At 34.2% G+C, this 62,645-nt stretch overlaps 11 protein-coding genes across 16 annotated transcripts; 6 read left to right on the top strand and 5 right to left on the bottom strand.

Moving 5' to 3' along the window:
• Positions 1-1,960: 1,960 nt before the first annotated feature.
• On the top strand, positions 1,961-12,288 carry LOC120282096 (putative 3,4-dihydroxy-2-butanone kinase). Of its 2 annotated transcripts, none has more exons than XM_039288832.1 (20): positions 1,961-2,108; positions 2,350-2,423; positions 2,519-2,582; positions 3,999-4,111; positions 4,188-4,235; positions 4,446-4,517; positions 4,595-4,684; positions 5,350-5,523; positions 5,760-5,843; positions 6,426-6,481; positions 7,983-8,113; positions 8,194-8,286; positions 8,939-9,003; positions 9,708-9,851; positions 9,965-10,008; positions 10,752-10,835; positions 10,990-11,057; positions 11,140-11,252; positions 11,325-11,420; positions 11,807-12,288. In XM_039288832.1, the coding sequence occupies exons 1-20, from the start codon at positions 2,069-2,071 to the stop codon at positions 11,936-11,938; spliced, it is 1,785 nt and encodes a 594-aa protein (XP_039144766.1). In that variant the 5' UTR covers positions 1,961-2,068; the 3' UTR covers positions 11,939-12,288. The 2 variants fall into 2 exon arrangements, with proteins under 2 accessions (XP_039144766.1, XP_039144765.1); XM_039288831.1 differs by having other exon boundaries at positions 8,939-9,012.
• A 439-nt stretch (positions 12,289-12,727) lies between these two features.
• On the top strand, positions 12,728-15,189 carry LOC120282243 (cyclin-J18-like). Of its 3 annotated transcripts, XR_005542917.1 has the most exons (10): positions 12,728-12,979; positions 13,052-13,128; positions 13,221-13,320; positions 13,397-13,495; positions 13,592-13,609; positions 13,693-13,763; positions 13,992-14,118; positions 14,187-14,247; positions 14,615-14,845; positions 15,082-15,189. XR_005542917.1 is itself a non-coding variant. In XM_039289008.1 (9 exons), the coding sequence occupies exons 1-9, from the start codon at positions 12,905-12,907 to the stop codon at positions 15,086-15,088; spliced, it is 642 nt and encodes a 213-aa protein (XP_039144942.1). In that variant the 5' UTR covers positions 12,728-12,904; the 3' UTR covers positions 15,089-15,189. The 3 variants fall into 3 exon arrangements, 2 of the variants coding, with proteins under 2 accessions (XP_039144942.1, XP_039144941.1); XM_039289008.1 differs by lacking the exon at positions 14,615-14,845 and having other exon boundaries at positions 15,075-15,189; XM_039289007.1 differs by having other exon boundaries at positions 14,615-15,189.
• A 1,008-nt stretch (positions 15,190-16,197) lies between these two features.
• LOC120282246 (65-kDa microtubule-associated protein 7-like) lies at positions 16,198-19,388 on the top strand. Its single transcript, XM_039289010.1, has 11 exons — positions 16,198-16,697; positions 16,894-17,097; positions 17,180-17,428; positions 17,499-17,714; positions 17,780-17,935; positions 18,024-18,183; positions 18,260-18,411; positions 18,480-18,564; positions 18,636-18,709; positions 18,803-18,877; positions 18,954-19,388. Exons 1-11 carry the CDS (start codon positions 16,659-16,661, stop codon positions 19,224-19,226), a joined length of 1,683 nt encoding a protein of 560 aa, XP_039144944.1. The 5' UTR covers positions 16,198-16,658; the 3' UTR covers positions 19,227-19,388.
• LOC120282245 (protein OPI10 homolog) lies at positions 17,469-21,098 on the bottom strand. The gene is made up of 5 exons (XM_039289009.1): positions 20,989-21,098; positions 20,705-20,887; positions 19,964-20,601; positions 19,395-19,871; positions 17,469-17,603 (listed from the first exon to the last, which is right to left on the bottom strand). Exons 3-4 carry the CDS (start codon positions 20,064-20,066, stop codon positions 19,417-19,419), a joined length of 558 nt encoding a protein of 185 aa, XP_039144943.1. The 5' UTR covers positions 20,067-20,601; positions 20,705-20,887; positions 20,989-21,098; the 3' UTR covers positions 17,469-17,603; positions 19,395-19,416.
• LOC120282914 lies at positions 20,404-21,012 on the bottom strand. Its single transcript, XM_039289746.1, has 3 exons — positions 20,989-21,012; positions 20,705-20,887; positions 20,404-20,601 (listed from the first exon to the last, which is right to left on the bottom strand). Exons 1-3 carry the CDS (start codon positions 21,010-21,012, stop codon positions 20,404-20,406), a joined length of 405 nt encoding a protein of 134 aa, XP_039145680.1.
• Positions 21,099-22,129: 1,031 nt separating the features above from the next.
• On the top strand, positions 22,130-28,610 carry LOC120283035 (cytochrome c oxidase assembly protein COX11, mitochondrial). Of its 3 annotated transcripts, none has more exons than XM_039289864.1 (6): positions 22,130-22,459; positions 26,677-26,729; positions 27,270-27,342; positions 27,430-27,534; positions 28,063-28,143; positions 28,345-28,610. In XM_039289864.1, exons 1-6 carry the CDS (start codon positions 22,148-22,150, stop codon positions 28,435-28,437), a joined length of 717 nt encoding a protein of 238 aa, XP_039145798.1. In that variant the 5' UTR covers positions 22,130-22,147; the 3' UTR covers positions 28,438-28,610. The 3 variants fall into 3 exon arrangements, with proteins under 3 accessions (XP_039145798.1, XP_039145797.1, XP_039145799.1); XM_039289863.1 differs by lacking the exons at positions 26,677-26,729; positions 27,270-27,342; positions 27,430-27,534; positions 28,063-28,143; positions 28,345-28,610 and adding exons at positions 22,927-22,979; positions 23,510-23,582; positions 23,670-23,774; positions 24,285-24,365; positions 24,578-24,860; XM_039289865.1 differs by lacking the exons at positions 26,677-26,729; positions 27,270-27,342; positions 27,430-27,534; positions 28,063-28,143; positions 28,345-28,610 and adding exons at positions 22,927-22,979; positions 23,510-23,582; positions 23,670-23,774; positions 24,578-24,860.
• A 1,459-nt stretch (positions 28,611-30,069) lies between these two features.
• LOC120282586 (zinc-finger homeodomain protein 11-like) lies at positions 30,070-30,948 on the bottom strand. The gene has a single exon (XM_039289426.1). The coding sequence runs from the start codon at positions 30,839-30,841 to the stop codon at positions 30,338-30,340; it is 504 nt and encodes a 167-aa protein (XP_039145360.1). The 5' UTR covers positions 30,842-30,948; the 3' UTR covers positions 30,070-30,337.
• A 10,960-nt stretch (positions 30,949-41,908) lies between these two features.
• On the top strand, positions 41,909-43,924 carry LOC120281626 (zinc finger protein SHOOT GRAVITROPISM 5-like). Its single transcript, XM_039288316.1, has 3 exons — positions 41,909-42,344; positions 42,458-42,863; positions 43,095-43,924. The coding sequence occupies exons 1-3, from the start codon at positions 42,227-42,229 to the stop codon at positions 43,804-43,806; spliced, it is 1,236 nt and encodes a 411-aa protein (XP_039144250.1). The 5' UTR covers positions 41,909-42,226; the 3' UTR covers positions 43,807-43,924.
• Positions 43,925-46,307: 2,383 nt separating this feature from the next.
• Positions 46,308-48,601, bottom strand: LOC120281614 (protein Barley B recombinant-like). Its single transcript, XM_039288304.1, has 2 exons — positions 48,519-48,601; positions 46,308-47,575 (listed from the first exon to the last, which is right to left on the bottom strand). Exon 2 carries the CDS (start codon positions 47,474-47,476, stop codon positions 46,661-46,663), a length of 816 nt encoding a protein of 271 aa, XP_039144238.1. The 5' UTR covers positions 47,477-47,575; positions 48,519-48,601; the 3' UTR covers positions 46,308-46,660.
• A 295-nt stretch (positions 48,602-48,896) lies between these two features.
• Positions 48,897-52,000, bottom strand: LOC120282913. Its single transcript, XM_039289745.1, has 6 exons — positions 51,858-52,000; positions 51,620-51,755; positions 51,313-51,492; positions 50,610-50,800; positions 50,378-50,513; positions 48,897-49,079 (listed from the first exon to the last, which is right to left on the bottom strand). The coding sequence occupies exons 1-6, from the start codon at positions 51,998-52,000 to the stop codon at positions 48,897-48,899; spliced, it is 969 nt and encodes a 322-aa protein (XP_039145679.1).
• Positions 52,001-57,968: 5,968 nt separating this feature from the next.
• LOC120281704 (serine/threonine-protein kinase BRI1-like 2) lies at positions 57,969-61,560 on the top strand. The gene is given in 3 exon segments (XM_039288403.1): positions 57,969-58,610; positions 58,612-60,606; positions 60,608-61,560. Coding segments are annotated over 3 exon segments (3,402 nt in total). The 5' UTR covers positions 57,969-58,019; the 3' UTR covers positions 61,424-61,560.
• Positions 61,561-62,645: the final 1,085 nt, after the last annotated feature.

Raw genomic sequence — 62,645 nt, 5'->3', positions numbered from 1 at the left:
TTTTAAAAATTTATGGTTCGTGAGAAACCAGTAGATTAAAAACTTATATATATATATATATATTATCACAATATTAATAATTATAATTTGTATGGATAGTGATATTATTTATTTATTTTTTCAAAATTCTATCACAATATTTAAAATAAATTAAATAAAAACAATAAGATTATTATATTAAATAAATAATATGGCTAACCAAAAACATGGATCTTCAAATATTTTGTTTTAAAATTTTATATTTAGATATATTGTTTATTGAACTTATCAATACATTTATTATCATTTTTTTAGGATATTAATGTAAAAAATATTAACAATAAATATAAAAAATAAAACTATAAAAAAATATTGTTGCTATTTCAAAATCTCTAAAAACAATCATTGTAGTTTGTGAGTTTTCTTTCTTTGTTCAATCTCTACCGACTTTCGAGTTTATATTTTATTCTTCATTATAGAGACTTATTATGTATTTTTTTTAAAAAAATTTTATATCTGAATTAATTTGTTTAATTTTTGTGTGATTTTTGTTGTTTAAAAATATTTGATATTTATTAAATAAATATTTGATATTTGTTAAATATTTATTTGACTATTTATTATGAAAATTGTTGTGAAAACTGTTAGAAATTTATTGTGATTATTTGCTATAATAAATTGATTATTTATAGATTATTTTTAAATAATTGTTGCATAAATGAATTTATATTGTGAATTTGTGCTAAGTCATTTTTTTAATTGTATTATTTGTTAATTTAGTGTTTAACATTTAGTTAAGTTATTTGCTAATATGATAGGTTTTTTTTCACCCTAATTAAACCAAAATTTTTAGATGAATGTATATTTTATATTTTTAAATTATTGATTATTATTGTCTCAATTTAAATATTAAAGTTATTTAATATTTATAAATTTTTTAAATTTGAATTCAGGTCCCCCTAAATTTTGTTTCGAGTTTCGCCACTATATATATATATATATATGAATTCTACTGACATATGTTTATCAGCAGATTGAATTGAAATTCAATGACTGCAAATTATCCAATGGTTTGAACAGTATAGTGAATATTTTTTATTAATACTGCTATCAATAATGTGATCAACCAATTTTTAAAACCAACGAACTCATTATTTTCAAAACCAATAAACCCATCATTTTCTTACTTAGCACAACCATTAGCCCACTGTTTTTTTGTTATTATTGACTACCCGCTCTTCACCCTTGTTATTATCTATCTTTTTTTTTCTCTCTTTATTACTTTTTGTTTTTTTGGTTACTCTGCAAACGGCCACAGAGAATGTATATATATATATATTTATATTGAGGAATATGGACTATTTTAAAATGTTTTTGTTGTTTGAATAAAAATTACAATGAATGTAGATCACTTACTGAAAGTTTGAAGCCCAAACGTAGCCCAACCCAACCCATTTAAAAATAGGCTTCGAATATCCATGCTTTTAAATTTTTCATCCCGAGAGTTAGGTGGCACCAACTAATCGTAAATTTTAATTATCCACAAGTCTAACAAGCCAAAAACCCTTTACCCAAATAAATAAATAAATAAATAAATGAATAATCTACAATCAACGATTACGATTCGCTCAATCACAAACATTACACTGATCAATATCTGGACGGTTCCGATCCATTCAACATGAAATCCACACCCAATAGACTGTCAAGTCCACTCTTCATTGACAAAAACACTCTCCCTCCCAACAACTATTTACAAAGGGGCCATCATCCCACAACTCCATCACTACCCTCCATTTTTCCAATCCAACGATCCCAATCAATCCTCTCCAATCTGTTCACTGGAATGGCATAATAGTAAATGATACAAAAATGTAGGGAGTGTATGGGAAATTCATGTCCTCAGTTCGGACAGGCAGGTGCAATGGACGCTGGGTTTCTCTCATGTCAAAGAAGGAATTCAATTTCTATAAATAGAGGTTGATTTCTTAGGTAAGAAGGGATTTCCGAAGAAGACGAGATCGAGGAGGGGGTTCAAGCTCTCGGTTCGCTGAGAGAGCTAGGGTTTCTCCTCGCCGATCGAAGCCCCATGGCGTTCCAGGGCAAGAAGCTCGTCAATGACCCTAATGGTTTGGTTCTGCGATTCTCCTTTATTGGAATTCCTGTTTTCTTTGGTTTCGAGTTAGGTTTTGGATGAATCTTTTGAGTTCTTGTGTGATCCGGGAGCTTGTGGTGTTTTCGGTTTGAAATCTTGCGATTCTTGTTGTGATTTGCTTGCGATCTTGTTCCGTGTTTGGATTTGGATTCTTGATTGGAATGTGAATTTTTTTGATGTTTAATTTGTGTGGGTTTTTGGTGCGGTGAATGTAGCGGTGGTGACTGAATTCATTGAAGGTCTGGTAGAAACTTTTCCTGGATTGCAGTACCTTGATGGATTCCCGCAGGTTGTAATCATTTTTATCCCCTTTTTTTTGTTTAAATTACTGTTCTGTTTCTTGTGTTTTGATCTGGAGTTTTGAATTGTGGGTCGTGTTTGTAGGTTAAGGTGGTCCTGCGGGCTGATATTCCTGGGAATAAGTATGACAAGGTTGCTGTTATATCTGGTACGTTTGGTTTGATTGGGAATACTCTCTTGTTTTTGTGTCTTACACTTGATTAATGAAGTCAAATGAGCAAAATCAATGCCATTCGAATATTTTGTCGTGATCTTATGACTTTTGTTGTCTGTTATACTGCCCTAAAATAGGAGTTTGTCGTAAATGCGGAGCCTATACATTGGAGTTTGTCGTAAATGCTGAGCCAATACAGTGGAGTTTGTTGTAAATGCTGAGCCAATACATTGGTTTTGGTCTCTGCTTGATACAAGTGGACTTGTATGAGCTCTTTTAGAATTTTTATTTACCAGAAAGATAAATTCTCTTTTTGCAAACAGTGGTTAAAAGTGAGGTTCATTTCAAGTGCTGAACTTAATTTAGTTGCATGGGTGTCTATGTAATTTATATTGTAGTGTGCCCGATATGTGTTCTTTTGGCGAACTAGCCTAGAATGTTGTTATTTGAAGTGGATTGTCAGTGTGGTTGGGTTGTGTATTAGATGTGCTGTTTGCAGAAATACTCTTTAAACATTGAATTCTCTGAACCTACTCAGATGCTTAAAGGCGCATGGCAAAGTAAACAAATGGAAAGTACACCAAAAGGCCAATGATACCCAGTAGTTAGTTCGGTAGAGCGTAAGAACAATGGTAACACCACTCCCTAGCATGAGGGGCAGCAGAAATAAATATTTGAACAGTGCTCTTATTTGAATTGTGCAGCCTCAGACATGTTAGTTATGGCACTTTATATTCTAGCTTGTCACACATGACTTGAAGAAATATGAAAAGAAACTGCCTGTTTATATTTTCTCTCACACTTAGTAGTATGCCTTGATTTTTTATCATTGAACCTCAAAGAAGTGTTAGAGCATATGTTATTATTTCAAAAATCATTAATCATTTATTATTGGAAGCTGTCAGCTAAGCATGGTTTTCAGCTTTGGCTAGATTTCATATAGAAACTATACGGCCATGAAAATGTAGATTTTTTTGTAATCATTATATGATGTGAAGGTCATTTGCCACACCTATTTTTCTTGCATCACATCCATTTATTGACTTTGTATTATCACATGAAAGTTCCCTTCCATGAACTTTACTATGAGAGTTACAAATCAGAAGGCCATATTCTCTTTTATTTTTTTTTGTCACATCACTCATTCACACAATCATTAAATGTCACTATCATGAACAGGCATGCTAGGTTTCAGCCAATCTGTTTTTATCTGAATTTGCTCTCTTTACAGCATTAGCCAATACTTGTTGCATTCCATTCTGATGCCAATGCTCTTTCAGCATAAGATTTTTCATTTCATCTACATTTGATTGTATGTCTACTTTGCATGACTTGACTGGAGAATTTGTACCATGCTTTGGTTTGTGGCCATTAGTTTGAAAATTTTTCATGGTACATTGGTGTAAACAGGAGGAGGAAGTGGCCATGAGCCAGGTCAGGCTGGATTTGTTGGGGAAGGAATGCTGACAGCAGCGATCTGTGGGGATGTTTTTACCTCTCCTCCTGTTGATTCTATTTTAGCTGTACGGTAGTTTATGGTACAAGTGTCCTTGTTTTAAATGTTTATAAACTTACACTAATTTTTCTTCAACTATATAGGGCATACGCGCTGTAACAGGTCCCAAAGGATGCCTACTAATTGTTACGGTACCTTGCTACTAGATGGAATATTGTACTATTAAATTGTTGTGTATATTACTATATTTGCACTGTCTTGTGCCAGTGCTGGTTGACTGTTCATGTTTGTTGTCTATTGGAGTTTTTCATGCTTTATATAATTTATTGGTTCCCTTCTGTTAGATACAGTATACTTCAATCATGAAAACATCTATTGTTATTTTTATGCCCCTCTGACAGAACTATACTGGAGATAGACTGAATTTTGGTCTGGCAGCTGAGGAGGCAAAATCAGAAGGTTACAAAGTGGAGGTAGATGTCATGGATGTATCAAAAGAATCTAATACTTTAACATGATATGGTAGCACTTCAAACTGTTATACTTGCAGATGGTTATTGTTGGAGATGATTGTGCTCTTCCACCCCCTCGAGGTATTACTGGAAGGCGAGGCTTGGCAGGGACAGTTCTTATCCACAAGGTTTTTCTTTTGTTATTTACTTCATACTTCATAGTTATTTATTTTGTTATGGAATGTTTATAGATAATGATCTAAATGTTTATTTCACATCCCTTCCTGCTAAGTTGCCAAGCTTATAAAAATTTGAAGAAGCTTTCAAAATCATGGTGTGTGTAAAATTTAACCTCACTTTATATTTTTTTAGTAATTGAAACCATTGCAATTTTTTTAGCTTCTTTAAACATAAATTTACAAAAGATTATTACATCTGATATAAATCTTTAGCACATTTCTTTGTTTGGCGAAGTCACCAATGCCATCTTTTCTAGTCCTTGTAGTAGAATATGTAACACATCAAGTGTTGCCCCTTTTTTGGTTGGTGAGGTGTGATAAATGTTACCATGTGATTCATCTTTTCAAATCCACTGCTTTATTTAATAACAGCTGATTAAGGGTGATTCGAGGCTTCAAAATTCTTAATTCACAAGTTGAAGGAAACCATACAGGAAATATTCTTGACTATTAAGTGGGACCATGTGATGTCTTGTAAGGATCATATAATCATGTCCTTTCTCTTTCATTTTTTTTTTTTTCATTGACATGGCAAGAATATACCAGGCACCTTAAGCCCTTTCGGATTTGAGTTTTTGTATCAAGTTCATGCCAATCATGTCTCTGTCTTATAGGTTGCTGGTGCTGCTGCAGCTGCTGGCCTTTCCCTTGCTGAGGTTGCTGCAGAAGCACAGCATGCATCTGAGCTGGTAGGCACTATGGGAGTTGCTTTATCAGTTTGCACACTGCCTGGACAAGTAACATCTGATCGATTAGGTCCAGGGTTAATGGAGCTTGGTCTCGGAATTGTAAGTTCGTTGCTTCATATCAGGAATCAGTTTCCCAGCTGGTTATCTTGGTGCATTCCTTCTCTATTTGCTTTGCTTCTCTTGTATAAATTAATCACGCTGATTGAATGTGGGTGTTGGGTTTTTGACCTCACAAACGCAATATTCCAGATGAAGAGGAAGTGCCTTTTGAATTTGCAATTGTTATATTTATTAATTTTGACAAGTCAAAAGCCTAAAACTGCTTCCCCCTCCAGCATGGGGAGCCTGGTGCTGCTGTTGCTGAACTCCAGCCAGTTGAGGTTGTGGTATCTCATGTTCTCAAGCAGATACTATCAATGGTATGCCACATTTGACTGATATTTTTTTCCCTCAATTATGTGCATGGGCTTTGCATAGAATGGGATTCGCTAGATATGTAATTATTATCTTAGAAGTTCTGTAATTTGGTTTCTAAGTTCATTCTAATATTTTCATCAAATTTGGGAAGGCTTTTATGGGAAACAGTTCTATTTAATGTAAGACTGTTGATTTACATGCCATTTTGTGGTGTATAGCAGTACTATGTGAAATAGTTTTATGTAATGTTAGGCTGATGGTTTGTATCTTTTGATGAGCATGATTGATCCTTGTTGATAGAGATCTTCCCACGTAGATGTTAGCTGTGCAGTAATGTGCTCCATTGCCCTGAAATTCAGTACCATCCCCGTAAGGCACCTTCATAAATTCATCTTAGTTGCAATTAGTTTGTTATATTAATCTTTGGTAATGCGTTGGTTGACTTGTTGGCTGAACTTGTAATAGGATGATGCTTTACGTCAATCTAAATTCTTGTTGATGATTTCTTCCTTGTTGTCGTTGATTTTAACTATACTTATGCCCTTGATATCTTAATTTGTGTTTAACTCTTCAATTACTTGCAGGAAACACAATATGTTCCCATCAAAAGGGGAAGTAGAGTGGTCCTCATGATCAATGGGTATGTGCAGTCCTGTCACCAAAATTTTCAGTTTTGATAATCAATCACAATTTTAATGTTTTAGCCGTAAGGTGTACATGGTGAGCTGTGATTAACATTTCTCAAGTGATACAAATAGCAACATTGTCGACTTGTTTATCACATTTCTATGTTATTCTCTTAATTGAAATTTCATTTATTTTGAAGTTATCCAATAAATAATATTTGACCTGACATACACAGTTTTATATCAGGATCATTTTTTGTGAAAGGAAGAAATAGATGTTCTGTGATTAGCATCTAAAGCGATTCAAGATTTATTGAATTGTCTTATAAACATGCCTAAATAATCCACCTGCTATTTTTACTTTATATATATATTTACTCTTCTTGTGGTGTTACACTTGCTTTGGCATCTTAGTATAGGTGTTTGGATTCCGGAAGTTGTTTTAGTTCTACAAGTGAATATCTTTATGTAGAATCCTTCTAATTTTTCCGGCTAGCACCTGTTCTTGTTTATCATCTTTAATGGAGTGTTATCATGGTTTTAGATTAGAGCTCTGAGCTGTAACTTTCTTTTTCTTTTTTCTAAGGTCCTTTGTTTGAATGATACAATTATACACATCATTGCCCGTGGATTATTTAACAATTTGCCTACTAATTTTCTAAGAGGGTCTTTAGAATGTTGCCGTGTTCAACTTTCATGATGTATGTTTTCTTGCATTAGTTTATAGCAAGAATTCTGGAGTCAGGTGCTTAGTTTATCCTGCTTTAGGGCGGTATTGATAGAGAAGCAATATGCTTATGTCACTTTTTCAGCTTCATAAATGTGCTTTTTTTTCCTTTGCTGGAATATGTTGGTGGTCTTTTCATGACTGCTAGTGGAGGGTCATATCCAATATGCTCTGTAGTAGCAAGGAGCAAGAATGGAACTTTACAGGACAACTGATTCATTGTTAGAGTTTATATTGGTTATAATTATAATGTCATGCTAGAGGAAACTTATGCAAAGGTAAAACAGAAATCAATTACGGAGTTGTTTAAATGTAACAATCTTAGGTCTATATTTTGTTATTGCTAATTGATGTATCCTATGAATTTTGAAAGAACACATCACTGGAGTTAAGTAGGTATGAATCATCAGCAATCAAGGTCTTATCTATCATTCGGATATCTCACTATTGGGAGCTGTGCCCTCACATGTACCCGAGTTAGAGTTTTTCTTAATACCAAATGGTGAAGAGAAAACCAAGAATTTATGAAATTTGAAATAATATTTTTCCCAAATGAGGGAATTCTTGAAACCTGTTTTTGGAATATGGTTTGTTCAATACCTTGGAATCACAGATTACAATGATGGGATAACCTTTTCGTACATACTTCTCTCCTGATTCAAACCAGTGTCAGTTTAGCTATTGTTTCTTTGAAGTAATCGAGCTAATCTTGTTTGTTCTATAGCAGGGGGCATTGTTTAATTAATAACTATCATGTATAAATTGTCTTAACTATTGCTGGTCTACAGCTTAGGTGCAACACCAATCATGGAGTTGATGATTGCATCAGGAAAGGCGATCCCACAACTACAGCTGGAACATGGACTTGCTGTTGACAGAGTTTATACTGGATCATTTATGACTTCTCTTGATATGGCAGGTCAGTTTGTTCTTGATATAAGAGGTTGTCCTGTATTAATTCATACTTGTATTGTTAATTAGAATAGTTGTCTACTGCAGGATTCTCCATTTCTATTATGAAATCAGAACCATCCATTTTAGACCGTTTGGATGCCCCTACTAAAGCTCCATATTGGCCTGTCGGTGTTGAAGGTAGGAGTTGTGGACCTAATCAGGTTTCTCCAGTCATACAATTGATACTCTTATTATCTAACAATCATGTATTAAATTTATGTAATAAAAGAGTTGAAACATGGATGACGATTATATGTAAAAAATGTTCTTTACCTAATGCTTGGCCCTTGCTGGCTCAATCTGTCAGGAAATTGTAGTATTATTCTATGTTGACATATGAGAACAGATCAAACTATGCATTTTAGATGTTTGTTGAAATCTTATTGTGAAGAAGCTCCTTTAGTCATATTTAATATTTTGATATTAAAGAAGTGTCAGGTTTTATTTTCCTTGTTAATGAGGGTGGCATTCTGGGTTTTAATGCCCTGAAGAAATGTTTGAACTATTGGAAATTCTGGGTTGATATGCTAATGATAAGTTTTGTCATCTCAGTCATCTTTCTTTTGGTCACAACTGAGTTTCATATTGAATACTTACCATCACTTTTCTTAATATACGATACATGCTTAGCATCATTTTCGAATATTTGAGAACCATTTCATGAGAAGAAACTTCATAATAGCTTGCTTGGTCTGTTGGTAGTCTGTTGGTAGAAGCTGAAGCATTTTCTTTTATAGATCATTCTTTACTGCCAGTAGTTTGCTTATAAGAGGCTTTCTAACCTGTGTAGGGGATCGTCCACCTGCTAAGATCCCTGTTCCTGTGCCGCCATCTCATTCTTCACGAAATGAAGAGGTACAAGATGTAAGAAACAAGTCTATATCATTGGGTCTATAAAGTTTCTGTTTTAAAAGACCCATATTTACTGTTTAAAATAATTGTTATTTTGCTTATATGTGTTGGTGTCTGGTTCTGAGCCATTATTGTTTCCTTTGATCTAGGTTTTTGATGCAATTTTTCTGTTTAGAGCTGTCTGCTTTAATAATTGATGGAGACTTTTGGGATGATGCTTTTTCTTGATCGTGGGCATGCTGTTTATGTTCTTATTATAGATATTAGGACTTGATAATTTGACTAATGATGAAACTAAAATTTTCAAATTCAAATGTTCCAATTTAGGTATCTATGCAACATATTTATGAAGAAGTTTTATGAGTGCGTTATGGCATTTATACCGACAATTAGAGAGAAAAATGTTTGCATTTGAATCATCTGTAACTTTTTTGAAGTGTTATTAAGTTGCATTAAAGCAATGAATATATCTTAATTCATAAAATTCCATGAATTAATTTGCATGGTCACAACACAGTATTTGTGGCTGCATTCTTTTTCCTTTTTCTAAATGAGGGTTTATCCAGTTGCCTCAACCCTGAAAATTCATTATATGCTTCAAACTTCTTTCTTAACTAAATTTACCTTATTATTATGTTTTGAATGATCAATTTTTTAGTCTGGAGCGCTAACCAATTGTCATGCTGAATTCATTTCCATGTGAACAGGAATTCAATCAACCTCTAGAGTTGAATGAACAGGGCCGAATTCTTGAGTGTGCTATTCTTGCTGCAGTTAATGCAATCATTGATGTTAAGGACAAGCTAAATGATTGGGATAGTAAAGTTGGTGATGGAGATTGTGGATCTACTGTGAGCGTTTTTCCCTCTCTTTGTCATTTTTCAAGCCAGCAGATCTTTTATTATTCATGTACTCTTAATGCATTTATTATGGCATTTGATTGTGATGTACATGTTCTGTGCAGATGTATAGAGGTGCGATGGCGATTCTTGATGACATGAAGAAATGGTAAAACCACTTTAAGTTGCTATTACTTCTATTCATGTTTTCTCCTTCCTACATAGAATAATGCTTTATGCAATGCACTCTTTTTCTTATGGGTGCAAAAGATAGCATTGTTCAGTCATTTGATCTTTCCATGACTCTTTACTGGGTAAGTGTACTCCTGCCTGTAGTTTAAATCAATACCTGGATTTTGGGACATCTATGCAGAGGCCTAAATATTATATAGGACTTTAGGTGTGCATGACCAGGCTTCCTGCCATTTCCTGTGTTACAGATGTGGCCAAACCTTTATGTTTTACTCATGACACACGTAGGGCACATAGTGTATATTATATAGTGTTGAAAGGTCTAAGAGCAAAAGATAGCCATCTGCAATTCTTTTTCCAGCCCTGTTAAATGATCATGTTCTGGATAAAATATTGGTGCTAATCCAATGACACATTTAAGCATGAAAATGGGGGATGACATGTGCCAGAAGATGTATTGTGATAAATTTTCAAAAAAAAAAAAAGATTGTCTATTGAATGATCTTATGCAAAAGCTTTGTCCTCTTATATGGTTTTTACATAGTTTCATATGTGTGCACTCCTGATACTATTTTTGTGATTTCGTTTTCTAGGTTGATTAACTCAGAAGAATTTGGTGTGGCATTGAATCATTTATTTCGTGAATCTAAATCCTGTGATAAGTGATTTTGGTTTTCCAGTTTCCGGATAGCAATGTAATCAGATGTTTTTGTTCTCCAGTTACCCACTCAATGTTGCTTCAGAAACAGTGAATGAAATTGGCACATCTATCCGAAGGGTGATGGGAGGAACAAGTGGCATCTTGTATAGTACTCATACCTTTGAATTTTTACTTGTTCATGCATCATATTTCCATGTGAGCCAACATGTGCTATTTGGCTCACATACATTTGATGTCTATCTGAAATTGTACTTAATTTCTCCCTGCTAGGAAATTAATTACTTTTTTAAAATTCAGATATGCCATCTTCTGCAAGGCTGCTTACACAAGCTTAAAGGAAAGCCCAGATGTCACACCAGAACAATGTGAGACGTGGCTCTGTTACGTTCATGTTGCCATGAACTGTGGTCTGTGGTTCCCTTTTAATGGCATGTGTCTTTGGTTCAGGGTCTAGAGCGCTGGAAGCATCTATTGCAGCTGTTAGTAAATATGGCCGAGCTGAGAGAGGCTATCGTACAATGTTGGATGCCCTTATTCCTGCATCAATAGTACTGAAAGAGGCAAGTGATTCTTTTTTGAGCCACCTCTTAAGAATGGATGACTAATTTCTCATGATTTTTCTTTGCAAGCAGAATTTGGACAAGGGGAATGATCCTGTTGCAGCTTTTGTCCTTTCATCTGAAGCAGCTGTAAACGGGGCCGAATCAACCAAAGAAATGCAACCTCAAGTGAGTAATGTCTTTTATAAATATGCAGTCACAATTATTTTCTTCCCCTATTTCTTTTTTATTGTACTGGAACATGGATGAGCTTTCATCAGCACAACATTAGAAAGAGTTGATGATTTATGCCTGGTTGGATAAAACCAGCACTAAATCTTGATATTCTGAACTTCTGACCCTAGGAACTGCATTGAATCTGCATGTAGGGGCTGAGTGAGAGTATCTTCCTGAATGCTTTAAAATTTATAAAAAATAAGTCCATGTTAGTTAATAATAAGATTTCTGGTTTATTTGTATCAGTTCTATTTTTTCAACTTTTGTGTTGCTGAATTATGCTCATGTTGAAATGAGGTTTATTGGTTATTTATATCTTTTTGACATTATAAATGCAGGCTGGCAGATCTTCATACATAACAGGAGATGTTCTCTCCACGGTTCCAGATCCTGGAGCCATGGCTGCTGCAACATGGTACAGAGCGGCAGCGCTTGCTGTGGAGCATAAGTTGAAAAACGCAGAGAACTAACATCTAGCAGGGTATCTCACTGCAAGCAACAGTAATAGTGACAACAATCGGCCTGGGTCAGACAATTGGTGTCTTAACAGAGTCATTCTTTTTCAATTTTCACCCCCTTTCTCTCAATTGTTTTTTGTCTTAAGTTTTTTTGAACTCGTTGTTTTCCGCTGTGCTGTGCACAAGCTGAGAAGGCGTGTCTCCCCAAACCTCATCTCTCTCTCTCTCTCTCTCTCTCTCTCTCTCTCTCTCTCTCTCTCCTCTCTTCCATGTAATGCAATGCAATGCATCAGCCTTAAAATATATAAAAAAAAAAGTAACGATAAAAAATAAAAATATAACTTAATGTGCGTCATATGACAGTATATATGTGCTAATTAGTCTGATGATGTTTTTGGCGGTGGACCTTCTGAAAGGTTTTCATATATGGAGGACCATGAAGGGAGAAAGTCAGTCGTTTAATTGAGTATTTATATTGCTTTATTAAAAGGTAACCAAACCGACCATTTTCTCATGGTATCCGCATGTCATTTCTTGTACTATTCATTAGTGTGCTCGTAGTCTAAGCGGGTGTTTATTATAAGAGAAGTGGAGAATAGTACTAGAAATGAAAAAAAAATTGGTTTTTATATAATGATTTATTTATCTCTATTTCAATAAATAAAAAAATTTGTTGAGATGGGTTTAATTTAAAAGTCTACTTCAGTTTGAAGTGAGACAAGTCATATTTTTTCTCATCACTTAAAGATGATGATGATAAAACTAGAAGTGGGTTTGTCTGATCACTTCCGCTACTCCCTCCAAAATGAACGCCCTTAACCTGCAAAATAAAAATGGAAGTTCCTTAGCTACACGAATCTGAAATCCCAGCTGGCATGTGTACACAATGGCTCATTTCAAAACACCTTTCCCGCCATCAGGATTTCATCTTTGTTATATAAAAGCATTTGATCTTCGTCTCCTTCTCCGGCGAGCGCGATGGAGGTGTCCCTGCCCGTCCCCGCTCACGTGCGGCGTCATCTTGTAGAGTTCCTCGTCGAGTCTTCTTCCCTGGTACGTCAGACGCTTCTCTTCTCCTTCTTCTCCTCAATACCCTAACCCTAACCTCCTTGCCACCCTCTTAAGCAACTCTTGGCTTCCCCGATCGTCAAGTACACCGCACTCTCCTTCTTCGCCGATCGCTTCCTCCCTTCCCTCCCCTGGTAATCCCTGTTCATTCACCTTTCTCTCTCTCTCTCTCTCTCTCTCTCTCTCTATGTGCTCTGCTCTGCTCTGCTAACCTAATGTAACATAGCTTCTTGCAGGGCAACACGAACCCAAACTGGCTCTTGAACCCTCTCCGAGAGAGCAATCTCCAGCTCTTCGCCCTCATCTCCATCTGGATTTCGAGCAAAGTTTGTTTCTTTTTTGTCTCACGCTTTCATCCACATCGATGTCAGAATTTCACTCTTGTCCAATTTGGTTATTTAGATACATGATACTCGCCCTCTCTCCGTCACTAGTCTCAAGTCTTTGGGTGATAACCTCATTGTTGATCAGCACTTCACTACCAGAGATTTTGCAATAGCTGTATGTGATCATTGATTTTGAATGGAATTCTTCTTCACTGCTTTCTCTTTTTATTTGTTGTTTGGTGCGCGTTTATTGATTTGCTTTCGTTTGCAGGAACTGGTGTTTATGGAGGTAGGTATAATTATCTGAATACTAACTTTGCAAGGAGTCCTGATGATGGTGCTCCGTTTTCAATGAAATTTGGTGGTGACCAGGTGTTGAGGTTCGAAATTGGAGCTTCACAGATTGCTTTTCAATTCCTGGAAGACCTTCTCATTCAGTTTAGGTGATTTCTTTACTCATATATTTGTGTTTTTAATGCTCGTGCTACTTCAAATGCTTGTTGTTGAATTTAACCTCACGCATTGTTTTCACTAGTGTTTTATCTGTTTATACTTGTGTCTCTCCTCTGTTTTTGATTTACTTGAAGTTTAAACAATTTGGTTTTATTTGGTCAGCTTTTTTCTATTAAAAATCTTTTATTTTAAATATACATTAGTGTTGTTTATATCAGGGAGCTATCAAGAATTGGGGAGCTTGTGAGCTTTCATCTCTGCACAGAGATTATGGATCTTCTATATGAGACAGAAGAGATTTCAGAGCTTTTCTTTACTCCCTATGCCCTTGCAGCATCAGTACTTGTATGTTCATCAACGTTGTTTATCTAAAAATCACCAGCTTAATCATTTCTTTATAAATTTCTGTACAGGTAACCGCATATGTTCTGTCAGTCCCCAAGCAAGAATGGGAGTTTCCTGTTCTTCCATGGGGTACATTCCTTTCACTCTCAACGTTTAATCAACTTACCTGCTATGAATTTTCTTGATCAAATTTTTAGATGAATGCCATGTTGCTAAAGATATGCAATATCCATTTTTTCTTATATTTTACATGGCCTTTAGATGATTTAACACAGTCAAACGTCCATTCTCAATAATGTTTCCATACACTATTATGAACAAACGCTTAGCAGAACTATATAACAAACATAGCATGAGACAAGGATGACATTACACAAATTTAATATTTATGATTCAGTCTCATGCAAATAAACTGCAGGATCTTCTGTAAAAATTTTGCTTCTCACTATAATACTCTTTAGTAGTTCTCTTAAGAGTGATGCTCCTCTTGCTGCAGTTAAGTTCGTCACCTCTTATGAGGAAGAAGATATTGGAGAAATGGTTGCACACATTCTCAAACACATATTGTGCCCTAAGATGCCAATACAATGAACAACTGGAGATGCCTCAATTCAGCTTAAATGAGTTTAGTACCAGTCAATGTGGTTCAGACTGTAGTATATGATTTTCAAAGGAGTCTCCATTACTTTACTGCAGTACTCACTGATGAAAAGATCTTGATAGTAGAGTGAGATGAAGCCAAACTCCGATACTTACATTTTATCTGTTTTTCTGTAGATGTTTCAATCAGTGTAAATCGTATTTCATCATATTTTCACTTGTGAGTTGTGACAGTGATGGATGAGCAGCATCCTCCATATCTTACTCTTTCATCAAACACAAACAATTACTGGTGAAACCAGTAGCAATATAAGATATATCTAGCTCTCCTCTCCAATGATTTTTATTTGGTTTAGTATGCAGACTCTGAATGAGCTCAAAGATCACTATCATGCTGTTCAATACATGCGATGAAAGGAAGCATATCGACTATTAAGAATTGCATCACTTGTCATTTCTTTGTAAATTTTATTGATGCAACTTACAAATTGTGAGATGTTAGGGATTAAGACCTGATTTTTATTTTTTGTTAGTTTGTTTGTTCATTCTTATAGTCAAGCTAAACATCTTTAATTTATGCAGAAGCATCTTTGATCCTTCAGCAAAGTTTCCAAAATGGTCTTTGTTTTTTTCCGAGGTGCTGTTTGCTTGTGGAATCAAGGACTTGAAGCCTACCGGTAGCCAATACATAACACTCAGGAGGTTAGTAAAATTCCTGCTTCATACTTTACGTTAAAAAGAAAAAGAAAAATTAATATAACACAACTAGACTTTAAATTTATAAGAATATTAAGAACTCAACATAATTAATAAGTCATATGTTTGAAATACACAATTAAAGACATTGTTGTCAGATAGAATGTCTTCACACCAACAACCGTGGAGGAAAAAAAAATGAGTATAAGTCTTCCTTAAGTGGTGGCTGCCATGTCATCAGTACCCTGCCTGACATAAACATTTTTAGATCTTATATTACCGCGTTTAAGAATATTCAAATCATGGCATTTGTCTGAGAAAATGGCAATTTTCTGATGAATTTTTACATCAAAGTGGTTGATTTAAGAACATTTCATGCTTGTGACATTAATAAGAGGAGGAATAGACACAATTGAGGATGAACTCTCACCAAAAGCGCCAAGAAATCAATTGGTTTTAAGTTAAAATATTGCATAGTGATGGAGATCTTAGGGAGTAATTGGAAAATATAAAGGCGTTGGTAAGTTAAATGCAAATTGATGATTATTGGAAGGAGTATGTGAAACTCTGAATAATAGAATAAGCTTATTCTCAAATAAGACTTGTTGATTAATTAAACTATAGTTGACTAAAAACATGAATATGAGCTTCATTTTAGTTCCAAAACTCTTTAATATATTCAAAATTTTGGCTTGAATTAATGTGAAACCTCATACCAAAAGCTTTATAAGGCAAAATAATTTAATTTATTAAAACTATCTTTGTACCGAGTTTATTGGCTTGAATGATATCAACAAAAATATAACACGCTGAGCATGAGGCTGCATTATTCAAGAAACAATCCATCAACCAAACATAAAAACCTAAGCAAAGATTTGGAATACAAAGTAGGTAAGACCCAAATAAAATATTTTGATAAAACAAGGGTTGAGAGGTTCTAAAACTTGGTTCCAGTCAGTGTGAATCTTTCAATGTACACACCAGATCAATCCTTAGTTTTCTTAAATCGGTTAGAAGAAGTTTTCCAATCATGGATTTTGGTGCAAGGTCTCTATCAGCATTTAGACATGGAGAGAAGTTTATCAGCACATAAACTAAACTCAAACTCCATTAGAATATACACTCAATAACAAGATAAGTTTGATCAAACACTAAACAATCAATCTCGCTCCCTCTCTAGTTGCAACTCCCTCTATATATACGAGGAAAGAAGGCTTCATCCTTTGCTGCATGAATATACCAGTATGATGAACACCTGTGGTTCTCTCCTAAGAGAGCTTGAGGTACTTGTGAACATCTCACTGTGTTTATGTTGTGTTAGATCAGTGTTTCAAAGTACCAACAAGGATATTCTTTCCATGGTTACTTGAGTATTGAGAATAATACTTTTACCATATTCTTCATTTCATTGTTTATTATTAGAGGAATGACAGGAATGATGTGAGGATTGTTTGACAGCCGTTTGAATTGCAATTGCAGGAAATATGGCAGGAGATGGGAGAAAGCAAAGAAGACAAAGACAGGATGTTGTTGGAGTTGGAGAAGGAGTGTCTGCAAGTGTACAGGAAGAAGTTTGAAGAAGTAAGCAGAGTAAGAGCACAACTTCACCATGAAGTGGCAACAAAAGAAGCAGAGCTTGCAGCTCTCATGGCATCACTTGGGGAGCACAATCTCCAATCCCAGGTACATCATTCACCAATATTGTGCTTGGATTTAGGAAAAAGAGAAGAAAAAGAAAATAAAAATGATAGGACTGTCTATGCAGATGGAGAAGAGATCAGCTTCACTGAAGAAACAACTTGCTGTGATTAGCCCTTTACTGGAAAATCTTAGAATCAAGAAAGAGGAACGCATGAAACAATTTTCAGATGTGCTATTGGAAATGAAGAAGCTCAATGCCGAGATAGCAGGATATAGCAGTCACAATGATAGCCTTAGATTAGATGAACATGATTTGTCATCTCGGAGACTAAATGAATTCCGAGCACAACTTCAAATCCTTCAGAAGGAGAAGGTAAACTAATCACACTTATCTTCATGTTTTTAATCCTAACTGGAGGTAAACACTTCCATTGTGCTTCCAGTCTGATCGCCTTAGCAAGGTTCTGGAGTACATAAATGAAGTTCATTCACTGTGTGGTGTGCTGGAACTGGACTTTGGGAAGATTGTAGATGAAGTGCATCCCAGTCTGCAAGAGAAGGGGAGAGGGAAATCAACTAGTATCAGTGATTCCACTATAGAAGGCCTAGCTCAAACAGTTTTGAAGTTGAAGACAGAAAAACAAGTTCGAATGCAGAAGGTAAACAAGTAAATTCATTAATAATTGTGTTGAATGTCTTCAGTAACTGATTTTCATGATTGTAGTTGCAAGGAGCCATTGAATCGTTACTGAAATTGTGGAATTTGATGGAAACATCAGAACAAGAAAGGTTGCCTTTTAAAAGATTCAAAGGCATCCTCGGATCCAAAGATCAGGATGCTGTGCTTTCTGGTCTACTATCGGTAAAATTAATTGAACAGGTGAATAAATTAAATTAAAGCATCTTACTCTTATTTAAAGTACCCAAAACCAGCTGCTTAAATTCCCATTTCTGAATATCCTTGACAGACTGAAGCTGAGGTTGAAAGATTGACAAGAATAAAAGCTAGCAGGATGAAAGAAATTGCGACAAGGAGAAGAGCAGAGTTAGAAGAGATATGTAGAGAAGCACGCATAGAAGTAGACTCGAGCACTTCACTAGAGAAGTGCTATGCATTAATAGACTCTGGTAAGAACCTTGTTGATTTAGCACTCCCATCACAGCAAGTATGTTGCTCTGTGTCTCACTATAATCTGAGCTTTAGGACTAGTTGATCCTGTTGAACTTGTGGCCAACTTCGAGGCTCAGATAGTAAAAGCAAGCGAAGAGGCTATAAGCAGGAGAGAAATATTGGACAAGATAAACAGATGGCTTGCAGTTTGTGATGAAGAAAATTGGCTGGAAATTTATAACAAGGTAGGCTTCATTTCTAAGTTCCAAAAAAAAATTTACATAACTAATAACTGTTTACATATTTTATTCAGGATGGGAACAGATACGGAGGAAGAGGTGCTCATGTGAATCGAAAGCGTGCAGAGAAGGCAAGGATGCTTGTCAGCAAAATTCCAGGTACATGCCGCTCTAAACCCTAGATATGTTTCAATGGTTCAATCTTCTCTGATACTAAAACTTTGTTCCAGATATGGTTGATAATCTTATTGCAAAAACTTATGCATGGGAAGATGAGCATGACATGGGCTTTCTATACGATGGGGTGACATTTCATTTTAGAGCTGCTTTACTTTTCCGAAATCTCATCTTCTACATTTGATCCAATTTTGACGGTAGACTTGTTAACTTTCTTAAGGTTCGACTGGTGTCCATTTTGGAGGAATATAAACATGCAAGATTACAGAAATACGAGGAAGAACAACTACTACGGGTACTTAAATAGCATTCATCAAAAATACTCAGTCATGTTATACTTATAACTACTAATCTACATTAATTGGTCACAGGATAGCAGAAAATTACAAAGAGAATCAGTATTCGAATCGAAATCAAGCCCTCGAAGGAGTAACAATCAAAATAGAACAAGAAGCTGGTACAATGGCAATGGCAATGGCAATGGATATATGAACTCCCCATCCAGACAAAATTTCAGTAATGGGACTATAGAACAACTCACACCACCACACTCTTACTCAAGTCCAAAGAAAAACTACTTCAAGGAGATGATGACAAGGTTATCAACAACAACAAAGTTCAACCAAAGTAAACTCCGGATTTAAATTAAACCCTCATCACACTCTAAATAATCAGGTGAGTTTCACAGTCCAATATTCCTCCTTTGTATGATTATCCCAATGAAAAATTACTTGTATCCATGCTACTTTTAATCCATTTACTATTCAATGAAATCCAGTAGAAAATTCAAAAAATAAAAATAAAAATCAAACCTTTAAATTGGTGTTTATGGGATCACAAACCAAAAGCCTTGAGATAAGTTGGATCTTTCCGGGATCTTTCTTGGAATTTCTTGAACCATTGATCCAAAATATCCATTGGAACAACCAATCGATTTCCATCAACCCCACAAAACGATTGCATGAAATTGAAGAGATTCTCTCCGACCTTGAGCGCCACCCTCGCCGCCGCTTCCTCCTTCCCGGCATCCGCCACTGCCGGCAACGCCGCGAGATCCTCGATTGAAACCCCAATCTTCGCCGAGGATCCCGCCGGTGTAGCGGCGACGTCGGCGGGGTCTGGCCACGGGAGACGGAGAAGAGCGGATGGGCGGGATCCATGGAGCGCGCCGCAAAAGAGAAAGGGGCCGGATGGGGGTTGAGCGTAGACGGCGAGCGCTTTGCCGGCGGGGAGGGAATTAGGGTTTAATAGGAATATGCACAACTCCTTCACCGAATGGTATGCCTCGCCTGCCGCCATGAAAGCAAGGGATTGTAAGAGAGATTGAGAGAGAGAATTAAAAAGAGAGCGATAGAGAAGGAAGGAGTGATGATGAGATTACCAGCCATGGATGAGAGATCAAGAAGCCAATGAAAGGGATCGATCTGGGAGAAGGAGGAGATGTCCATGGGGAAGCTGAGCTCCGGGAACACCACTCCAAACATCTCTCTCTCTTTTTCGCTCTTCGCATAAAGGTGGAGTTTTTATTTATAGAAAGGGGCAAAAAGTTCTGGTAATGTTTGGATGGTTCTAGAAGAAGAAGAAGAGTTACCAAAACAGAAGTTTCATCCTTCCATGAAAAATTACTCAACAAAATCCATGCTTCAAATCATCAAATTTAAAAAAAGCTTCCATTTTTGCCTAATAATTTATCAAAATTCCTGGTTTAATTCATCAAATTTAATAAGTCTTTAAGAACATGTGGAGCATAGTTAGTAGAAAGAGTGAAAGAAAAAAAGCTTCCAACTTTGAAGAACATGAGAAGAATACAAGTTAATTTTTTCAGAAACTATAATGTCTGCATTGATTGAAGACTTGAAATAAGTTGGTGTGAGAAGACTTGGATGATGATGATGATGATGATGATGGAGAATGATGTCTTCTCTTGCTTGAACTTTGTGTGACATGTTCTCTTTCTGCAAATGGATCTTTTCTTTTCTGCAAACCATCTGTGATTACCTCCTTCCACATACTTTGATCCTTCAACCAATCAAAACAAAACAATTTCACACATCATCACTACATATATATATATGTTCATTGTTCAATGCATGCAAATAGAGAAAAAAAGTAATGGCCTTACCAACAGAGGAAAAGAGTCCAAAACTGGGCACTTGATAGGTCCATCCTCATCCAAAGGCTCAACAAGATGCTTAACTGGCTTGATCTCATTTCCATATTCCATTAGCTCTTCATCAACCTCTTCATTAAGCTCCTCAAAGCTTTCCTCTTCTGTTCCATCATTAATCTTCTTCTCCTTATCATCCTAAAAAACATAATAATATCATATAGAAAGACATTATAAGAGATTCACAGCAAAACACAGAGATGCATCAAAAGGTGTTTTTAATATTTTTTTTTTGGTACCAAAAAGCAAGGTTGAGGTCCCATGTAGCTTGAGCTTTGCTCCTGCTTTTCTGCTTATCTTCTTTAGCTTCTCCTCTGCTGTTTGTTTCTCTTTTCCCAATGCTTACAGTGTTCAATTTCTTGTTATATATTTGTATATGTATATTAAGATATATAAATATGCATATATTGATCTAGAGACAATATTGAGCTTTTCCATCTGAATGAGATGGGAGGAAATTAGGACAATGAGGATCATGCATTCACTAGCCTATTCAATATTTCCTAACGGATACTTTTTTCAAGTTGTGCCGGATTCCACAAATTTATTTATTTATTTATTTATTTATTTATTTTTAATAACATGATATACAAAGTCTCTTAAAATTAAAGTGGAGTATTTATTTGGAGGCTATTTTTCAATAACTTCCTAGACCATGTCAAAATAGTTTTAGAAAAAATAAATCATGAGAATTAACTGAAGAAGAAAAATAAATTGTAAACTCATGTTATTAAAATTAGAATGCAAATATATTGAATAATATATAAATATTAAAGTAGAAAAAAAATTATCAATATTTTTGCCATCACTCATCAATCATTCCTATCATAGTGTAGTTTATATTTCATTCTTCTTCTAACACGAAAATATAAGGTTTGAACTTATGGTTTGCCCATAATTTTTAATATATATCATATTATTTATAAAATGTGCAATAAAAAAGTTAAGGTAGAGATTTTAATTAGAATCTGTGAATTTTTAAAAAGACAATTTCACTCTTTATGTAAAACAATCAGAATTTGATATACTATAATGGCTGCTGGAGTTGAGAAGTTTAAGGAATAAATCTATTTTTAATTTAGTTTACTTTGTTTAATAAATTAAATTATATTAAAAAAACATTCTATTAGACATTTACTTTCAAATAACTTTACTTATTAGTAATCTCACTATATGTATAATTATACAGTATTTAACATCTTGTTTTAAATAAAATATGATCATCTATTTGAATTTTCTCTGAATGAATTACTTGAGCAAAAGAATTTATATATTTATATATTATTCAATTTCACATTTTTCTATAAATTTTAAATAACAGAAAGTTTTTGGGATGATAAAATATATTTTTACAAGGTTATATACGAAAAAGAGGAACAAGCCATTTTTGTTCCGAAAATGCCCCCATTCCCAAAATGTCCCTCCGCCGCCGTTCTCCGCCGCGTCGTCTCCTCGGCCACCGCCTCGTCCTCCTCGAGATTCCAAATTCCATTGCATCGACTCCACCCCGAGCTTCCAGCTTTTCCTACCTCTGGTTCCCGGCGGTTCTATATCTCCAGCACCGCCGCACGTGAGCGGAGCTCGCGGAGGACGCTATTGTACCTCGTCGGCCTGGCGGGGGCCATGGTCGGGGCGTCCTATGCCGCAGTGCCCCTCTACCGCCGCTTCTGCCAGGCCACGGGATACGGCGGCACCGTCCAGCGCCGTGAGGTGTGATCTTTTGCTGGTTTTTAGCTTGTTTGTGATTTGGATTGATTTGTTCTTGAGAGAATTTAGGGTTTCTCTCTAGTTTTAAGTTCAAAGATGTGGCTTTTTGGTACATGGACGATGATTTACATTTGGCGACATATTATTACTTTGGAATGTGTATGTATAGCTATTGATCTAATGTGTAGTTTGGTCCTTTTCAATTCAGGGTTTCTATTTGATTTTTAGTTCAAAGATGCGATTTTGGGAGGTTTTTTTGTTATTATTATTGTTTGTTTTGATGTTCTTGTTTATATTTTGCAATATTTATTTGGAATGGTTGTATAACTATTGATTGAATTTGGGATATTTCCTTGTCGAGTGTCTGGTGATGTTTTGGGATGGATTTTTCCTTCTCATTTGGTTGAGATATAGTTTGATGTTGAATGATAAATGGTCCATGGCTTGTGACACGGAATTCATGTCTGCAGAGTGTGGAAGAGAAGATTTCAAGGCATGATCAAGATGGGACTACCACTTCAAGGTTATTTTCATTTGTCCAGTTTCTTCAAGATATAAATTTTTTTGTTTCTATTCATAATTCTTGCAAATTGTTTTTAATATAAATTCAAGTTCTATAGATCCATCATACCTATGATGTCTTTTCTGTTGAGGTTTCTAGTGATAACTCACTTCAATTTAGATATTAGCTCTCATTCCTAGTTTTCCAACAAGGGATCCAATTCATACTCTTCAATGCAAACTTGTATCTTTGATCGTAATGTGATAATGTCCATACTAATGTGCATCTGATATCTGTACAGGACTTGCAGATTGATTAGTGATTAAAATCAATTTGTATATATCTATATAGTCTTTGCACTTGGTGATTGTTTTCTCCTGGCATATTATGCCTTTATCATCACTTGGTATGTAGCAGTGAGGGTTTCAATTACATATACAGTGACACTAGTCTTATAACAGATTTTGTTCGAAGTTTTTCTGATCATGACTAGTAATAAAATATGTTGATTAGTCCAGTTCATTAATAGTGTTACATTAATATGTTTGTAGAGAGCTTGTTGTACAGTTCAATGCTGATGTTGCTGATGGGGTGCCATGGAAATTTATTCCTGCACAAAGAGAGGTTTGTATTTTATCAAGTATTCAATAATTTTGAATTTCATTTATTTCTTTTACTAACATCCCCTTTGCATACTCTTGGTGTATGAAGGTAAGGGTCAAGCCAGGAGAAAGTGCTCTTGCATTTTATACCGCTGAAAACCGGAGTTCAACTCCCATAACTGGTATGTCGACATATAACGTTACACCAATGAAGGTAAGAAAATTTTTTTTTAAGGGACGCAATTTTATACTCTGTTTGGTTCAACATACTCTTTAGATAATGTCTCCTATTGCCCCTAAGTTGATATTTCTGTTTTATGTTGTCTTTGTCCTCTACTTGACTTTATTTCAAATGTTATACTGTGTTAAGTTTTTATCAAATGTTACCCAATCACATTCATTCCTTTTCTTTGGATAAAATGTCGTATTGTACATGGACTTTGTTAATAGTTTCTCTTGATTCTGCGTTTACAACCCAATCAGTGAGATTGCATCTTTAAGTTTGCTTTCTTTTTTAAAAAGCACTGGATTTCATATCTTCAAACGCATTTGTTTCATACTCATGAAATCCAGAGTCACTTATTATGTCACTTATGTTGGGTGTATTTCTTTCAATTAACTAGCTTAATTTCATATGTTCCGCACCTCCTTCAATTAGAAATTCGTCTGAACTTTCTATTGCATTTGCACACCATGTCACCAAATAAGTTTTTAGTTTTTACAGGCTGCAGTTTACTTCAATAAAATACAATGCTTCTGCTTCGAGGAGCAGCGGCTTCTTCCTGGGGAGCAGATTGATATGCCTGTAATAATAATAATAATAATAATACCTTGTCTCTTCTTATCATATATTGATACAATTTTAAATTACAATGTTGATTACAATCCAGATTTAATCTTGCATCATTTCTTTACTTGAAATGTTTGAGTTGGATTTATATTTAATTAAACAATACTGAATACATCATTCCCATTGAATAAAGCTTTCTTGCTAACAGTTCCAATTGAATCCTTCAGGTGTTTTTCTACATCGATCCAGAGTTTGAGACAGATCCCAAAATGGACGGCATCAACAACTTCATCTTGTCATATACCTTTTTCAAAGTTAAAGAAGATTAGCACCAGCTTTCACATCTTGTTACTAATTTTAACAGCTGCCATTAAATTGGATTCATGTTAATTTCTTCCAATTTTGTTCTACATTCTTGTCACACGATTGCACAAGGTTCAGGAAATGACAAAGCCTGAGTTTGAATAAATTATATATAAAAAAAAGGCCATCTCATTCTTTGTGTAAAACAACCGGAATTGATATAGTATAATAGTGGTTGGAGTTGAGAAGTTGCTGAATATATACTCATAATTTTTTCTTTTATAAAAAAACTCATGTTTGAGGAATAAATCTATTTTTAATTTAGTTTAGTTTTTTTAATGAATTAAATTAAATTTACAAGAAAAACATTCTTTATTGAACCTTTACTTGCAAATAACTTATTACTGATCTCACTATATGTATAATTTCTTGGTTTAATAAATAATATATTATCACATTTGGGTGCGCCTGAATGAATTACTTGAGCATAACAATTTATATATTTATTATTCATTTTGACATATTTCTATAAATTTTAAATAATAGAAAGTTTAGGGATGAAAAAAAATTATTTTTGCACGGTATATACTAAACCTGTTCATGGGCTAGTTCGGTTCAGGCTAGGTCTATAATTACTAAAACTTTGACTTGCCCAAGCCTGACCCGATATATGGGCTTTAATTTTTACTATAACCCGTATATAGTTGATGATCTTTAACCAAAGCCCGTCCAAGTCTGTCCAAATTAAAATTTTATCAAATAATAAATAAATTATAACAATAATATTAATATGTGAATATTATTTTACAAACATATTAAAATTAAAATATCAAATATATAATTTTATTCAATCATAAAAACTAAAATTTAAATCATTATAATTAATAGAATCAACATAATAATACTATAATAATAAATATATATATATATAATAATTAATAAATAATTAATGGTAATTGAAAGCATTATATATATAAAAATATATATATAAATAATTAATAAATATATTTTATAATTCAGCTCGGTCAGACCCGGGCTTTTTACAATAAAATCAAATCCGGCATGTTTTTAAAATTAACTCTTTTTGTTCACGCTCGATCATCAAGTCTTATATATTTTTTTACGTTTTTTGGTTCGGTTTTTGGACTTGAGTAGCCCGGCCCCTAGACATGTCTAGTATATACGGAAAAAAATAAATAAATAAATAACAACTAGACAAAATAAAACTACACTAGAGTTCTCAATCAAGCCATTGTTGTTCCGAAAATGCCCCCATTCCCCAAAATGTCCCTCCGCCGCCGTTCTCCGCCGCGTCGTCTCCTCGGCCGCCGCGTCGTCCTCCTCGAGATTCCAAATTCCATTGCATCGACTGCACCCGGAGCTTCCAGCTTTTCCTACCTCTGGTTCCCGGCGGTTCTATGTCTCCAGCACCGCTGCGCGTGAGCGGAGCTCGCGGAGGACGCTATTGTATCTCGTCGGCCTGGCGGGGACCATGGTCGGGGCGTCCTATGCCGCCGTGCCCCTCTACCGCCGGTTCTGCCAGGCCACAGGATACGGTGGCACTGTCCAGCGCCGTGAGGTGTGATCTCTTGCTGGTTTTTAGCTTGTTTGTGATCTGGATTGATTTGTTCTTGAGAATTTAGGTTTTTTCTTTAGTTTTGTAGTTCAAAGATGTCGATTTTGGTATATGGACGATGATTTACATTTGGCGAAATACTTCTTTGGAATGAGTGTATATAGCTATTGATTTAATTTGTGGTTTTGTCCTTTTGAATTTATAGTTTCAAAGATGCGATTTTGGGATGTTGTTCTGATTATTGTTTGTTTTGATGTTCTTATTTGTATTCAGCAATATTTATTTGGAATCTGTTACATAACTATTGATTGAATTTGGGATATTTCCTTGTCGAGTGTCTGGTGATGTTTTGGAATGGATTTTTCCTTCTCATTTGGTTGAGATATAGTTTGATGTTGAATGCTAAATATTGATCCATGGCTTGTGACATGGAATGCATGTCTGCAGAGTGTGGAAGAGAAGATTGCAAGGCATGCCAAAGATGGAACTACCACTTCAAGGTTATTTTCATTTGTCCAGTTTCTTTTAGATATGATTTTTGTTTCTTTTCATTATTCTTGCAACTTGTTTTTAATATAAATTCAAGTTCAATAGATCCATCATACCGATGATGTTTTTCTTTTCTGTTGAGGTTTCAAGTGATAAATCACTTCAATTTAGATGTTTGCTCTCATTCCTAAATTTCCAACAAGAGATCTGATTCATACTCTTCAACGCAAACTTGCATTTTTGATTGTAATGCGTCCCCAAAACATAATGTCCATTACCAATGTGCATCTCATATCTGTTCTGGACTTGCAGATTGATGAGTGGAATGAAACCAATTTGTATATATCTATATAATCTTTGCATTGGTGATTAAGTTCTCCCAGCATAGTATACCTTTGTCATTGCTTGGTGTATGACAGAGGGTTTCAATTCCCTATACAGTGAAGCTAGTCTCATGACAGATTCCGTTTGAAGGTTTTCTGATCACCATTAGTAATATAATATGTTGATTAGTCCAAGTCATTAATGGTGTTACATTAATATGTTTGTAGAGAGCTTGTTGTTCAGTTCAATGCTGATGTTGCTGATGGGATGCCGTGGAAATTTATTCCTACACAAAGAGAGGTTTGTATTTTATCAAGTATTCAATAATTTTATATTCCATTTATTTCTTTTACTAACATCCCGTTCGTATACTCTTGGTGTATGAAGGTAAGGGTCAAGCCGGGGGAAAGTGCTCTTGCATTTTACACTGCTGAAAACCGGAGTTCAACTCCCATAACCGGTGTTTCAACATATAATGTTACACCAATGAAGGTAAGAAAAAAAATGTCAAGGGACACAATATTATACTCTGTTTGATCAGACCTATTCTTTAGATAATGTCTCCTATTGCCCCTAAGTTGATATATCTATTTGATGTTATCTTTGACCACCACTTGACCTTCTTTCATGTTGATTAAGGGTTTAGTTTTTCCAAATGTTACGCAGTCACATTCATTTCTTTTCTTTGGATAAAATGTCGTGTTGTACATGGACTATGCTAATACTTTCTCTTGATTCTGGGTTTACATCTCAATTAATGAGATTGCATCTTTAAGTTTGTTTTTTTTTATTTTTAAAAGCATTGGATTTCGCATCTTCAAACCATTAGTTGCATTCGCATGAAATCCTGATTGGAGTGATGGAGTATCATTTTCCAACAATGTCACTTATGTTGGGTTTATTTCTTTCAATTAACGAGCTTAATTTCATATGTTCCGCATTGCCTTCAATTAGAAACTTGTCTGAACTTTCTATTCAGTTTGCACACCATGTCACCAAATAAGTTTTTGGTTTTTACAGGCTGCAGTTTACTTCAACAAAATACAATGCTTCTGCTTCGAGGAGCAGCGGCTTCTTCCAGGGGAGCAGATTGATATGCCTGTAATAATAATACCTTGTCTCTTCTTATCATATATTGATACAATTTTAAATTACGATGTTGATTATAATCCAGATTTTACCTTGCATCAATTTCTTTACTTGAAATGTTTGAGTTGGATTTATATCCAATTAAACAAAACTGAATTCATCATTCCCATTGAATAAAGCTTTCTTGCTAACGGTATGAGTTGAATCCTTCAGGTGTTTTTTTACATCGATCCAGAGTTCGAGACAGATCCCAAAATGGGACGGCATCAACAACATCATCTTGTCATATACCTTTTTCAAAGTTAACGAGGATTAGCACCAGCTTTCACATCTTGTTACTGATTTTAACAGGTGCCATTAAATTGGATTCATGTTAACTTCTTCCAATCTTGTTCTAAATTCATGTCACACGATTGTACAAGATTTTAGTAAATGACAAAAGCCGAGTTTGAATAAAATATTCAAAGTGTTTTTCAGAAGCCATTCTGTCCATGTGAGTATCATGTAAAGGATGATACAGGAGTTGTGTTTGATTGATAAGAAGACAGCGAAAGGAAAGAAACAATCAGAAATATGAAAAAGGATTGGTTTTCTTTCTCAGGGTAATAATCGATCATGATTATCGTTCTTTCGGTATAACAAAAACATGAGATTGTTAGAAGATGAGGCATTCTCATCTAAAACTACCAAGAGTTTTGATTGTTTTCCAATTCTGCTTAGAAATTAATCTTGCATTTATAAGACTCAATTATAGCTTGTGCTTTATCTGAAGCACTAGATTTGTGATTTAATTCCAATCAAATTTATGCACAATTTTTTTTTTCTATGTCTGGGTTTGGAACATATATAGATAAGTTTGATTGACATGGTGCAATGCACCAAGTCCAGGCAAGAATTACTTGGAATTGTGACAGTGGTCCATGTAAGTCAAATAATGAGGTATATGTTTTTCATCTACATTTTCATTTATTTATTTATTTATCATCATTATTTAGAGGAATTTGATGGAGTATATAATATTAGAGTAAAATTGAAGAAAAGTCATAAAGTTGATGACAATGAGTAGGAAGTGAAGAACAAGAAAACAAATGAAATGTAAGAGAACCATAAGCTTCTTCTTCCCACTTGCAAGAGTTGGGTTGACATAACAATCATGAATAACAAAACATCAATAATCATAAATGATAAAACATGTGCAAACTATAAAAAAAGATGACCAAAAGCAAAACTGAATTTTGCCACTTGCACTGATCATTAAATTCATGTATCAAATTTAGTACCTCCTAATTTCCAATTAAAGCATGTCGTTAATTAATTGTATTATTATTATTATGCATCAGTGATGTAATTCATCATCAAATCATGATTTTTTTTTTTTTGGCTTGTTTTCTTCTCTATTTGACTAGTGATAGAAGATAAAAATGGAAAAATTAAAAAGAATATGTTGGGAAAGAAGTTGGCAGCTATTTCAACTTTATATTTATCAATCATTTCAATCCATGAAAACCTCATGTTAATTTCTAGCATCAATCAAATCTTTGAGTAGATTCTTGTGGATTTTTATGGCAACTAATAGTTTAAATTAAATGATATCAATATATGACAATTTACATGCATGTTTGTATCCACGATGAAAACGCATTATTCAATTAACTCAAGTGTGGCTATTATTTATTTTATTTTATTTTTTGGTTGAAATTTATGCCCATTATTGTTGAATTGTTCATCTAAAGTTAGGCTACCTTTGTATTTGATATATTTATCAACATGGAGGAGGAGAAAAAAAAAAATGTGCCAATACATGTATATATACACTCGAAAAAAAGGCATGCATGCATGTGTGCTGTCTCAATGTTCACGCCTCTTTTTCTAGTTGAAATCCTTCCTTCTTTTGACTTCAATACAAATGTACTTAATCATGGTCCATGGACCCCCACATATGTTTTTCTCACAACTATCACACCACACCTTCTTAGCAAACAAAAATCAAGATCACCATTGATACATACATATAAATATATATATATATATATCAACAGTACTAGTGTCATCCTACGGTAGATGCGCGCAATACATGCAATGCTAAAAGAAACACAAAGATACATTAATTATTGATCATATATATGACTATAAAAGTTTGCATCACTTCTTCACTCTCTCTGATTAAAGACAACAAGCATGAATATTCAATATAGCTACCAACTACTTAGTCTCTGATAGAGGGACTCTCCATGGCATCACAATGATCCATATTTTTTGAAGAAGAAGCAGCAACATTAGAGTTATTTGTAGATGAAGAAGCAGAACTATTCTTATGATTATGCATCCAAACCTTAAAGACTTGCCTACTAACTCCAATCTCTTTGCAAAACTTCATGATCTCATCACCTTCATCACTATCCCTCTTTTGCAACCTCCATCCAATCTTCTCTGCAAACCTTGCCATCCTAACCTTCTGCTCAGATGAAAACTTGGTCCTTGGCCTTCGCCGTCCCTCTGTTCGGTCCTCGGCCGCTGGCAGACTATAGGCAGCCCCTTCATTAATGCTATCCATCATGATTTTCCGGTGAAAGTTGCGGTGACAGCCACACGCTGCGCATCGGTAACCTCCAGGCCTAGACTCATCGGCGGTGTACTCTAGACATCCGTCTGCGGCATATGTACCGAGGTTTGCCGCATGGTTGCGCATACATTCCTTGAACACCTCCATTACAGCATATATGAATTAGTTTCCAAACATGACTACATAGTTGGTCTTCTTATATAATGCTTTAAAGGACCACCACACCCATGTAGTACTCTAGTTAAATTCCATGCATGCATGCAGTAACAACAGTGAATTAGGGTTAGGTCAAAAGAGTGATATATATATATATATATATATATGTATATATTTGTAGTAAGTTAGTAAATGTTTGAATAACAGAGATGCATGATGTGTGCATGCACATGTTGGAAGATGGGGGAGAGAGAGAGAGACAGTGAGTGAAAAACTATACTCATGATTCATGAACTGACCCTAAACTCTCTCATCCACATATTCTTTGTGCTGAAAAATAAGGACATTCTCTTGTTAGGTCATGTGAAAGGGAAGTATGGAAGAGATCCATTAATTAAGGTTCTCTTTGGAGTGATAATAAAAACTAAGTTGAGGATGAGCTGTAGTAGGGTTTTTATCCAATAATTCAGCATGAGCATAGGGAAATGGAGACAGGTCATATACAGAGAAATAGAGAAATTACAAGACCATCCCTTGTTCTTTTCTTTGAACCTCATCTCTTGCCCTATCCTTGCAAGCACTGACCCTGCCCTAATGCCTTTTGAGTCCCTTGTTTTTCCTTTGCACATGGCTTCTTGTTGGCATGGTCTTCACTGTATATATGTGTCTGTGTTTTTGTGTTTATAACTTGATACCTCAAATGAGACCCATGCCTACCTCTTATATATATTTCATATATATCTTTCATTGCTTTCTTTTTATCTTATTCACGTACCCCATGCATGTATATGCATTTATTATATATGTATATAATTTATAATGAGTGTACATGTGTGTCTATAAGATCATCTGTGGTGATATTGTAAACTATTATGAGACACTCACAGCCATAACACCTTGTTAATTTCCTTCTGTGCATGTTGTTTCTTTATTTGGTTAACACTTAATTAAAGGACTCAAAAATACATATTCCTACTCAAGCAATAATATCTTTTTAAATGTTAACAACCTATATAATACATCCATGAATAGTGTGTTTCATAAAGGTTAATTTTAATTAAAAAAAAAAATTCCTACTTTTTGGAATCTATCATTTGCTTTAAATATTGATAATCTTCTAAATACTCAATTTTTTTTCTTAATATCAAAATACGAATGATGGATAATAAAATATAAATAAGTGGAACTTTGTCCTTTTGAAATAACTTTTTACTACCCACTTCTTTTTAATCTAGTTAATTCCACCCCTTTGAGACTTAATTACTTTTAATTAATTTTTTATGTTGTTTTCTTTTTTAAGAAATTCTCAATGTATGATCAAAATATTATGTGATTTGTCTATTTATGAGGTTCTATAGCTAACCATAATTTATTAAATTATAAAAATAAAAAGAATGAAAACAAATAATTTAGATATATATGCGGCTCTAAAATGAGTCAAAAGCATTCTAAACAATGAATGAGTCTATGCATGTAATATATGTTTAAGCTATCTAATAAAGTTTTCCAAGATATAAGATTAAAAGGTGCTTATGAAGAAGGCCCCCATTAATTAATGTGGGTATGGAAATAATGATCATTTAAGCCACGTCATAGTCAACCAATTTGCCAACCCATCTTAGTCCGTGCATCTAACCAAAACTTGTATACATAATTATATATTTATAAGAGTAATCATAATTAACAATATAATGACATGCTGATTAGTACTTCTTAATCACCTTGGTTCATGTATTTGATCATGGAGATTGCCAAACGTTTGGAGTTTAAAAAAAATAAAAGGCCTCATTATATATCAATATGTACAAAGAGAATCAATTCATATATTTTATCAAGGTTTGGTGATCAATTTAGAGAAAAAAAACAAATGATTATTGGATTAGTTTAAACATTATAATTTAGTTTGTTGGTGGCTTGTGCATTGCACTCACCCTTATAAGCACATGTTAAGATGCATGTTGATGACTGGCTTTTAATTGGTTGTTTGCCACCAAACATCATTTTATTTAATTAAATTTTCAAAAATGCTTATTATCATCTACTGGTTGTTTATTTTATCTTTAAGGTTTTTCTAAAATTAATTAAAGTAAAAAAACCTAATAATTACTTTTTCTCACTTGCCTCTCCCCTTAGTGTAAATTTTGGAGATTATTACTATTATTGTTGTTGTTATTGTTTAACGATAAATGTAGAATAATTTATTTATTTATTCTTATAATATGTCCACATTATTTTTTGCTTTTTTTTATAAGAATTTGTCAACAAAATCACTTCTCATTCATCTTGCATTTGCACCATTCTACTTTCTTTTTTTTTTGTCTATAATATGCTCGTTCATCTTTAAATAAAATAATATTTTACTCATATTATATTTAATAATTTGTTATAACTTGTTACTCTTTGGCGATTGTATTCTAGTTATTGTAATAGCTTGCCAATCATTTTTGTAGAATATTTTCTATGTATTTGTAGAAATAAAGTAAAAAAATAAAAAATTTAAATAACATAATAAAACGTAAGGTATTTTCGAAAATGGAAGGTTTCGAATTTTTATTTTTATTTTTTCCCTTTTTTTCTTGATAATGAATATTCAATGATTGATGGCCCACTCTTAATTGGGTCCTGCCCAACAATTCACTAATGATGGGCCCTAAAGTAGACTAAGTGGTTGTGACCAAGCCCATTGGGCTTTAAAAAAGTTGCCCATGAATCGGTCGAAGCCCAAAAGATAGAAAAAAGTTTTCATAAAATTTTATATTAAAAAAAAATCATTATTTTTTTTTAAAAAAAATTATATGTAAATAATGTATGATGCATGTCTTGGACGATGAAAATGACGATGAAAATTATGGTTAATGCAAGTCGGCAAAAATTAGAGAAAAAGATATGACATGATAAGAGGGAGGCAGAAGAAGAAAGAAAGAAAGAAAAGGAATGAAGTAATTAGGAGTTTAGAGAGATTGAAATGAGTATGAAGAAAGAGAGATGATATATATGGGCCCATAAATAAAAAGGAAAGAGTGTGGGTAGGTACCTAGTCACCATATCAGTCCCTCAAACTCAATGTTGTTAAGTGAATTGGAAGCTATCAAACTTAGTGACACAACATGGCGCAAGTTCTTTTAGAAAAAGGACCTTCATACCAAAGATTCCATTATTTTGACTTTAGCATTTTATGGCCAGTGCTTCCACATGGTGTGTTTGCATGTGTTATGGTGCTCTCTTTTATTTCTGGTCTCACTTAATTAGCTACTACTTAATTGTTATATATCTTTAAAAAAACAAATTTAATTGATTAATATATATATATATATGTAATATCATGGAGAGTAAAAAAAGAGTTGATGTTTAGATACTTGTTGCTTTTTTTTTTCCTTTTAATATATTCTTCTTTTTGATCATCTCATGGAGCAAAAGCACCTCCAATTGTCTCTCTGGCAACAAGAGGACAATGCTTTTGTGTTGTAATAGAACCCTTTTCTTATCCAACTCTTTTTAGTGTGACATGCTACCACTCACCACACAACTCATAAATCTAATTGACTCTTTTCTCTCTCTCTCTCTCTCTCTCTCTCTCTCTCTATGTACAAGAGTCTAACACATATGCAATGCTTTTTCCCTATCACTTTTTGTTTCATTTTTTTTGTCTTTCATGTGATATGATCCACCACCACGAGTGAGGTTGATGGGAGCACATGGATTGGTGGCTCATCCCAAAAAGGACTTGTCAACAATAAAGAGATTATTTCTGTGTGATCAGACCCAGTGCAAAGTTGTGGCAAAGTAGGAAAAGATGAGGAACCCTCAACTCATCTCCTTCCCCTTTCTTTGTATTAATCTTTTCTCCTTCCTTGTATCTTTCCTTGTCTTCTTCCCATCCCATGTATATCTATATCTATATCTATATCTATATCTATATCTATATCTATATATATATATATATATTATTATTCTTTCATCCATGCACATAACATGCATGCATGCAAATCACTTCAAAACTAATAAATTATTAAAACTGTACGTACGTAATATATATAACTAAGATAATTAATTTCATGCATGCATACGTATCAACGTATGTATGTACATGTATAGATATACGTATGGATAAAAAGAGATAGATAGAATGGGGGAAAAAGAGATAGGCAAGAAGGGAGCATGAAGGGATGTGCTGGGACTTGGAATCAAGATATGATTCTAAAAAACAATGATATCCAACACCTGAACACATACAATTCCACATAATCTGGCAGGCAAAGAAGGTGGGGGGCCTATCAGAGGAGACAAACTAGAGAATATTGTGTTTGGAAATATGCTACTCTTCATCAATTCCATATGCTTCAACAGCTCCCTACCTCTCCAACCTAATAACCTACCATTTTGAATTATTGAATTATTGCAATAACAACAACAACAACAACAACAACAACAACAATAACAACAACAACCATTAACCATTTCATGAGGATTTTTCATCTTTCTCTTTGTTTCTTGTATTAGTGTTCTTCTGTCATGCGTTTCTAAACATGCATGCAATGACACACTTGATTATAGAATGATGGGTTCCACTGTTTTCCACTTGTGACTATAGCTTCTGTGTACTTTTTCATTCAATCATCCAGTTGATCAATTCTCTTCTTCATCTTTATCTTGTTATTATAGGAGAAACTAGGGTTTAATATTTTCTACCGTACAATTAATAGCTAATGAAAGATATATAATTAATTAAGATAAGCAATTCATTTGGGGTTCCTTTGTTAGTGTATTATTATTAATCTTGTTTGACAAAGTATATGAAATAATCTCATTACATTAATTTATTGTCTTAGTTATTGCATGGAAGACTTAAATTAATTAATGGTATGAAATCAAACAATATTTGATAACAATATCCACTTTTAATTTTCTATAAGAGCAAAATAGAGGAAGGTAATAGAGATGAAAATCCCATACTTGGAACTTGGAAGTTGATCATTCACAATGATTTTTTAAACACCTTTTTCCTTACCTACTTTGTATTTTTCTTTTATAAAATTATTATCATTATTCTAAACAAATTTGTGATCTATCCAATTTTATTCAATATATATATATATGTTGATCCCTTAACAAAGTAGTAATGATTAATGCATAGCCATGCATGCTTATACATAAAAAGCTTGAAGAGGTTATATATATATATATATATATATACAAAAAAAGTGAGCCAAAAGAAACTTGAGAAGATTCTTCAAAGCTATTCCTTTAAAATTAAATAAAGGTCTATGGAAAGACAGGAAAAAAAAAAAAGGAAAAGATTTGGTGATGAAGTGCATATCATGATAAATAAAAAAATTAAAAATTAAAAGTTTTTTTTCACTTTAATTTATTTTGCCACTATTGCATAACCAAGATTAACGTCATATACTAGATCCTAATCAAAGATATGTACAAATAAGTTTCAAACCAAATCAATCCTAAATGGAACTATAATAATAAAAAAAAACATATAGGGCATGCCTAAATTAAGCTCAACAATAGGACCAACTCTAGTGGGACACAAATGCAAGATACGTAGGCATAAGAAGAAGAATAATTAATTTGTAAATTAACTTTTTGATTCCTAATATTTGGATATATTGAAGTATATACCTACTAAGATATTCTAATTTAATTAATTCTAATATATATAATACTATTTTTTTTTTTTGTCTATATAATATGTTTATGTTGTCATTGTCATACAACTCAACCTTTTCCACCATGCTTCCTTAGTGGTTGATTGTGCCAAATTAGTGTTGTTGCTTATGTTTGGCAATTAGTTAACAAGTCTAATTACTAATTATTTTCATATTAATCATTTAATTAGAATCCTCTATTAACCAATTAGGACCCATTATATTGATACAAATGACACCATTTGTTTTAATTTAAAATATATGACTTAATTCATTTATAATTCAAAAAATGACAAATATTTATTTTATTGTTTTTTTATTTTAAGAAATAATAAAGTTGAAAAAAAAAAAATAAGTGGAGACCAAGCCTAAAGATGAGAGTTGGGTGTTGAGAAATGGGGACCCTTAGCACATGCTAAGACACAATAGAATGATCCTTGCCGAAAGTCACCTTAGCTATTGTACTCTTCAATCTTTTTCTCTTTTTTAGTTCATTGCACCTTTTTTTCTTTGTTTTTTTTTCTTAGGTGGTCCTTTTAGGACCATTTCCAGATAACCTTAGAGTTATAGGTTGTAATTACCTTAATTAATAATGTTAATCTTTCTCTAATCTATTAATTAATTTCCAAACCATGTAAGTGGACGTCCATCAACTGGTTCAACTATAAATAAATAAATAAATATTGACAACTCATGCGTATACTTCTCATATTTAATAATCATTTAGACTCATTCTCAAAGTAAGACATTTTTTTCATGATTTATCATTTATATTGTCTTTCGGATTCTCTTTTGTATCTAATGTGTTTTAATAATTTTTTTTATCTAAAATAAAAATATGACAATTAAATAAGAAACAATTACAATTAAGTAGAATTGAATAAATAATAGCATCTCTCCAATGGCAGAACAATTAAGTATTTGACTTACATACAGAAAATAAAAAATTTGAATCCCCATAATCGAATGTAAATAGGATAATGTGCATTGGTTTATAACTTTATATAGATAGATATTGTTAACAAATAAAATAAATCAAAATTGAAGACCAGTACCAATATGGTTAAATTCTAATATTAAATTGAGTTATTATATATACAATAGACATTTATTATCAAAAGGTTTTACAAAGTTTTTTAATACATTGAATATCACACATATGGAATAGTGAGATGAACCCTAACTCTAACCCTAACCCTAAAGTTAACCCTAAAGCTAACACCAACCTTTTTGTTTGAACATGAGTTCCTAGAATGCAGTGACCTATACATAATACATGCAGTCAAGATCAGTCTCCTTTTCAACAAAAATCCATCCATAAAGACACAAACAATATATGAATTATCTAATTGATTTGGTTTAATTTAATCAATCAATTAATATGAAAAAAAATTAATAAAATACTCTATTTAATTCTTTCTAATATAATCAATTTGATCTATTTAGAACCTATAATATGATTTGTTTTTAAGAAATCAATCTATTTTTATATTTGAGAAAGTCACTTTTTATAAAAGATCTGTAGTATAAATTATATTGAGAAAGATATAAATTTCTTTAAATATTAAAAATAAAAGAAATTTCTAAAACACAAATCATATTAGAATGATAAAATGAATAAATTAACTATATTAGAGGATCAAATCAGATATTCTGAAAAGAAAAAATCAAGTGAGTCATGAGAACGAGCCAAGAAATAAAATCTCATAATCGGGTTGGGTAACTTGGGTTGAACCATGCATGTTCCAAATGGGAAGCTGGGGCCAGGCTGGACAGCATAAGATCCGGTGAGGGGACCCACAACATCCCTTCCATCTTGAAATAGTCTTCTGAGCGTGACACGCGTCAGACAACCATTTTGTCTTTACGCTGTCCGGATGGGACAAACCGCGGCGACGGCTGGAGGTGAAACAGCTAGCTATAATTTTTATTTTAATTAATCAATTATTAATTAACTAAATTAATAAAAAAATATTTATTATTATTATTTTAATGGGAGGTTGACGGCGTTAGAGAGAGAGAGAAAGGAAGAAAGACACAGCTGGGAGTCACGTGCGAGGGCATCTGAGCAAATGTGAAGGTGGAGTGCTTTTTAGGGACAGCGTGATGTCATGATTCTCGCACGTGGGGCTCAGGGGATGGGGTAGAAGGCCTTTCGTGGGCTTTGCGAGAGTGGGCTCTGGGCCCACCCACTCACCCGTGTCGGGTGCTGCTCACACGTTTTCAGTTTTACCACTCCCACGTGCGATCACCTCCAAAATCTTAATCATTATAAATATATATATACATATACATAAAGTTCATTTCTTCTAGATATTAAATATTTTATAAAATAAGAATATTGAATTTTTTTTAAAACAAAAGTAGATTGGGCATGAGTTATACCATTTAATCAAAATTAAATCAATATTAGATACAAGAATACATTTTATCAGAAAGATTATCTTGTAAATCATGTTTTTTTCAATCATATAATGCATTAATATTTAAATATTTTCCTGTGTCAGATGGTTTAGAAATTAGTACATATTGCAGTTTATATATATATATATATATATATATATTGTGTGAAACTCAAGTGTGTTTATTTTACTCCACTATCAGACTTTTTTTTTTGTATGTTTCTATTCTATTTGTATGATGATATTATGTAACAAATAAGACAAATAAAGGTTGAGAAAACCAAGAATATATTCATTCAGGGTTGCCACACTAAGAAGGGAAGCACACAAATTTCTGTAAAGAAGACACAGAAATATTTCAGAAAAAAAGTTTTTTCTCTGTGTTTCTTGGAAAGTAGCTTTGTATATATCAAACAGACATAGTTCACGAGTAAGAGGAAAGACTCTGATTAAAGAAAGAATCTTTCTCTTTCTCCTCGGAGTGAGTGAGTGAATGAATGCAGAAAAGAGAAGTGATGGAGTGGGTGAAAAGATAAAGATGAAAAGTGAAAAGAAACAAAAAAATAAATTATTATGAATAATAATAAAAAAACAAAAAAATCTTTTATTTTTGTCTCATGGCAAAAGAGAAGACAAAGTCAAAGTGGAGTCAAGGGGTGTTTTGACTCAAAGAGTGAGAGGAGAAGGTGTCTTCATGATGATGATAATCATCATCACTTTGGTCTTAACTTTAATCACTGCTTTCCTTTTTCTCCTATGGTCCCTCTACTTTTTCTTTTTGCCACCTTTATGAGTTGTCCTCCTTCTTTATTCATTTCTTTACTATTTTTAATAAACAAAACATGCTTCAAAGAACATCAAGTCTTCCTATTCTTTAATCAAGACATATATCTTGAATAATAGGGTGGGTGTGTGTGTGTGTGTATGAAGTTTTGATTGAGAATGAAAGATGCCATGCATGGATGCTAAATAAGCATACTACAAAATGCCATGCACGTACATGAACTTAAAAACAATGCAAAGGAAGCTTCATTAGAAGAAGATAAAAGAGTCCTAGTCATAGAAGCATACAAAGAGGTAAGAGACACATGCAAAGATATCTAGAAAGGGAGGGAGAGAGAAAGAGGACGTATAGTTCTAACACTGAAAACCCTTCCAAAAGATACAAGAAAAGAAAACAAAAAGTAGAAAATGGATGACAAGGTTTGAGAGGAAAGTTCTCACTGCTTTCCTCTTAATTAATGTAATTCCATTAAGTCAACTAGAAATTAAATTTATATACATGCACATCACTAATTTTATACATGGATAAGAAATATATAATTAGGAGGAGACATCGATGAATATCGAATGAATCATTACCGGAGATTGAAAGGACAAAGATATAGCTACAAGATGACACAAATTAGTATCAAAATGGAAACAAGAAACCGAAAGTTAAGTAGGGAAGACATAATGTACTGGAAAAAGGATTAAAGATGAGCCATTGTTTGAGATTAGTTTAACAAAGTATGATTAGGTAGAAGATGGGGGAGAGTTGGGATGGATGATTGCATCTCTAATTCTTGTTTGCTAGGTTGCATGTGTAGAAGAATCCTTCTTTCCATCATCCTCCCATGTTTCTCTCAACCCAGTAATGGCATATATATATTTGTTAATATATATATATATATTAATTTATACACAAGGAAAGGCAACTTTGCTTTGAATATTAAATCAAGGCAATCTTATAAGCTAATGGCTTGCTTTTTCTCTTTTTCTCTAATTTAAGGGGGGACAAGAGTCTCTTTTTCTTGGTGCTAGATATAATGCCAAAACTTTATACTTGCATTCTCTTTCTATGCATGCAAAATGTAATGCCAAAACTTAGTTGTCAAATCTTCTTTGTGTTTCTTTGGTTTAATGATCACAATATATCAAGATGTTTGTGTAATTATGCATGCTTATCATTAGACTTGCATGCAACTCTTTATTGATCACTTATATTCTTAACTTGCTTCATTGCATCATATCGGTAACAATCCCATGTGAAGAATTAATTATCTATTTTAGTTTCTAATCTGTACTATACATATATAAAAACAGGAAATTTTATATAACAATTTTAATCTATTTTAATCAAACCATATATACTGCCCAAACACTGAGACATTAGAGAAACAAAACATTCAGAAACTCTACATAAATGTGTATAAAGTGATTCTTAAAAAAGGGGAAAAGAAAGAAAAGACTTGATGGCCAACTAAAAGCAAGAGTGATTTTGCAAAAAGCTCCCTCTCTATTCTATATATATATATATTTATAAATATTTATCAAGATATATATATATAGAGAGAGAGAGAGAAGATAAGGGGGTGAAAGTGGAGGAATAATGGGAGGAGCCACCGGTGGGGTAGGGTCACCTCTTTTCACAACCCAGCAGCCACCAAACAAGACACAGCTCGCCTCCTCCCATCTTTGTCTTTCTGAAAAGGATTCCCCTTACCATCACCTCCCGGTCACCTTACCACTCACCCTTTTCTTAATTAAACTTTCTAATTAACTTAAATTATTATTACAAGACTAACAGACCAAGTCAAAAGAGATACTTATATACAGCCTGGATGACTGGATCCATCAGCTTTTAGATTTTATCCATTTGTATGTAGGTCCTTACTAACAATATTTTTTTTTTTTTTTAAGAAGAAACTTTGTTTATGTTTTATTTTAAGAGAGTAAAACTTAAGGATTAGATTACGTGTAAATTTTATAAATGATAAGAATTAGAATTACTCCATGCAAATATGGGAATTAAAGACTGTTTTGTATGTTAGTGAAGAGATGTTTTCCTCACACTGCCAAGGGTGGTGGGCTCAAGTTTCCAAGTAGTGTGATTGGGCCAGTCATCTCTTTCTCTTTCTCTCTCTCTCTCTCTCTTTTATTTAAAAAAAAATAAATAAAAGAAACGTTTTATATTTGATTTATATGAATAATAACATATATCTGAATGGGTGTGCAGAGCATACAACAACAATCCCAAATAACTACAACACTCATGATCCCCCTTCCATCCATGAAAGCCCAAACAAAGCTGTTCCTCACTCACTCTCTCAAAGCAGCTGTTTGAAAGCTCCCTTCTTATATATGCCTCTAACAACAAGACACCTCTTCAATCCATTCCCAAGACTCTTTCTCTCTTCTCCCTTACTCTTCCTCTTCTCCTTCTCCTTCTTCTTCTTTCCTTCTTATTTATATCCATATCATCACCCTTCAACCATCTTCTTTGTCCTCTTTACTCTTACATAAAAGAAAATAAGAAGAAGAAGAAGAAGAAGAAGATGTTTGGAGGTGGCTCCTCGCCGGAGACACCGGTGGAGACAACTCCACCGGCTTCACAGACACCAGACAATAGTGCTAGCACAAATAAACGCAAAAGAAGACCTGCTGGCACTCCAGGTAAATATATTTCATCTTCAATCTTTTTAATACTTCTAAACAACAATTATAATTATTATTGTTATCATTATTATTATAGTAATAATAATAATAATAATAATTGGGATTTGCAGACCCAGATGCAGAAGTAGTATCTTTATCACCAAGAACACTGCTAGAATCAGATAGGTATGTATGTGAGATCTGTGGACAAGGTTTTCAAAGAGATCAAAACCTTCAGATGCATCGGAGAAGGCATAAGGTACCATGGAAGTTGTTAAAGAGGGAGGCCGGTGCCGGAGAAGCTAGAAAGAGAGTTTTCGTCTGCCCGGAACCAACTTGTCTTCACCATGACCCCGGCCACGCTCTCGGTGATCTCGTCGGAATCAAGAAACATTTTCGTCGGAAGCACAGCGCCCACAAACAGTGGGTTTGTAACCGATGTGGTAAAGGCTATGCGGTTCAGTCCGATTACAAAGCTCACTTGAAGACTTGCGGCACTCGCGGCCATTCTTGTGATTGCGGCCGTGTCTTCTCTAGGTATATATATATATATATCTTCATTCATTTAATTATTAATCATTAATTTGATTATTAATCTTTGTCTAATGATAAGTTCGGTAGCACAATTCCCTAAGGTTTTTATTAGTGTGATCTTATGTGACTTCAAAAGTTTCAACAATTCAAGACATACAATTACCAACATCATTATTACTCTGATTATTATTATTATTATTGTTGTTGTTATTGTTATTATTATTATTTTTATAGAGTGGAGAGCTTCATTGAGCATCAAGACACTTGTAATGCAAGTAGAACACGGCCGGAGTTGCAAGTGACGCCGGTGGCAGCAGCAGGTGCAGCTGCGTGTTTGTCGCGCACGGCGTCGAGCCCGAGCCCGTCGAGTGATACGAACTTCAGCGCATCGACATGGCCGGGTCTCCGAATGCCGAAATCAGCCATGTATTTAAATCCAGATAATACCATTCATTCTCACAACCTTGAGCTTCAACTCATGCCTTCATCCACTCCACGTATCACTTCCTTCACTTCTCCGGCCATCTCTCCGGCTTCCGATGAGGCACATGTAACTAAATTACAGCTTTCGATGACTAACTCCGGTGAAGAACCAACTTCCAGTGCTGTGATGAGGATCAAAGAAGAGACAAGAGAGCAGTTGAAGCTAGCAATGGCTGAGAAGGCAATGGCTGAGGAGGCAAGACAGCAAGCGAAGAGACAAATGGAGTTAGCTGAGGAGGAGTTCACCAATGCGAAGCATGTCCGGCAACAAGCTCAGGTGGAGTTAAACAAGGCTTACATGTTGAGAGATCAAGCTACAAGGAAAGTGAACTCAATTCTTCTACAAATAACTTGCCAAGCTTGTAAACTAGACTTCCAAACAACTCCGGTGAACGCCGACGAGGTCTCACTCGCCGCCAGCCATGTTTCATCTGTTGTCACACAGGATGACCGGAGGGTCTAAACAGTATATAATACATAGTGACAGGGGTGCATGTAACTATCTTTCAACGTGTTTCTCAATGTGATCATCATCATCATCATCATCATCGTGATCATCATCTTTTTTATTTTTATTTTTATTTTTATTTTGTGATTGTTTTGTTTCTTATTATTCTTTTGATTTTTATGAACAACAAGTATTTATAAGCAACACTAGTCTATAATATTTATATATTTATATGAATGCAAATGGGTGGGAGGAAACAGGAGAGCAGTGAAATGGGTACTGAGACAGATCCAATGACATGGTGTTTAGAGCCAGGAGTGTACTACACAGTGGAAGGCACACTACTAGCAGTTCATCTATGGAGGGAGGAGAGGGAGAGAGGGATGGGTCACTGTAGACTCTTTTGTACTTTTTTTCTCTTTTTTTAATATTTTTTTCATTGCTTCACTCTTTATGTATAAACTAATAAGAAGAAGAAGCTCATGTACATTGATGCATCAACTGGCATGGTTTTCAGTGCCAGTGTTTAACAAGAGACAGAAAACCATCTCTATCTAAAGTCTCTAAATCTCTCTCTCTCTCTTAACTTTCTCTGCAGCATCTTTATCACAAGAGAAGGGACACCAGAAGGAGGGTGGCGTTAACTTGTGGAACTGCTTGTGCTACCGTGTCTGATAGCAAAGGCCAAACAAAGGTGGAACATGAGGAAACCCAGCCAAAAGAGAAGAGAAAACCAATGGTTTTTTGCCTGACTTCTTGGGCATTGTGCTACTCTCTTTAAATGGCCCTGCACTGCAGTGGGCTCTTGCTTTCTTTCTCTTCACTTTTTCCCATTGTGATGAATGCCCCCTCCTGCATTTCTTCAGGTGTGTGTGTGTGAGTGTGTGTGTGTCTGTGTGAGTGTGTTTGTCTGTGTCACAAAAGATAATAAAGTTTTTCATTAAGATGACAGTACACTTGTTGGTGAGACACCATTACATTAAATCTCATTCATCTCTCTTTATCTTTTCTCGCTTTCTGTCAAACTTGTAATCTTGTTTGTAGGTGTATATATATGTACAGCATTGATGTGTCTCTTCTGTATCACCTTACTTTATGTTTGTACTCTTTGCACTGTCTCTGATGCCATGAATGAATGCATGAATGGATGGATGGATGAATGAATGAATGAATGAATATTAACAGAAGAATTCATAATCATCAGTGGACTTTTAGACTTGGTCTTCAAGGCCTCCAGGCAATTATGTGACACTCCAATTGGCAACAACCCATCAGTAAAAACAAAAAAAGTCCATTTATAGAGCATGATTCATTGATAACTGTAAGGTTTACATAGCTTAATCAATGACTAATTCATGTCCATTTGTCTGTCTAGCTGAAAAATATTTTTAACACTTTTGATTATGCAAACCTTGATATTTTCTCAAAAAGCATCATCAAATCAGCCATTGTGACAGAAACAAGATTGACAGCTGCAAAATTAGTTCCATTGTTGTACAATTCCAACGGTAAAGAACAATTAGGAAGTTTAAAACTACTTTTCTGCAGGGCTTGGTCAAGTGTATGAATTGAATTATCAGTCTGATTACAGTATTTCAAAAACAATGTCAATTCACAGCTGAAACAACATCGCATAGTTCTCATCTTTGTGTAATCATATAATCGATAACTATCATACTTTTCAAGAACTTTTAAACGGGTTGCCGATTGGAGAGAATGTTTCACTGGATCATTTCCCTCAGTGTAGATACATGAACTGAACTTATGACAAACACTACATCAGCCCAGTGCCATCTTTAAACTAGCATCTAGTTTGCTCAATTAAATGGCTTAAGGCCTATGCTAGTTTGGCAAGCAATAAAGATGAATTTGATCTTCATAAAAAAATGTAAGTTCATGATAAAGCCTTAACACAAGAGCCTATACATGCTACTCTAGGACATGCATTAGCAGATTACCAATCAGCATCACTGTCAAGAATCAAGGAAAGCTTCAACAAAAGATGACAGTGACCATTTGCCGTTTTGAGTAACAGCAACAAAAATCAATACCATCATTGAGAACTTGTAAACCATTGGACTCATTGCAATCCGTTTTATGGGTAATAAATTTCCAATCCACTCTATCAACTTGGACTAAACTAATATCCACTAAATTCCTCGGAACAAGGATAACATGGAGCTTTAGCACAAAGTAGAATGCAGAAACAAAAGTCAGAATTAACTAAGATACATAGCTAAAGCAATTTAGAAGTTTCTCAATGCAAGATTAATATTCATATATCAAGTAAACAACCTTCCAAAGAAATGTGAATCAAATTTCCTGAACAGTCACCATAATTATTTAGTACGCAAAGTTGCAGAGCATACACAGGATGAGCAAACACATACAAATGCAGACACATACAAGCCCAAGCGCATGGCGCCACTGAAGGATAACCCAAGGCAAACCATAACATACAACGCGGAATTGAGGTAAAGGTAAACCAACAGGCCCAGAAAATTACACAGCATAAATAAAGGCTGAAGAAATGGCAAGTTATCAGTGGATAGCGGATATATTATACAAGGCACAGAGAATACAATGACAAATTTGAGGCGGAAAGTAAAGCGAGAAGGCTTTCTACTCATACTCAAAATAAATCTAAACATGACAGCTCTGTTCCCCCTGAAGTTACAACTAGAAAGAGAATGAAAAAAAGAAGAACATCTCCAATAATTAACAAGGTCAGAACCTCAAAATGCATGCAAAAGGATGAGAAATGACAGCAAAACTAACCAGAAAGCCTCTGCCAAAGATCCACATACACAATAAAGACGCTCAAATGCAGAAGGCATACCCTAACAGAGCATATATGCATTCTACACCTTTACCTGATTGTTACGAACTTGTTGGTACCATGCTTAGCCCAGTAAGCCCTTAAATCAATTGGATTAGTAAGGTCATGCCCCTCGCCCGTCAGCTTCTCCAGCACTTTCTTAAAAGCTCCTTGGGTCATCTTCCTCCCAGCAATGCGTGTGCCTCTTCTTTTTGTACTCATGGGGAGAGGATACATAGACATGGTAGTAGTGCAGCAAGCCGATTGCCAACCACCGATGCCCCACCGATAGCATGGTTGGGGGTTCCCTGTGCACGAGCAGACAGGTGTTGGAATACCCGAAATGTCCAAGTCAACCCCATTGATAACCAAACAAGCATTCCTTGTGTTCCTCCCACGAGATGGTCGTACAATTCCATTCATGAATTCCTCCCTCGTGTCATTAGCCTTCTTAGGTTTCTTCTGCTTCGGTGCCTTGTGAGTGCGGCCCAGGTGCCTCTTCTTTGAAGGGGCATCATTTCTAACTCCAGCCTCATCCACTGTCGGGATCTTCTCCCCAGATGGCTGGAACATTTGGAGTGCGTTAGCCTCTGGGTGTTCAGAGAAGACATGATAACCGTGGTTCATGGGGAACACATGCTGCATCTTAGGATCCCTGGTTTGGTGCATCCATCCATTTCTCATGAACTCCAATGGAGCTGGAGGATCAGGGACACCGCACGCACGGCTGAGGAAACCACCATCGGCAAGGAAGGGCTTCGTGGCCCTTTCAGCAACTGAGGACATGAGCTGCAGCCCCAGATTGCCCTTCAGGGGCTGCTGGTAACAGGGCCAATTCTGAACGCCAAGTCTGCCATCACTATCCATATAAACAGGATTCGAAGAACAAACAAATTATGGCAAAACTTAAGAAATTTTTATATGTTGACTGGTTTCACTCAACCCATCTGCCTTGTTGCGCGGAATCTAGAAAGCCCATTTCACCAGAAAGAAACACGGTTCAGAGAAATGCATCAATGGAAACTAATATCCAAAACATGAATTGAACCAAACAATATGGCAGAAGAAAGAGAAGTGAATTAGACAAAGCATTCATAAGTTCAATTCTTCAATTCGCCATCCTACAGGACATAATGAAAAGAAGAGAAACCATGGAAATTGAATAACAGCTAAAACTTTTTAGAGTTTCTCATAAGCACATCAACCACATTGCATTTCTCTGGTCATAGCATCACACCAGAATACAAGAATCACAAACACCTCCTCAAATCCAAAGGCATTGGCAGAAGGTTTCAAGCCACAATACACATTGATTCATCTCTAATAAAAAAACCAATCAACCACCAAAATTATCAAATCAAAGCATAGCATGACATGAAAATATGCAAATGTATCAAACTAAAAAGTTAATAAAGTAAAAAAAAAATTCCATCTTTCTAGTTTCTACAGTTATAATTCAAAAGGTAAACGACATTGCACCGCTCGCCACAAATGTAGAAACCAATCGGCCCAAAATGATGAAGAAAAAAAGAAGCTGAAATCAACAAAAAGGGCACAACTTTCCTCAAAAAGGAGCCACTTTTGAAAGGGAAAAAGAAACCCTAACCTCACAAAAGAACCATAACAGTGAGGAAATCCCCTCGACAACGCCCAAATGAACACCTAAATCAAAACCTAGCAACACACATTTCCAAAATATGCCAAAAAGGTATCAACTTTTCAAGGTTTTCCAAACAAAGATGAACAAAAGAAACACATGAAACTCAATAAATTAAAAGAAAAAGGAGAAAACCCAAAACTTTTAACCAAGAGAAAAACAAAAATAAAAAACTCACATAAGAAATGCCAAAATTAGGGCTTTACTATTCCATTACAAGTAGAGATTGAAAGCTAAAATCCAAAAACTTACCTTTGAGAACACAGTGAGAAAACAAGAGAAATCACTCTCTAGGGTTCTTCACCAGCACATGAGAAAGAGATAGAGACAAAGAAAGAGGGTACTAGAACTTTATATATATATATATTAATAAATTAAAATTTATTAATTAATAAATATTTTAAAAAGATACATAAATAAACAAAAGTGAAGATTAGGGTTTTTGTGCTCTTTTTGGATCTATTTGGGAATGATATAACATTTGATATATAAAATTATCTATTAATATTTAATACATATCATTGTAAACATGAAAACACATAATAAAACCAAACTCTTGTTTTATTTATGAGTAATTAATTATTAATCACATCAGATAATAATTGAAACCCTAAAAATAGAAAATAAAAACTATTTTTTGATGAGGATTAATGCTCCCAAACAAAGTGTAGCCAAGAGAATAAAACTGGTGGAAATCAAAGCCTTGTCCAAGAACTTATCAATCTCATTGTTGCCATCTCCAGAGAATCTCTTTTGTTCCACTGTGAAACCATATCCCACTCCAACTCCAGTTGCAAGCAACAAAGCAATCACCTGTTTCAATAAAATAATAGTTCCAAATTAATTTATTTTTAATGCTTAATTTTATGCAACTTTTTTTTTTTTAAAAAAAAAATTTCTTGTGTAGCTGCTGTTGTTGCAGCTCTAATTAATTTTTCTTGTGTTTGAACTTTGAATTCATGTATGTGTTTATCTCCATGTGTTTCAATATATATATATATATATATTTCATGTCACATATATTATCCACTTTTTTTCAAAAAAAAAAAGTGGATAATATATTATTAGAAGATTTTTGGCAATTTTTTTGAATATTTGATTGTATATTTATATAGTATAATTAATTTACAAATATTTATGTAGTTTCCTGATATAACTAGAATAATTATGCATAAATAAGATATAATTTTATGCTACAAACACAACTATGAATAAAATACCTTTTCACCGCTGCTCTCTCTCTCTCTTTCTCTCTCTTTATATATATATATTCTCATAAAAATCATTTTTTATATATACTTTTATTTGTTTATACACCAGAAAAAAACACAAATAATATATTATTGTCAAAATTAATTTTCCTCCATTTTTTTCTATAATTTTGACAGCTAAAAAAAATTTGGAATAAAATCATACTTTTACAAATTTTTAATTAAGTACTATTAAGTATCGATCATGAATATATATATATATATATATAAGAGCCAGTAATTTAGGAAAATCCCTAGATTTTAAATCTAAGAACATTCACAATAGCCATCATGGTAATCCGATAGTTGTGATCATCATAAATAGTGTAAAACATGTTCTATAGTGTTATACAATAATTGTAAACAGTAAAAAAATGTATAGTACTTATATAAACAAATTGCCATTAGATAATGATTCAACGGCCATAAGTAAAATGTCCTTTAAAAATAATAATTTAGGGACATCCATTTCCTTATATATATATATATATATATAAAATAAATTATCACTGCTTTGACAAATATGTACATATGATAAAATATTTTTAATGAGGGCATATATGTAATTATGTACATTTTATAATATACATGCAAATTAATGGCATGTAACTTTATTTGTTGTATTTAATTTGATTTACATGTAGATATAATTTCGATTATATTAAACAATGAAAATCTCATTCTAAATAACATTAGATCAAACATATCTAATAAAGTATCAAAGTTGGTCTTTTACGCTGTGTGTTTGTGTGTTTTCTCTTTGTCATATCATTGTTTTATTTTTATTTTTTTAATAAATGAGTAATTTATCTATTTTTTTAAAAATAAAAAAATAAATCACAATTGGTATTAGTATATTACCAAATCAGCGAAATGAAGTAACAAAACCGCTTGATCATCACGCACGAGATGGTTTCCATTTTGAACATAATAGGAAGCAAATAAGATTTGAATGAGAGCATATGTTGCTCCAATCACAGCTACCGAAAGAATATATCTGATCCAAAAAAAAAAACAAAAAAAAAAACAATTATATGTACTAATTAAATGATTAAGTGCATGCATGAAAATGGTTAATTAATTAATTGCTTACCTATAAGCATAAATGTCTTTGAAATGAAGTTTAGCTCCTCCTCCAAAATCAACATTATCTGTTGCTATGATGATGATTGAAGCCACAAGAGAAGCAAAAGTGAGAAGCCATAAGAGAAGCACTGTGATTCCCCATGTCTTCTTTGAAGCCATTTTGTTAACTACTAATATTAATCTTAATAATCTTTCTCTCTTTTTATATCAACTCAAATTGCATATCTTATCAACTAAATTAACCTGTTTATGCTTGCCATCTTTTGCTTAATCTTTTGCTTAATCACTTGTTAATTATGGTGTACATGTTTGTCCACATTATTTTGGATTTTTACATATATGGTGGATGTTTAAGTACACATTGAATATGAAGATCAATGCCGTCCATTACTGTGTTTGTAGGATGTTTTGCCATTTGTGTTGTTTGAAAGAAAAAAAAAATGGTTAGCTTGATTTATGGTTAAGTCTTGAGTTTATTTATTTAGTTGGATATTATATAATATTTAAAGTTTGCATGCATGGGTTATTGGATTAGTTGGCTTTCTTTTGTATATATTAAAGGGAAATAGAGAAGAAGAAAAGATCATGACAACTGCATTGCTTTCAATAAAATTATTCATTGCATCAAATATAAATATTACAAAATGAAATGAATGTCCACATAATCGCCATTTAAATATATATATATATATATAAATATATCAATCTTATTTTTTAAGAAGAACAATAATGGCCAAGGTAATTGTAGCTCCAAGAAGAAAACCAGTGGAGATCAATATCTTGTCCAAGAAATCATCAAGTTCTTTAAAATCCTTTCCTAAATAAATCTTTGCTTCAACTGTGAGTCCAAATCCTGCTCCAACTCCTGTTGCAAATAATAATGCTGCAACCTGTTGTTCATCACCAACATCTACATTAAGTTTTAGTACTACTAAATTTATACATATATATGTGTATATATTTATCATCAATTAATAAGAAACAAATTGAAAACTTCTTAAAAGTAAGATGGAGTACCAAATCAGCAAAATGAAAGAATCCCAAAAGAAGATCATCACGGATCATATGCTTTTCCTCAAAAGCATAATAAGTAGCAAATGGTAACTGAAGAAGAGTATATGCACATCCAATCACAGCCACAGAAAGAACATACCTTAATTAACACAAAGTTAATTAATTAAGTAGTAATTATGATCCTAAAAACTTTATAATTAATAAGTAGATAAACATATATATATACTGATTAATTGATTACCTGTAAGCATGAACATCTTTGAAGGTGCCTTTAGTGTCTCCTAAGTCAATGCTATCAGTGGTAAGGATAACAATGGAGATTATTAGGAAGATGAAGGTGATGGTCCTTAGAATTAGTATGCTTGCACCTCTCTTAGATGCCATTTAATTCTAATTCTACTTTTTAAATTAAGTTCATGTGTTCTTCTTTTATTGTGTTTTCAGGGCGGAATTATCTATAAATAAATTTTGTATTTATTAGATTTCGATAATGTAGATGTGTATACATCGTTGAGTCATTAGGGTACAAATATTTTACAAAAGTACTAGATTGGCGATGGTTTTGATATTAATGGTATTAGTTTTATAGAGGTATTGATAAAATTAGGATGAAACCTTTAGATAAATATTCATTTATTTTATTAAAAAATAAATAAATGCTATTTTGAAAAACAACTCGGCCCTTGGTTGATGTTCTTCTTTGTTCTTGTTTGATGTTCCTTGTTTTTCCCTTTTTATTTCTGGTCGTGCTTAACCTCTGGTGATCCAGCCTTCTTCTTAGTTTTTCTATTGTTTTTGTTGATTTTGTGTCTTGTTCTGTTGCAATGGAGTTGTGGTTTATTCATTTTTTTTTTTAAAAAAAAACAACCTCTTCTTCAAATATATTATTTAATTATTGAATCCATATTATTATGTTTATTAATGTTTCTAACATTTTCTAATATAAAATTTTATTATTTTGATAAATCATATGTATTGATTATTATTATTATTATTTTTTAACGTAATGCAGATTTACTCTTGTTTTATTATTAATAGAATAATAGAATAGGAATTATCTTGTTGAGACCCCCATGAATCAATTTAAACCTCAGATTTATATTTACTCCAATTTTTCTGAAGTGAAATGTGTGCTATCAAAATACTTGCAATTTATAAGAAAAATCAATCGAATTTTTTCAGCATGCCTTCAACTTGATCATCTTATACTCTACTTTTTTTGTGTGTATATATTTAAAATATGGATATTCTTGTCGGGACACATCGTGTATCTCGATTACTTCCCTTGTGCAAACAAAGTTCACCTAAAACAAGTGAGACCACTCATAGGGGAAATTCATCAAACACATAAAGGGCATAACGAAAAATTGTGGAAAACCCCTCAAGACGAAGGGAAAAACCACCCCGAGACAGCGATGTCCTACGATCTTTCTTATATCAATAATAATGGGATTATAAAGCTCTCTAATACACTGAGAGGATCACATACACCATTAAGAGTAACACACTCTTGGTTTTACTACATTACGTCATCATGAAATATGGAATACTGAGGAAAATAAAGAACGATTATCGAAAGGAGCGATCGATGGAAGTCAAACCACTAGATCACACCTTCTCTTGAGCAAGAGGATTGAGAAAGACCACCACCCTCTCAAAAAACCCTCTCTCCCTTTCTTTCTTTCTTTCTTCCCTTTTTTAATTGTTTTAAACTAATTTATTTTTCTTCATTCTTTTATGTGAGAGGTAAGTAGTTACTTACCCATGTGACGCACACATGAGAAGGGACACAAGTTGGGTTGGCCCAACCCCAACAAATATATCACTATCATTAAAAGAAAGCAAAAACTACAACAACACGACCACAAATAATATCACAATAAATCAACACAACAACATAATAAATCAAGAAAAAAGATAGTCCACAAAAAATATAGCTGGAAGAGATAACAGAAGACAATGGAGCAAAAAACTCAATAAGCAGGCAAACTCCTAACAAATTAAGAGAGTCCAATTATATATTTACGTATGCATGTGTGTGTATTATATTCTCAAGAATGAAACTTAAGGTATGTAAATAAAAAGATGCAAATCTATAACATAAGAGTTAGATTGTGTATGAATGGCCCCACGCCCACATAATAGAATGATATCCATGCGGCGCTTTGCCATTCATATCAAAGACACAAAGGATTAGAGAGAGCATCATCTTTTCAAGAACTAAATAAACAAGTAATCAAAGATTAATAAACATATCATGAGATGAGTTGGCATAGATCTTGGGATTTATGTGAGAGGAATTTGGAGAATATGGGAGGTCTCATGGGTTTAAGATCTTGTTTTCTTTTCCTAATCTCACTTTACATGGTATTAATATTAATATATATATATGTGTGTGTGTGTGTGTGTGTGTGTGTGTGTGTGTGTGTGTGTGTGAATGTACATATATTTATATACAATATAAAAATTAACTTTGGGTCTCCCATGCATGCACACACATCAGTACCCTTGCCAACCTTGATCATCGCCAACAAGATTATGATTCATAAGTGTTTAAAGTTTAATTAGTTAGTTAATCAACAAAATCTCTTTACATGCACGCACACACACGCACACGTGAAGTTCATAATTAAGCACAAGCATAATTATGATGTATAATCTTTGATTAATGTTATATATAAATAAGATTATGAATGTGCGTGTGTGTTACTTATGCATTCCTTTTTTTGGATTCTCTATTGACAAATGTTCTTCTGTCTTCTTCAAGAGTACTCATTCAATATATATTTTTTGTTAATTTTGTTCAATAATCTCGTTCTGTGTGATTGAAATAAATAGTTAAATTATGTTTCCCATATAATAATTTATTGAATCTAAATTAAACTATAAGTCTATAGCTTTGAAAGCACAAACGAAAAAAATATCATATGTTCTTCTCTTGGTCATCTACCATTGATCTAAAACTCAAAGAGGCTTAAATTCAAGGATTTAATGACAACTATCAAAATACAATCGTATGTTTAAAAAAATAATTGTCAAAAAAAAAAAACTATCAAAATACAATCTTAACTAATATAGGATTCTTTTTCAATTATTAATTCTACCTAATAGCTTTTGAGATTATCATTCAATAAAACAATGACATACAAACGACGCATATATAGTCATCTCCGGAAAAATTTTGTCGATCTTTTTACTTATATTTCACTCTTATTCTTCTTATCCTCCATGCCTTTTTTTTTTTTAGGAATGTTTAATTATTTTTTACCATTGGGCATATCTCAATTTAGTTCTTCACTTATTTTTGTTGAACCAGTACCTTTTTTCTATCTATAATATTCATCTTCACTAATATATTTTAGATCGTTAATTTATTTTTCCTTAAAGAGAAATATCAAAATTGCTTGATGAAACTTGAAAGTTTCACATCCCAAAGCAAGAAAGAAAGATGGAAAGAAGAACACTTTAATACAAACTTGAATTGGAGTGTTGTGGTACAGTTTAGTGCAGAGGTGGCGTGCTAAAGGATGACTATGATGACCTTAAAAATAAAAAATAAAAAATAAAAAAAATATATATATATATATATATATATATATAAATATGTATGATAAATAATAAAAAAGGGCAAGGTTAAAGATAGGAGCATGAAAAGACCCAACCCATTCCCACGTATTCCCATCTCCTTCTCTTTCCTTATCATTACTATGAAGGACCCAAGCGTGCTCATTCTTTGCCATTTTTATTCTTTGTTTCTCTCTTTATATAAAGTAAATTTTGGTCCTATTACTTTTACTGTGTTATAGATGTCCAGCCTGATTTTTAGTTGATCTCATTGAATAATTAAAAGTTCCGGTTGGTCCCCTAACAATTATAGTTTTTATGTAGGTGAGCAAGTTGGGGGTCTCAAATAAAGAACTTAGATTTTGGTATAAAATCTCTCCTAAGAACTTAGAATTTTTGATGTGTTGTATGTTAACAATTATGTGATTTTTATGATCTCAGATATATATATATATATAGAGGATATATATATATATATATTATGAGGATAAGTCACATTAAAAACATAGTCAAATACATAATTAATATCTCAACACACCTGACTATCTTCTCGGTAAGACACGAACATTTTATGTAAGGGACTTTGAGCTAATACGTATTTAATAGCTATTATTTTAACACTAAATTTTGATTTTTTTTATTTCTGTTTTAAGTACTTTTAAAAACTTTAATTACTTATATATCTTGCATATATATTGACTTTCATATCATGGCCTTCTTATAAATTCATAAATTGTTTTTAAAATTAAAAAAATATATATTTTTTATTTAATTCCATGTAAATTCTAATGCAATGGAGTTTTGTTTGTTGGGTATGCCACAACACCATCCATGTTAGCCCAATTTTCATGTTAACTCAAAACATAAACTAATTATATATTTTGAAATATTAGAAACACATCAAATACAAAAGATCAAAATAACTAAACAATATTAAATTTTTGAAAAACCACTAAGAAAATAAAAACATAGGGACAAAATGAAGAGATTGAAAATCACTTTTGGAAGTTGTTACTACTATTTGTCACAGTTTGGAATTTTTAGGTCCTCGTGTGGATGAGCTAGGTGGTCGCTTCACTTTCTGAAGGGACGCCAGATTTTTTTTTCAGGCTAGCTGGTGTTGTTTTGACTGGGAGATTGTGGAGGCTCCGTTGTCCTCCTGCTTGATATATGTTGTGATATTGTTTTGTGTGACCTCAGAGTGTTTTTGTAGCCATTTCTTGTGGCCTTGTATCTGTTTGTGTTCTCTCATGTCTGTCTATGCTCATTTTTGGGTTGTGAGTTATTGTTTTTTACTTCTTATTAATTAATAGTGGTTTATCCATTTTTTTAAAAAAATCACTTTTGCACTTTGATCTTTGGTTCTATATTATCATATACTGTTTTATATGTAAAGAAATCCACTTGTATGATAAAATCAACAAACCCCACCATGAACTATTATTACCATTCTTTTGAGTATTTGAGTGTTGGTGCAGTGAAAATATCCATACCTTTTATCATTCCTTTCATTTTTATGGATCTAAAGATTTATCTATATATTTTTTTTAACGGTAAAGCCTGTGAATATATATATATATTATAAATCTTTTAATAAAAATAGATAAATTATAATTTTATTAAATAAAAAAACTGTTAAAAAATTAAAATAAAATATAGTACAACAACCGTGCAAAGACAAAATCATATAATTCACGAGTTGTGAAGGCAAAATTTAAACCCAAAAACAGTGGACAAAAAGAATGTACTATTAATACTTTGGAAACAACCGGGAAGAGTATCATCAATCTTTAGTGGCATTGGAGTGAATTAGACAATGCTTTTATAACATTTAAGTATTATAAAGTAAACTTTAGGTTATGATTTTGTACATCCCTAAGTGCCAAGAATTAATGGCCACTAATCAAACCTCTATATGAGTCTTCCAAACACTAATTATGTGCAAATGCCTCTAAGATTCCTTTTTCTAACCTTTATAGCTCTCATATCCTAAACACTAGTGATACCAAGTTCTTCAAGCTTTAAATGTGCCATGAATTTAGCCTTTCATAAACAGGGCATGGTCCTTGCTAATTAATAGAAAAACAGAAAAAATGTATGATAATTTATGATGTTTAACTTATGTTTTTAAGTACTTAATCATTTTTAAAATTTCTGATAAAGTTTGGAAAGAACTTTGAGTAATGCTTAATGAATAATGTTCTGATCTTTACTTCAAAAAAAAAAAAAATAATAATAATGTTCTGATCTGATAGCTCGTCTTTATCGAACCAATTATTCGAAAATCGATCAATTATTTATCAGTCTTGGATTCAATAAAACTTGTGAATAATTGAATCATAATCAAATGCTAACAAACAAACTTGAGTTAATATTTCTGATTTCACATCAAAGATTGCAATAATAAAAATTTCCTCTTTGAGTTATGTCATTTCAATGCCACAAGAAAAAGTAACAGCACAAAGAATGTGTTTAGAAAGACTGTCTTGCATTATGCTTTATAATTTGTGTGTTTTTCTTCTTTCTTTCTTTCTTTCTATTTGAGCACAATGAGCATCAGCAAGTGCATCTAAAGGCCTAACACAAATTATCACTAATGAAAAGTTGGCAAAGTGAGCAAAGGGGACACCATCTCCTTCAATGCAATTGATGTCTTATTTTTATGGTGGGCCTTTTGAATTTCTCTTTTTGAAGAACCATTCAATTGTGTTCTTCTTTGTTATATATATATATATATCTTAATCTTTACTTTATATATTTGTATCCTAACATAAATACACAACTTGAATTTCAAGCTTTATAAGCATAAAACTCATTTCCTTTCTGCAACTTCACTACAATGAAGAATCCTCAGAGTCTTTGCTTTTCTGTTGTTCTTCTGCTTCTTTTCATGTCATGCTCTTCACCATCTTCTTCGGCATTCGATCACGAACAAGACATGTACACGAGTCCGAAGACTGACGGAGAAGCTCTGTTTCTGTTCAAGAGTGGAACAGTGAAGGACCCAAATGGAGTTCTATCAACATGGCAGCTAAATAGGAATGTTTGTGATTGGTATGGAGTTTCATGCACTTCAGGAAGAGTATATCAACTCAATTTAACCAATTCTCATCTCTCTGGATCTCTTTCTTTCTATGCTCTTGCATCACTTGACATGCTATCACTTCTCAATCTTTCTTTCAACTCTTTCTTTATAAACTCCACTAGTTTGCTTCAGCTCCCTCATGGATTGACTCACCTTGATCTAAGTTTCTCCGGTCTAACCGGCGTCATTCCGGAGAACTTCCCTTCAGTTTATCCAAACATTTCCTATATTGATCTCTCTCACAATAACTTAACCGGTTCAATACCGAAGAATCTCTTAGCAAATTCGGAGAATTTACAAGTCCTTGATCTCTCCTTCAACAACTTAACAAGCAACATCTCCGATTTTAAATGTGCAGAAATACTCCTGCATGAATCTTATGCATTTTGATCTCTCAATGAACCATTTGACTGATCAAATTCCATACTCTATCTCAAACTGCACCAATCTGAAAACACTCAACTTGTCATCCAACACACTCACTGGAGAAATACCGAAATCTTTCGGTGAATTGAGAAGCTTAGAGAGACTAGACTTATCAGAAAACCATCTGATTGGTAACATTCCTGATGAATTAGGCAATGCATGTGGATCTCTTCTGCAACTCAGGCTTTCAACAAACAACATCTCAGGTTCAATTCCCAGCTCTCTGTTCTCATGTTCTTCTCTTCAAACACTAGACTTGGCCAACAACAACATCTCTGGTCCAATCCCAAATAATGTCCTTCAAAACCTTGTTTCTTTGGAAAACTTACTACTAAGCAACAACTTCATATCTGGATCATTTCCGAGCACAATCTCAGCATGTAAAAAGCTCCGTATCATCGATCTTAGTTCGAATAAGATAACCGGTTCAATGCCGGTAGACATCTGCATCAACAACAATGAACCATTATCATCATCTTCACTCGAAGAACTGAGAGTCCCTGATAATCTGATCACCGGAAACATACCGCCACAGCTCTCGAATTGTTCTCAGCTCAAAACTATCGACATGAGCCTGAACTATCTCCAGGGACCGATACCGCCAGAGTTCGGCCAGCTTAAAAACCTCCAACATCTGATGCTATGGTTCAATCACTTGCAAGGAGTGATCCCTGCAGAGCTAGGCAAATGCACAAAGCTGGAGAATTTGATACTAAACAATAATCTGATCACCGGAAACATCCCACTGGATCTCTTCAACTGTATAAACCTTGAATGGATGTCACTCACAAGCAACAAGATCACCGGAAAAATCCCACCGGAGCTCGGCCGTCTTTCAAGACTTACCGTACTCCAGCTTGCAAACAATAGCTTATCCGGCCAAATACCAAAAGAGCTCGGCAACTGCACTAGTCTGGTGTGGCTTGACTTAAACAGCAACAAGCTCACCGGCGAGATCCCACCGCGTCTCGGACGGCAGCCCGGTGCAAAGGCATTAAGTGGCATTCTCTCTGGAAATACTCTTGCATTCGTTCGAAACGTCGGTAACTCATGCAAAGGTGTTGGAGGGTTACTTGAGTTCGCCGGAATACGACCGGAGAGACTACTCCAAGTGCCAATGTTGAAGAGCTGTGACTTTGCAAGATTGTACTCCGGTGCTGCATTGAATGGCTGGACACAATACCACCAAACTCTTGAATATCTTGATCTTTCATACAATGAGCTTTGTGGGAGCATTCCGGAGGAGTTTGGAGACATGATGGTGCTTAAAGTGCTTGACTTTGCTCACAACAACATCTCCGGCGAGATTCCGGCAACGTTGGGCAGGTTGAGGAATCTTGGAGTGTTTGATGCATCTCATAACCGGCTTCATGGGAGCATACCGGAGTCATTCTGCAACCTCTCATTCTTAGTGCAAATTGATCTTTCGAACAATGAGCTCACTGGAGAGATTCCGACGAGAGGCCAACTGAGCACACTTCCGGCGAGCCAGTATGCCAACAACCCTGGACTCTGTGGTGTTCCATTACAACCATGTCAGTCACCAAACGATTTCACTGCCAACACTCAAAGAGAAGAAGAAGAAGCTCGCCGGAGCTCCACCGCCGTGGCCACATGGGCTAATAGTATAGTGCTCGGAATACTCGTTTCCGTTGCATCGATCTGCATTATAATAATATGGGCAATTGTGATGAGAACTCGAAGAAAAGAAGCCGAAGAAGTGAAGATGCTCAGCAGTTTGCATGCCATGAATGCTGCCACAACTTGGAAGATAAGCAAAGAGAAAGAACCACTTAGCATCAATGTAGCTACGTTTCAAAGACAATTGAGAAAGCTCACCTTCTCTCAGCTCATTGAAGCCACCAATGGCTTCTCTGCAGCCAGCCTCATCGGCACAGGTGGTTTCGGAGAGGTCTTTCAAGGCCACCTTGAAGGATGGCTCCAATGTAGCCATTAAAAAACTCATTCATTTGAGCTACCAAGGAGATAGAGAATTCATGGCAGAGATGGAAACACTAGGCAAGATCAAGCACAAGAATCTAGTGCCATTGTTGGGTTATTGCAAGATAGGTGAAGAAAGACTTCTTGTCTATGAGTACATGAAATTTGGAAGCCTTGAAGACATGCTGCATTGTAAGAAAGACGGCGAAAAGGCGGGATTGAGTTGGGAGGAGAGGAAGAAGATTGCAAGGGGTGCAGCAAAAGGTCTCTGCTTCCTTCATCACAACTGCATACCGCATATAATTCATCGAGACATGAAGTCGAGCAATGTACTAATCGACGAGGAAATGGAAGCAAGAGTGTCCGACTTCGGCATGGCAAGATTGATTAGTGCATTAGATACTCATCTTAGTGTGAGTACACTTGCCGGAACACCCGGTTACGTGCCACCGGAGTATTATCAGAGCTTTAGGTGCACGGCGAAAGGCGATGTTTATTCATTTGGTGTGGTAATGCTTGAGATATTGACGGGAAGGAGGCCGACCGATAAGGAGGACTTTGGTGATACTAACTTGGTTGGGTGGGTGAAGGGCAAGGTGAGGGAAGGGAAGAAGGAGGAGGCGGTGGATGAAGAGATGGTGAGTGTGAGCAATGGGGATGAATTGGAGGAGATGTTGAGGTTCTTGGAGGTTACATTGAGGTGTGTTGAGGACTTTCCTTCTAGGAGGCCTAGTATGTTGCAGGTTGTGGCCCTGCTTAGGGAGCTCAAGAGTGATGTTGTTGCTGCATAATGTATGTGTGTATGTGTGTGTTTGTTTCTTTTCTTTTCTTTTAATTTATTGTTTGTATAATTAGGTTGAGAGTTTGTTGCATGGTTTTAGTTTATAGTAGTTGCTTGTAATAAGATTAATATATATATAGTGTAGTGTTTTGGGACTTTCTTTTTGTGGATGTGTTTCGTGTTTGTGTTTGGTATAAACAGTTTCTTTGAGGCATTTCATCAAACAGATGATGTTTCTTCGCTTTGGATTTTCATTTATTTTTAGTAAATTTAAATAAATAAATACTAAACAACTATCAAAGATGGTACAGTGCGGGATCTCATCTACCTATTGGAGGTGTATCCTGAAGCTCATTTATGCAAGGAGCTCAGTTATGCAAGGAGCGGATAAGGGATTATGTTGGTGAGATGGGGGATAAAAAATCTTGAAAACTTGCTGGGAATGACTCTTTCTCGATGAAGTCTTTTTTATAGCTATCGGATAGATGGTGGGTTGCGTTGCCCCGTGTCAAGGTTCTTCTAGCGAAATTGATGCCCGAGAAAGATAAATTTTTTTAACTGGTTGGTGTGGAAGAACAAAATTCTCTCAATAGAAAATTTCGAAAAACGTAGGTGTAACAAGTTACCAATGGCAACCTGTGTGTTATGCCACTTGGGGATGGAGACTGTAGATCATCTTTTCATTCATTGTCCTTTTGTTCGTCAAATCTGGGAGTATTTCATTCGATTGCTGCAGCTACCTGACCCGCCTGTCTCGATGGTCAACCTATGGGACTCGTGGAGGATGTCAATGTGACATTCTCTAAGGGACATAGGTGACTTAGAGGTGAAAGCACTAGTGTGGAATACTTGGCTTGTTAGAAATGATTATATTTTTAATGCCAATGTTTTGCATGCTCATGATGTGATTTTGAGAATTGATTGCATGATTTTATTCTGGACACTGAGGGATCACAAGCGAAGTTGGATGATTCCTTGACTAGCATCCATCGTAGTCTGGAGTTTATGGGAACTTGAGGCAAGGAGCCCTTAGGGAACTCTGCATCCGGGAGGCACAAGATCCGAATGTGGGGTAGAGGTCTTGGTGGCATGTTTGGAAGATACTCCACTCTTTGTTTTCTTTAGGGGTGTTTCCGTAGGAGATTTTTTGTAACCACTTCTAGTGGTCTTGTTGTGTTTGTTGTATCTGTTATGACTTGTTGTTTCCTGCTCTATTTTTGGTAGAGGTTTTT

Source organism: Dioscorea cayenensis, chromosome 18 (genome assembly GCF_009730915.1).
Source record: "Dioscorea cayenensis subsp. rotundata cultivar TDr96_F1 chromosome 18, TDr96_F1_v2_PseudoChromosome.rev07_lg8_w22 25.fasta, whole genome shotgun sequence".
In the NCBI taxonomy this organism is placed as follows: Eukaryota; Viridiplantae; Streptophyta; class Magnoliopsida; order Dioscoreales; family Dioscoreaceae; genus Dioscorea; species Dioscorea cayenensis.
This window is presented reverse-complemented; position numbering and strand designations above follow the sequence as displayed.

Excerpts from the sequence above, each read along its gene's own strand:
- LOC120282096 (XM_039288831.1), top strand. The coding sequence starts at position 2,069 with ATGGCGTTCCAGGGCAAGAAGCTCGTCAATGACCCTAATG. Across the intron at positions 10,009-10,751 it reads CTTGATGACATGAAGAAATG|TTACCCACTCAATGTTGCTT; the intron begins GTAAAACCACTT and ends TTTGTTCTCCAG. Across the intron at positions 11,253-11,324 it reads CATCAATAGTACTGAAAGAG|AATTTGGACAAGGGGAATGA; the intron begins GCAAGTGATTCT and ends CTTTGCAAGCAG.
- LOC120282243 (XM_039289007.1), top strand. The coding sequence starts at position 12,905 with ATGGAGGTGTCCCTGCCCGTCCCCGCTCACGTGCGGCGTCATCTTGTA. Across the intron at positions 13,129-13,220 it reads TTCCTCCCTTCCCTCCCCTG|CTTCTTGCAGGGCAACACGA; the intron begins GTAATCCCTGTT and ends AATGTAACATAG. Across the intron at positions 14,248-14,614 it reads GTTTCCTGTTCTTCCATGGG|TTAAGTTCGTCACCTCTTAT; the intron begins GTACATTCCTTT and ends CTCTTGCTGCAG.
- LOC120282246 (XM_039289010.1), top strand. The coding sequence starts at position 16,659 with ATGATGAACACCTGTGGTTCTCTCCTAAGAGAGCTTGAG. Across the intron at positions 17,098-17,179 it reads AGCACAATCTCCAATCCCAG|ATGGAGAAGAGATCAGCTTC; the intron begins GTACATCATTCA and ends CTGTCTATGCAG. Across the intron at positions 18,565-18,635 it reads GCTTGTCAGCAAAATTCCAG|ATATGGTTGATAATCTTATT; the intron begins GTACATGCCGCT and ends ACTTTGTTCCAG.
- LOC120282245 (XM_039289009.1), bottom strand. The coding sequence starts at position 20,066 with ATGTTTGGAGTGGTGTTCCCGGAGCTCAGCTTCCCCATGGACATCTCC. Across the intron at positions 19,872-19,963 it reads TGATCTCTCATCCATGGCTG|GCGAGGCATACCATTCGGTG; the intron begins GTAATCTCATCA and ends TCATGGCGGCAG.
- LOC120282914 (XM_039289746.1), bottom strand. The coding sequence starts at position 21,012 with ATGGGACCTCAACCTTGCTTTTTG. Across the intron at positions 20,888-20,988 it reads GACCTCAACCTTGCTTTTTG|GATGATAAGGAGAAGAAGAT; the intron begins GTACCAAAAAAA and ends TATGTTTTTTAG. Across the intron at positions 20,602-20,704 it reads TGGACTCTTTTCCTCTGTTG|GATCAAAGTATGTGGAAGGA; the intron begins GTAAGGCCATTA and ends GATTGGTTGAAG.
- LOC120283035 (XM_039289863.1), top strand. The coding sequence starts at position 22,148 with ATGCCCCCATTCCCAAAATGTCCCTCCGCCGCCGTTCTCCGCCGCGTC. Across the intron at positions 22,460-22,926 it reads GCACCGTCCAGCGCCGTGAG|AGTGTGGAAGAGAAGATTTC; the intron begins GTGTGATCTTTT and ends TCATGTCTGCAG. Across the intron at positions 22,980-23,509 it reads GATGGGACTACCACTTCAAG|AGAGCTTGTTGTACAGTTCA; the intron begins GTTATTTTCATT and ends ATATGTTTGTAG.
- LOC120282586 (XM_039289426.1), bottom strand. The coding sequence starts at position 30,841 with ATGGAGGTGTTCAAGGAATGTATGCGCAACCATGCGGCAAACCTCGGT.
- LOC120281626 (XM_039288316.1), top strand. The coding sequence starts at position 42,227 with ATGTTTGGAGGTGGCTCCTCGCCGGAGACACCGGTGGAGACAACTCCA. Across the intron at positions 42,345-42,457 it reads AAGACCTGCTGGCACTCCAG|ACCCAGATGCAGAAGTAGTA; the intron begins GTAAATATATTT and ends TGGGATTTGCAG. Across the intron at positions 42,864-43,094 it reads TGCGGCCGTGTCTTCTCTAG|AGTGGAGAGCTTCATTGAGC; the intron begins GTATATATATAT and ends TTATTTTTATAG.
- LOC120281614 (XM_039288304.1), bottom strand. The coding sequence starts at position 47,476 with ATGGATAGTGATGGCAGACTTGGCGTTCAGAATTGGCCCTGTTACCAG.
- LOC120282913 (XM_039289745.1), bottom strand. The coding sequence starts at position 52,000 with ATGGCATCTAAGAGAGGTGCAAGCATACTAATTCTAAGGACCATCACC. Across the intron at positions 51,756-51,857 it reads AAAGATGTTCATGCTTACAG|GTATGTTCTTTCTGTGGCTG; the intron begins GTAATCAATTAA and ends GTGTTAATTAAG. Across the intron at positions 50,514-50,609 it reads AAAGACATTTATGCTTATAG|ATATATTCTTTCGGTAGCTG; the intron begins GTAAGCAATTAA and ends TTTTTGGATCAG.